At 60.7% G+C, this 69,450-nt stretch overlaps 1 protein-coding gene across 10 annotated transcripts; it reads right to left on the bottom strand.

Annotated features, from left to right (window-relative positions):
• Nucleotides 1-28,251: 28,251 nt before the first annotated feature.
• Nucleotides 28,252-46,723, bottom strand: PDGFA (platelet derived growth factor subunit A). Of its 10 annotated transcripts, none has more exons than XM_082600555.1 (7): nucleotides 46,618-46,723; nucleotides 45,394-45,523; nucleotides 43,862-43,958; nucleotides 39,047-39,151; nucleotides 37,388-37,575; nucleotides 31,449-31,594; nucleotides 28,252-29,019 (listed from the first exon to the last, which is right to left on the bottom strand). In XM_082600555.1, exons 2-7 carry the CDS (start codon nucleotides 45,454-45,456, stop codon nucleotides 28,899-28,901), a joined length of 720 nt encoding a protein of 239 aa, XP_082456681.1. In that variant the 5' UTR covers nucleotides 45,457-45,523; nucleotides 46,618-46,723; the 3' UTR covers nucleotides 28,252-28,898. The 10 variants fall into 10 exon arrangements, 8 of the variants coding, with proteins under 8 accessions (XP_082456681.1, XP_082456684.1, XP_082456683.1 ...); XM_082600558.1 differs by lacking the exon at nucleotides 46,618-46,723 and adding an exon at nucleotides 46,442-46,460; XM_082600557.1 differs by lacking the exon at nucleotides 46,618-46,723 and adding an exon at nucleotides 45,919-45,939.
• Nucleotides 46,724-69,450: the final 22,727 nt, after the last annotated feature.

Raw genomic sequence — 69,450 nt, 5'->3', positions numbered from 1 at the left:
GAGGGAGGGAGTGTGTGCACCTGGCCTCGTGGGGTGCTCTGAGCCTGGGGACCTCCCAGTGCCGGGGGTACCCCCTGCCCAGTTCACGGGGGTGCTGAGCATGGGCCCAGAGGCTGGGGGCTCAGCTTCCCTGAGCGGGTCTCTGCTTCTTTTCCTCTTGTCTCTGTCCACACACCCCCCCGCCGCCACCCGACACGGGAAGGAAGCTGGGGACACTCCACCTCTCTTCAACTCCCAGCTGCGCTCTGCTGCTCCTACGGGGTGAATGGGGCCCCTGGAGCTGGTGCTTTGTTCTGCCCTTGGGGGAGGTGGCCGGGGTCTCAGGGGCTGCCGGGCAGGGGCTCCTCGAAGCTTGCCGGAGGCCGAATGAGAGCTTGGGTTACTCAGGCTCCGGGGCCGGGATGGGACCTGCTAACCATGGGTGGGTGGGAAAGGAGGACCGCTTAACCCCCTCCCTTCTGGGCTGCAGCAGAGGCCAGCCTCCCTGGGAAAGACAAAGGCATTTAGTCACTTCCCTGGAAGGCTCACATCCAGCTACCCCGTCCTTAAGAAACAAACAGACGTTTTGCCCAGCGTGGTGATTTTTCCAGATGCACACTGTGCCCCACGTGGCCGTGTGGCCTCTTGGGAGGGGAGCTCCAAGCCTGCCCACAGGTGACAGGCCTGGGGTCACCTGGCAGGGTACTAGCGGGTCACACCCTTTGCCCTCACCCCGCCCCACCCAGCAGAGCCCCTGTAATTTGGGAGTGACGTCACCCCCATCTTAGCCAAGTCCGATGAAAAGTCCCCGTTCACAGGAGGAGAGTGAAGTTTGTGGCGATCCCAAAATAGCCCCAAAGAGCTGCCTGCCACCCCAGGAATGCCCGGAAACCACGCCCGGCTGAGGACAGAGGTCACCCAGCTCCCAGGCCTTTGAAGCTCGAAGGGACTTGAAGAAGCTTCCAGAAGGCCGGCAGGGTCGTGGCTCCTCCAATGCCTGGTCCCCAGGAGCCACGGGAGAAACATCTGCTCAGGGGGTGAAGGAAGGAGGAACCAACGAGGCAGGAAGGGACAGGAAGTGACTCTCCCTGGGGCCTTAGGGGGCTCCTGCCCCACCAGCACCACCGGGCCTGCGGGCCCCGCCCGCCCCGCCGACACTGATGCGGCCCTGTGGCCTCTGGAACATGAGGGGGCAGATCCCAGCCGTCTGGGGGCAGCCCCAGGACACTCGCCAGTCGTCACCATGGCACCACTGGGTGAGGCCCAAGCTGAACACAAGACCCCCACGGGGAGGGCAGGGCTTGCTGCCCCATGGGAGACGGAACCAAGTGCAGACCTCAAGGACTTGACCAAGGTCACAGGGCCTGGTGGGGAGGAGCAGGAAGACCCAGCTCTGGCCATGGGCGCGTGGCTGCAGTCTGCAGCCTGTGAAACGGGGCTGATTCTGAAACTCCGCCCGAAGGGCTGTGAGGCCTGGATCATCTCCTGGGGTCACAGTCACAGCTGCCGGACTCTGCCCACCACCCCATCCTCTCCCTGTTCCTCCCATGGACCTGGCTGGAGCCCCTTGCTGACCCCAGAGGGACCACGCAAAGGAAGCAAAGACCCAGCTGCTCTCTGACCCTCAGCAGGGAGGCCCAGGCGCTGCCAGGTCCCTGTGGACTCAGGGAACAGGGAGGGGCCTCGGAAATGCTTGGACGGTGCCCCGGGCACCATCCTCTCTCTGTGGGCCTGAAGCTGCTGCCCATTTCCTTTCCAAGTGGACTTTTGCTGTGGTTGTGGAACATTCCAGAGAGAGGGGAGCAGGCCCGACAGGGCAGGGCCCTGCCCACTGCCTGTGGGGAGGCTGCGTTTGGGCCCCGGGGTCTTCGGGGAGATGGTCCCGGCCAGCCTGGGGGATCACAGTGTACCTCCTCCCCGTGACGCTCAAGGCCTCTGGAACGAGCACCCAGTGGGTATGCAGGGGCTGGAGGAAATGCCCAAAGGCCCAGGGGTGGCCTGTGCTTCAGAGGAGGTGCCAGGAGGCTGGTCCCACCACGTCCATCAAGATGCACAGGATGGACAAGCACTGGACAGCTTCACGTCCTCGGTGAAGGGCCGTGTGCTGTCGGTGGGCACCGTGTCCTCCTGGAGGACAGGCAGGGGTGGGGACATTCCTGTCCTCTGGGCTGCACGGAGACCACAGCCGCCACCTAGCCTGTGTCCCACGTCCCTTCATCGGTGTCCAACCAAAGCCGTGGAGAAAGGCCATAGACACGTGGAAAGCGCCAAGGGCCAGAGAAGGATCTGCTTTAATTCCAGCAAACATATATGTGTGTGTCGTGTCCAAAGATAATGTCTATTTATTGAGTGCTTACTGTATACTGTTACATCTCTTAAGCCGTCAATGCTCATGTCAGACCCTGGAGGTGGAGTCTACAGTCACCCATTCTCCAGATAAAGAGACCGAAAACAGAGAGGTCAGCGTTGTTCCCAGGTCACGTGACTGGTGAGGAAAGGCCAGGATCTTGACTCTTAATCCCCATGTCAGGCCCCATTTATTTAAGTTACACTTTTATTTTAGTGTCAGGGTTGCTTCTCTTGTGAGTTGGTTTTGGAGGCCGTGACCCAGGCCCACATGGGGTCTCCGCATGGTGTCTTGGTTTCCACAATCACAGTAGGCGTTTCTGGGAGGCCTGACAGACACAGCTGTTCCCTAGAGTAACACAATGCTTGTCCTGCACCTTTAGCCCCAGAGGCGAGCCGTCCTCAGGCTCTTGGGTGAAGAAGAAAGGTGGAGGGTCAATGTGCCCCCTCCCAGTATCCACCCCCAAACCCCGGCACCCGGGCGTCCACCCCTGCCCACCTCGGACAGTGGCCCTGACTTCGCCCTCCGCCCCATCTCCTGAGCCCCTGGTGGCAGATCTTGGGTTCCCAGTGGCCCCTCCACCAGCTGGCGAGCGGGATTCTGAGGCAGGTCGGGAGCCTAGCTGCAACTCACCCCCAGACCCCCAGATCTGAACTAATCACTGGGCCACACGGACGCCCAGTGATGCAGAAGGACCCCTTGGACCCCAGGGGGTCAGACAAGGAGCCGCTGCGGCTTCCTTCCACCCAAGCCACGGCCAGCGTCTCCTTGCCGCTTCCAGGCCTCAGGGCCCGGGAGAAGCCGCTGCCCTGGGCCGTGCCTCAGAGCCTCACTGGAGGGGCTCCTGGGGCATCGAGGTGCCTGGCATCCCGCCAGCTGGGGCTGCAGGAGGAGGCCATGCGCCATCCCCTCCACCTGGGGCCCCTGGCCAGAGGCTCTGTCGGTCTCAGATTCAGCTCTGGGGCCCTCAGCACCCCCTGAAATGGGAATTCAGAGGTGGAGCTCTCTGGGGGGGGGTTGGCCCTGCCTTGAGCTCCTGGGCATGCATCCTCCTGCCCTGAGCGGGTCCTGAGCCCTGGTCCACCACTGCCCATGATCAGCTGCCTCTGATGCTGGTTTCCATACCAATAAAGTAGGAATACTATGCATGTTAACAGAGCAAAGCTGGCACGAAGTGTCCCGGACGTGCCTTTCCTGAGGTCAGCCGCTCCCTCTTGGACACACTGTGCTGGGCTCCAGGGGTCAGAGGTGAGGGCAGCCCCTCTCTGAGCCTCATTTTTCCTATCTCTAGGGGGGTTTGCATGAGAAAGTGCCAAGACTCCTTCTGGCGTTCCTGGCCCCAGCCTCCACCCCCAGGCCGGCACAGTGGACGTACAGATGGACGGACAGGGCTGGCTTCCTGCTCCAGGGGCTGGGCCGGGCTCCCAGAAAGGGGCCTGTTCCATGGGCTTCCCCCCACACACCCACAGGGCTGCTGGCGGGACACCCCTGGCCGCCCGCCAGCTCCCCAGCATGCCTGTGGGTGACTCCTGGAGCCCGGCCAGATACTGTCACACGTCCCAGGGGCCCCTCGGCATTCTCCGCCTTTGTTTCCGACGACGGGGTAGTGCAGGGGGGTGGTGCGGAGTGGCTCAGAATCCTGCACAGGATGTCAGGCATCCGGGGGTGGGGCATGCTGACACCCCGCTTCCAGGAAGGCGAGGCCGTGCGCCGGGTCCCACTGGAGATGCACAAGACGGCGGGACGTTCGTCACAGGCTCAGGCTCACATGTGGAGCAGAGGCCGGGGTCAAGGACCGGGGTGAGGGGAGAACAGGATGGTGCCAGCCCTCGGGGGCACATGGGGGGGTCCAGGGGCCTCCGCCTGCCCGAGGGGCTGCAGGAGGCTCCCTCCCACTGGCGAAATGAGGTGGGAGAGGCACTCACCAGCGTGGGGTCGGACCCTGCAGCAGGCTATTCGGGCCGTGGGCCTGGCCCCACCAGTCTCCCCGCACGCAGCCCTCAGCAGCCCCCCCCCCCGGGTTAAGAGTGACAGCAACTGTGCTCTATTTATATCGTCGGCCCCGCCATCCACAGGCTGCAGTCAGCAGGCCCGGCCAGGGCTTCCACCACGATCAGCTTACATTTAAAATAAATGTTTCCTTAGCTCGTATCCGATCTCCAGTGGCGCATTTCGGGAAGCGGTGAGACAGGTCCAAACTCTGAGCAAGGCCTCCCTGCCAGGCACCAGGGACAGGGACCTGGCCAGGGCCGTCCCCAGAGGGTGGCGCCTCGGCCACCAAGAGAGGCCACCTGATGCTGCGCGGCCACTTGGCGTCCTGCAGGTCTGCGAGCCTCAGCTCCCCACCTGCCCCTCAAGTGGGGGTCTTCAGGGCGCTCTGCCTGCCCTGCAATGGCTCTGGAGGGTCCTCGAGACAGGCTACAGAAGGGACACACGTGTACACACGGGGCTTGTGTTCAGGGGTCAAGGGGGTTACACTTAACATCACAAGTCACAGCTCTTTCCAAAGACGCCCCCTACCTCCTTGCTCTGAGGCAGGGGCTCTGAATGGGAAGGAATTTTCAGAATCTGGGGAACATGAAGTGCAGCCCCCTTGTCCATGGTGGCCACAGCCAGCACTCCTGTCCCTCTGGGACCCAGGCCTCTCCCTCCAGGTGCCACCACATTGCCCTGGAGGGTGGATGAGAGAGGGGACGGGGTAGGTCGGGGGAAGCTGAGATGTGCAGCTCCCTCCCCGGGCCACTCGGACCTGCTCCTTTGGGCAAAGATCCTGGAGATGGGCCAGGAAGACTCAGCCCTGGCCTAGACTCCCAGCAAAGCCCCCAGAAGCCCACAGCCCCCAATGATAAAAGCCTCCCAAGAAGGTTGCTTCTCTCGGTCACCCCCCACCCCCATGAGAAATTCTTCTTCGAAGCCAATTGAGAGCCCCTGGGCTGCCTTGGGAGGAAGGGGCGGGGACCTGGTACACAGGGCAGGGCCGGAGTGGGCATGAAGAGAAGAGCCCGAGCGTGAGAGACGGGGGGTCTCCCGGGGACGAGGAGTCCAAGCTGATGACCCCGGAGGGGCCAGGGCAAGTCCACCCCAGGAACGTCAGGGCTTGCGGGAGAGAGGAGGGGGCCTACCTGCACCCCACCCTTGCTTCCCACACGCCTGACCCACGAGACCCGAGCTGCGTCCACAGCTGCCTTATATCCACTGGCCTCACCAGGCTCTGAGGGCAAACCAAGCCCCCAGCCACATGCGGCCCCTATGCCCACAACGCCCTGAGCAGGGGCAGCAGCTCCCCCAGGAGATGAGGGTCTGGCGGGAGGAGGCTGCTGGGCTGGGCCTGTCCTCCTTTGTGGGGTGCCTGTCTCAGGGCAGGAATGCTGGGTGAAGGCATTCGGAGAGGGGGGACCTCCCAGCCTGGATCACAGTCGCTGGGCCCTTCTCCCCTGTCCTCCTTCTGGGAGGTGTGAGCGCCCGCCTGGTGCTGGGCCCCTGCTGACAGCCTTCCATCACTGGGACCCCCAAGTCCCTCCCAGGTGGGTGTGCCATTCTGCCCACTTGACGGAGGAGAAAACTGAGGCTCCGGGAGCTGACGTAGAGCCCGTGGGTGGTGGAGCAGACCCGGGCCTGCTGACTTTGGAGGCCACGTCTGACCACGCCGGGCCACAGAGAGGACGGTGATTGAGGGCGAGAACGGCGGCCACGCTGGTTGAAGGCTGAGTCCACGCAGCCCCCGCGGCCCAAGAAAGGGAAAACCCGCTCTGGATCCCAAGGCCGTCTCTCAGGCAACTGAAACCACAAGTGCTACGTTTCCAAGCCCAGCAAACACTGGGTGCCAACTGTGTGTTCCACCTAGTGCTGCAGCGTGGTGGAGCCACAGTCCCGTGCGGGAGACAGAGAAGTGCGTGGGGAAGCCCCCGGTACAGGGGGTCTGGGCTGTGAGACTGTAGGAGAGCAGGGGGGCGCAGCATCTGCGGGCTGGGGGCTTTCGGGACAGCTTGATCCAGGAGCTGCCGTCAAAGCTGGGTCTTGAAGACTGAATAGAAGTTTTCCACCGGGGAGAAGCATTCCAGGTGGAGAGGAGTGTGTGTGAAAGTGTGACTCGTGCCAGAGCGTGCTAAGTGCCAAGCGCACTGGGGCCAAAGAGGTTGGTAGGGCCGACGCACCAGGTGGAGGAGCTGAGAGGGAGCCCCGGCGAGCGGCAGAGGCAGGACCTGATTCAGCTCCCGGCCCCTCTGCCATCCTGCGGCCCCTCCGTCTACTCCCAACCCTCCTCCTAGACGGCCTCTGGCTGGGAACCGGAGGGGGCACGGGGAGGGCACCCACCCCGAGGGGGCAAGAGCTCCTCTGGCCAAGACACCAGTCACTTCCTGACTCTGGGCCCAGATCTCCGGCGGGAGGGGCGGTGGGGGGGGGCAGGCACCGAGGGGGCGGCATTCCAGCTGGCATTCCAACTCCTCCTCCACAATTAGTCCATTTCCTGCCCTGGCTGCAAATTTCAACCATTTCCTTCTTGGGCCACCTCCGGCCTCTGCCGCTGCCTGGCCCTGCGCTGACCCTGGCAGGGGACAGGATGGTCCTTGTCCTGCCAGCTCCAACTTTGGAACCAACCTTGCCCTCAATCAAGCATCCTGCCAATAGGCCCCTGGACGCTTGGAGGAGAGCCGACCCAGAGTGGTGGGGAGACTGGGGTCCAATCCTGGCTGTGCAACCCCCAGCCATGTGCCAAACCTCAGTGGCACACACGTGGCACCTACTGCATGCCCGAAGAGGGCTGGCGCTGGAGACCCTGTGAGGCAGGAGGCAGCGGCCAGAGGCGGGATGTGGGCACCGCTACGTGCCAAGGGTGAGCTTCTACCTGTGAACCCTGAGCGCACAGCCTCTCCACTCAAGGAGGGTGGGCTCAGCAGAGAGGGGCCCCCAGGGTGCAGATGGTCCAGCGTCCAGTGCTTGGATGCCCAGCACCCCTCACCTCAGCAGACAGACCTGAGCGGATCCCAGGAGAGGCTGGCAGGGCTTCTTCCAGAAAGTCAGCAGAGCGGACAGAAAGTTGTTTGTTCGTAGACACCCTCCCCAAGTCCGGAGAATGTCGCCCTATGAGAGTAGGGTCCCTGACACGAGGCAGGGGCTTCCCAGCCCCCCATGCTTCCCCGGGGAAGCAGGTGCAAGAAGGCAGGTTCTGGTGAAGGGGCCAGAATGTACCCCTCCGAGGTGACTGTACGAGCCCCAGCCTGCGGCCCACAGCACCCTAGGGTGTCTAGGGCTTGTTCAGGAGTCTGGGGGCCTCCCTCAATAAGCAATCCTTGCCGAATGTCTCTTCAGCCTAAACTGGCTAGAATCCAGGCCGGCACTGGACGGGAAGCTAGGCCCCTGGGGAAGAGGCTCCACAGCTCTGGAGCTCACGGCCACTCCATCGATGGTGGCAGCTGAACGTGCTGCCCACCCAACCTAGAGACCCCCTCCCGCCAGCTCCCAGCTCCCAGCCCCTGGGCTGGGCCTGCCCAGAAGGAACGTTCCCTAATTTGTTGATATCTCTTTGTCCCCAGAAGCAGGCACCCAGCTGTACCCCTGGGGTGGGGGTGAAAGACCCCCACTTCCCACTCTCAGCACGACAAGGCCTGGGAGCTGCCCGGAGGCTGGGGAGCTCAGCACCCATGAGAAACCCCAACAGAGGCCTCCTCCCCCGATTAAGGCCCAAGTCCTGGGCTGGAACTCTGCCAGCCAACGGCAGTTTCCAAAGTGTGCTCTCCCAGGACCCTGGGGAAAGCCCAGCCATGCCCCTGTCTGGGGACCACCCGATCTGGGCCAGCACAGGGGGACCCACGCGTCTCCTGGGGTCGGCCTCACGCTGGAGTTTGAATGACGGGCCCAGAAAAGGCACGGCTGCATCTTTAACACAGAGTTGCTACTGCACTTCCCGGGGTGTCTATGGGATTTGAAACCCCTGACCACCAAACAGCAACCTCATCCAGTGGTTTGACCTTGCCTGAGCTTGTCCTCGTGGTGTGAGGAAGATTCGCCAAGATGCCCAGAGCGGACGGGAGAGCCCAGATCACCCAGCTGTTCTGGCCCAGCAGTGCCTGAGCCAGGCCTGAGCCAGGCCCATGGGGGCTTCAGGAAGGGCAGAGAGCACCCTGCGGCCCCGGCCCCTGGGGGTGGACCCGGCCCTTAGGGATAGACCCCGCCCCCAGGGGCAGCCCCACTGCAGGGACCTGGGAGAACACTGGGGACAACGTGGGGCCCAGTGCACAGCAAGGGCGTGTGCATCTGGCCACAGGGCTGGGCGCCCTCCAGCACAAGCTGCAAACCCAGACAAGCGGGAAGATTTTCCATGCTGGGGCCCAGGGGCCGGCCAGCCCGCCGTTAATAAAAAGTCACAGGCTCAGCCAGGACGGCCTGGAGACTGGACGGCCCTGCAACACGTTCTAAGTTCGTGATGTAACGGCGGAGGATCCTGCAATACTTTTCAATAAGTCTTTCCATTTGGAGGTTTTAATGTGTCATGGGAGGCTCCTCCCCACCCCCACCCCAAAGCCCTCAACCCAGAATCCTGAGAAAATCTCCTTCCACGGTTTCCCATAAAGCAGGTGCAGAGCAGCCGGGAACCGGGGGGGGGGGGAGGGGGCGGGGTGACCAGGGATAGAGGCCCTTGTGGGTGCAGCGCCAGCGGGCGGGCAGGTGGCTCCCACTCCCCCAAGGACCCCAGCTCCAGGAGAGGGCATCCCCCCCACCCCCCAGGCAGAGGCCAAACCCAAACCAAATCCAGCTTGCTGAGCACCATCCATTCACGTGAGATGTAGACATTAAGGCAGATGCTTCAGGCAAACTTTTAAAAGCCCACTTCTGAGTTAAATACTCAAACAAGGTTCTTGGGGTCAGAGCAAGCTATGCTAATTTGATGGAGCCCCTCCCAACCGAGACAGCCCACCTTGCAGCCCATCTGCCCTGGGAAACCTCAGTGTGGGGTTGTTGGTGGGCCAGTGGGTGGGGGGACCAGGAAACATCCTCTTCAGAAAACGCTAGGCACGTGGGCAGCCACACCAGCCACCAAACCCCACAGCGCCTAGACCATCCAAGGTCAGGCCCTCGGGGAGGTGCATCCCCCGTGGCTGCCCAGACCTCGGCAGGCGGGACTGGCCTTGCCTTTTGCCTCCGCCTCTGTGATGGGCCTCCCCCGCCCCCCAACTGGCTGCTGTGACCAGCAGCTGGTTTAACTGAGGCGGAAAGGACACAAGTGCGTATGGAATGCATACAAGGTGGCAGGCTGGTCACACCCCGGGCCCTTTACACGCACCCTGAGGGCAGCAGAGGCTGGCCCTGTGACAGGTGAGGGCGTGGCAGCCCGGGCTGGCGAGGCCCCGCGGGCAGAAGGTGAGCGGTGAGCGCTCAGAACAGAACTCCCCTGTGGGCCGCTGTCTGGGCCCTGCCTGCTCTGCTACTCCTGCGGAGCTGATGGGGGTCACTGGCCCTGGGCTGGTCCACCCTGAAGCCCAGCTGTGAGGGGGAGGCCAGCAGATGGAGCTCCTCCAGGGACTGGCCAGTGCACACCTGCCGGCGGGCCTCCAAGCGGCGAGGCCGGGCAGGCCTGCTCTTTCCAGAGCCCTGAGCCCACCGACCACGCTGGGCCCCAGGCCCGGCGCCCCCCTCCCCAGCGCGTGCACAGCAGGAACAAGCCAGGGAAAGGCTGGGGGGCCAGGGTCAGTGCTGGGCGCCGGCCTCCCCAGGGCCGCCAGGGCTGTGGGTCGGTAGCAAACACTACTCGCCTCTAATAAAACAAATCATCTGAGGCTGGGAAGCCACAAGAGGAAACAGCTGTGCGCTGCTGGCTGTGAACACGTGTTTCCACGCCCATCTCTAGGCTCGCCCGCTCTGCTTCCAGAATTCTGGACTCTTGGCCATTTTTTGACAGCAGAATGCTGTGGGCTGTCGAGAAGGGAGTTTCGGAGGCCGTGGAACATGTGCACAAGAAATCGGACCAGGAGACACCCGCTGGGGGACCATGGTCCTCACACGATCTGACCCAGAGCGGCCCTCAGAGCCACAGATGCAGAGGAGGCCAGAGGGACAAGGCCTGTGAACAAAAGACTTAGGCAAGGATGCTCACGTCGGCTCTGAGTATGATGGTCCAAAACCAGGACAAACTCAAATGTGTGTCAAGGTGATGCATAAACAGACTTGGGCACAATGGAACCGCACATGACCTGGCACAGGGGTGGGCGGGTGTCACGAGCATGTGGTGATGAGATCCCAAACCAGGAGGGCTCTGGGGGGTTCTGCCTCCGTGACATTCAGGAGAGGAGCGCTGATCTACAGGGACGGGAGTCAGAGCAGGGCTCCCCTCAGGCGGGGATTGGTCCTAGGGGCTGAGAAAATGTGCTGGGTGTTGGGAAACGCTGTGTAGCAGATCTGGGAGGTAGTCACCCAGGGGTGCTTGTGTAAGTCAGAGCTGTACACACAATTCACGGATTTGCCGTGTGTAGATCACATCTCAATCAACTGCTGTGAAAGACAGGTAAACACTTGAGGGATGTCCCTCCTGCACCCCGGTCCCTTCAACTGAGCTTGAATCCTGTAAAAGAGGGGTCCCCGGCCCCCGGGCCACGGACCAATAGCAGCCCGCGGCCTGTTAGGAAACGGGCCGCACAGCAGGAGGTGAGTGGCGGGCAAGCGAGCGAGGCTTCGTCGGCGCTCCGCATCGCTCCCCGTCACTCCCATTAGCACCTGAACCATTGCTCACGTTACCGCCTAAACCATTCCCCCCCTCCCCACCCCCATCCGTGGAAAAATTGTCTTCCACGAGACCAGTCCCTGGTGCCAAAAAGTTCAGGGACCGCTGCTGTAAAAGGCAGGAGACAGACGCAAGTCTGGGAGAGGATGTGTCTTCTCTCCGTCCTGTGGGGCTGAGCGGCTGTCTCTGCAGACCAAGTGGGAGTGGGGGCCTCATGGTGGATCTAAACACGGAGACACACCAAGATCTGACCCCAGGCTTTCCAGCCTTGTGATGCGAGAGAAAAAAGGTAGGAGGCCCAGCAGACCAGGCAGGTTCCCGGGATCTCACTGACACTGAAACAAAGGAAAGTCTGGAGCATCACCACTGCCCTTCCGCCAGGACCACCGCCACTGCTGCTACCATCACCTCCATTACTTTCATCACCTTCATCATCACCTCCAACATCACCAACCATCACCAACCCTACCGCCACCACATCCATCGTCACCACCATCACTCCATCACCAACTCCTCCACCACCACCAAAACCTCCATCATCACCTCCATCACCTCCATCATCACCACTTCCACACCATCACCACCATTAATACCCCCTCTGAGTCCGTCTGCTTTATTACTAACATAGGTGAATGTCCTAGTATCTGAGTCCCCAGGCAAGTGGCGACCCTACACTCCAACGTGGGTCTTCAGACTCTGACTGCAGGGCCCTTGCCCCTCTGCTCTTGGCCCCACAGCCAAGACCCGTCCCCAGATGATGTGTGTCCACCGAAAGCCCAACTAAAAATCATTCTGAGATCGTGTTTTCAAAGCCCTACGTAATCCTCACGTATCTGGATGCTTCTTATTCTTCCTGATGAACCCAAAGATGTCACCTTTAAGGTAATCACGTGACTCATGCGAAGCACCCTGGGTCCCTCGGAGCCCGCACCACGGCATTCCTGCTCCCAGGACCCCGGACCCGCAATTACATAACGCTTGCTGGAAGTCTGAGCTGACGGACTGCCCTGCCGAAGAATGACTACCACCAATAAAACATTTTATTGCCCAGTCAGGACTGCTGATAGAGTCTATATTTAAAGCAATTCTGTTAACCCTGGGAAGTGAATGCTCACTTGGCTCTGGGGCAGCTTGCAAAGCAAAGACAGTGGTTTTGGAAAACCCCTGGAGTCTTGTAAATTCAAGAAAGAAAAACTGGACGTCAAGAAAGCCAGGGCACTTGGGCAGAGCTCTCGAGGACGCCCCTGCTCTCGATGCTTCCCGGCCCTGGAGCCAGACGAAGTCGGGAAGGCCGGCCCGGGACAGCTCTGACTGTGAGAGAGAAGACAGGAATATGAGCCCCATACAGTACAAGTGCCACAAAACAGTCCCCCAGATGTCCCCAACCCACGGATCCCCTTGGCCAAGCTCAGGGCACAGGCAGGCCCTCCGTGGGCCTGTCCCACTGGGCAGGACTCTCCCTGGGACGGGGCAGCCTCACAGGGCTGCTTCCAACATGGCAGCACTGGTCACATGTTGCCACTTACATGTAAACAAATAAAAGTAAGTGACACTTTAGACACTTAGTCCCTTGGTCACACAGGCCACGTTTCAGGTGGCCATGGACACACATGTTCAGTGGCTGCCATATTGGGCCTGTCCACATGGGTGAGCATGTCCATCATGGTGGAAAGTTCTTGTGGGCAGAGCTAGGCTCGCGGTGAGAAGGCAGGATCACGTGGGTCCAGAGCTGAGGGTCTGGACACTGCGTCGGCTGTTTCCTCCTGGAGGCTCTGGGGAGGTCTCGTCCAGGCCCCTCTCCAGCTTCTGGTGGTGCCGGCACCCGTGACGCCCCTTGTCATGTAGAGCAGCCCCGACCTCCACCACCATCATCACAGGGTCTCTCGTCCCAGGCCTGTGTCCACGTTTCCCTCTTCTTGTGAGGACACCAGCCATGATTCCAGGCCACCCCACGCCAGTATGGCCTTGACTTAACTAATGACGTCTGCAAAGTCCTTATTTCCAAATAAGGCCACAGCCACTGGTCCCAAGTGGACGTGAATTCTGGGGGGACATTCCTCAACCCAGCGTGCCCCTCAGCCCGCCAGACTGCAGCTCCCTCTGCCTCGGGCCACCATCTGTGCGGTTTTACAGAGCAGCCATCTGTCTCCACCTCCAGGTCGTAAGCGTCACCCCTGCACACCCAGAGCCGGGTCCGTGGTGGGGCTCAACAAATACTTGCTCATGAATGAATAAGTGAGTGACAGAGGGGCCACATGGGCTGACTCCAGATCTCTGAAGGTCCTAGGTCACACCATCCACCCCAAGCAGAAAAGATGCAGATCCAGGGAGATGACCTGGGTTCGAAGGCCTGGCTCTGCTGGGTGACCTGGTCGGAGCCCCGTCTCTGTGATGGGGCAGGGGAGGCTCCCGTCCAGGTTGGCCAGGGGGCCAGGTAAGGTGATGGGCAAGGTCTCCAGGACGGCCCTGGGCAAGGGGTGTGTGTCAGAGGAGGGCCATCGGGGCCTCGTCCAGCATCCCGGGGGGACCCCTTCCACAGAGGCTTTTGCCCAACAAGGTGGATGCTCCTGCACCACCCCCATCCCAGAGTCACTAGGGGCTGGGTTTGGAAGGGAGCTGATGGAGGAGGTGCTAGCTGCCCAGGAAGCTCCCGGAAGGCGGCTGCCGGGAGCAGGTGGCGGCCCTCCTCGCATGGCGCGCCCAGGCCAGGGGGAAGGAGGCAGAAGGCCAGGGGCAAACTCTGTCCTGGCAGCTCCCCAGGGGCTCCTGGGCAGCTCGAGTTTCTAAGGAGCGTAAACTGTCTTATAAACTAAGATAGCAACTCTGATGACTGAAGACATAAAAATAGCTCTGCTTACTCAGTCCCTTCTCGGGGTTCTGTGGGAAAGAGTCCGGCAGCCGGAGGGCTGACCCCAGGGCCTTGTGCTCACCCAGGGCTTGCACAGCTCATGGAGGAAGCGTGGGAGGAACTCCAGGAGCTGGGCGCCATGCAGCTGGAGAGCGGCTGGGAGGCCCACCCCCTGCACTGTCCCTTGCAGTGGTGACGAGGAGGGGTCACCCCTCCAAGGGCACTGACTGGCCTGGGGGCTCAGGTCTGGCCACAGCTTCTCTGGCCCCTCATTCTGTCACTTCCTCTCCTAAAACTGCCTTTTCCCAGCCTCTCCTCTGCCCAAGGAGCAATCCTTTGACCCGCTTTTAATGTTAAGAAGGGAAATCTTAATACACAAGTAGACACATGTCATAAACCACTTAGGATGTTCTGGCTGCAAGTACCAAAGAAGCAACTTGAAGTGGCCTTAAAATATATTATGTCACGTGACAGGAAGTTTGAGTTGGTGCACAAAGCTTATGTGACATCACAGGATTTGGGGTCCCTCCTCTTCTCCGCTCTGCCATCCTCACTTGGCCCTACCCCTCAGAATTGGCTCTCATGGTTGCAAGATGACTGCCATAGCTCCGGACGTCACATCCTTATCCACCAACCTCTAAAGACACACCTGCCTTGTGCCCGTTTTTTTTGTTTGTTTTTGTTTGTTTGTTTGTTTGTTTTTGCGGTACGCGGGCCTCTCACCACTGTGGCCTCTCCCGTTGCGGAGCACAGGCTCCAGACGTGCACACTCAGCGGCCGTGGCTCACAGGCCCAGCTGCTACGCGGCACGTGGGATCTTCCCGGACCGGGGCACAAACCCATGTCCCCTGCATTGTCAGGCGGACTCCCAACCACTGCGCCACCAGGGAAGTCCCTTGTGCCCGTTTTTTAAGAGCCAAGAAGATGTTCCCAGGAAACCTCAGCCGTATTCTCTAAAGTCCCATTGCCAAAATTATTACAGGAAGTTTGTCTTTTTTCTTTATGTAAAGTGAACATTTATTCCTTCTGTAATAAGAAAAAAATTAACTCATTTTTCTAAAGAAACTCTCTTTTCAGTAGAGCACAGGCTCTGGAACCCAAACTGTGGGTTCCGTTCTTCCAGGGCAACCCCAGGGTGTGCAGGGAAAATCTGGGACAAGGTGGGTTTTCTCCAGGGCCTGACACGGGAAGAGCCTGCTTCTCACTCTCCTAAGCCCTACTGGGATGTTCTGGTCAGTGGGCAGCAGCCTGCGTGCTCATTCAGGGACCCAGGCTCCAAGTGACCAGGGCTGTGCCTCCCTCGGTCCCTCAGATGTCCCTCCACTCAGTGGCAGACAGGGACAGGAGGGCGAATGGGGGTGGAAGGGCAAGCCCACACAGCATCCGTTTTCCTTCTCAAGCTGCCACAGCCCAGCCCACCACAGACACTGGGTCTCAGGTCCTCCTAACACACCCGTGACCCCATACCACTCGGCAACAGACCACCACGCACAGTGGTTGTTTCCCACAGAAGCAGGAGTTTTCAGGGCTCAGACCCCAAGGCCTCTGACAGCAGCAGGAAGCATTTTAAGCTTCACCCTGGCTCTTCCAGGAGAATAACACCAACTCACTGGGGTTTGTAAGAAAAAGGACACCAGTGACCTGTGTCCGCAGAGTCTTGTCTGCTCTGGCCAGCTCACGGGGGTCACTGCTGTCCTCCGAGGGGCTGGTCTCGGCGGCGGTGCCTGCCTTCCCCCAACTGGCCTGAGCGCTGAGCAAACCCCCCCTTTGGTAAAGCATTTTGCATCATGGGGGGGAAGACCGTTGTTGTTTTTACTAAAACACAAAATTAATTAATTCAGCTGTTTCTCCTGACCTCGAACTGTCGGAGGAACAGAGCGAGTTCTGAGAGATGAATTATTCATATCTTTGGAATCCGTCCTCCCAAACCTGTGCAAAAATAAATCGGGTTTTCCTCCTAAGATGGGGCTGTTTCACCTGAGGGCCTGTGAGTTTGAGAAATGAGACTTTACAGGCAGAGACCACAGACCCCCACCGTGGTCGGGACATCAGGGAAGGGCGGCCACGTGGACGGCCCGGCAGCGGCCACAGAGGACACAGGCAGTGATGCCCCAGGGTGTCCTGTTCTGGGCAGAGAGAGGCGGGGACAAGGCGACACATCCAGGCAGAGGATGAGGATCCAGGCCACGAGGCGTTGACCTGCTCTGTGGCCTCACCACCCCCGCCACTCCCCACTTTTCTCGTCTGTAAATGAGTCTGCTCGGCACCAGCATTCTGTGACTCTGACCCAGACCTGCCTGGTGGGTTTCCTTCAATTCATCTGGCTCAGTGTCTGGATCCCCCACCCAAGGCGGGAAGCCTTTGCTGGCCTTCTGAGTCACACAGGTCCTCCCAGGTGGATGTCACCCTTGGGGCTGTGGGAAGGGCCAGGGTGTCCAAGAGTTTTTACAGCGTTGGCGGGGGGAGCGTCTGGTCCTGTCGCTGTCTCTTATTTAGCTCTTCTGATGGCTAATTGGGTCGAACACCTTTCTCCAGGCTTATTTGCCACCCATACGTCTTCCTTGGTGAGGCGACCAGGGGTGTCTGGACAGCTCCCGTGTGTCTGGACCGGGCTCTGAAAGCCTTTCCAGAGGGGCTCACTGACCAGGGGCCGGGCGACCACACAGGGGCATGTGAAGCTGCCGGGCCCAGTCTGGGTGGGCGGCTTTCTCTCTCACCATGGCCAGGAGCTCTGTCCCGGGCCTCCGCCTGGTCCTGACCTGAAGGCCCCCAAGCCCGATTCCTCACTTCTTTTTTAAATTTATTTATTTATTTAATTTCTGGCTGCGTTGGGTCTTCGTTGCTGCATGCAGGCTTTCTCTAGTTGCGGCGAGCGGGGGCTACTCTTCGTTGGGGTGCGCAGGCCTCTCACTGCGGTGGCTTCTCTTGTCGCGGAGCACGGGCTGTAGGTATGCGGGCTTCAGTAGTTGTGGCTCGCACGGGCTTAGTTGCTCCACGGCATGTGGGATCTTCCCGGACCAGGGCTCGAACCCATGTCCCCTGCATTGGCAGGCAGATTCTTAACCACTGCGCCTCCAGGGAAGCCCGCAATTCCTCACTTCGTAATAAGGGTGATAACCGCACGGCCGTGTGTCCGACACTCAGCTCGCAGAGCAGGGTGTGACCAGAGCTGACCCTACCACCACCAGCGTCACCTCCAACCCTGTGAGCTGGAGGGTCTGGAGGCTCTGGGAGCAGGCCTGTGCCCTTTCTGTGTGCGGGGTGCCCCCACCCAAGCAGTCCCAGCAGAGAAGCCAACACCAGGTGCCATTTTCCAAGGATGCCATGTTTTCTTTGTTTCCAGAAAGCCAGCCCTGCGGCCAACCCGCCGCCAAGGGAGAGGGCAGGGTATCTGGGGGCCAAGACAGGCGCTGGGAGCAGGACTGGCCGCCCCAGCCAACAGGGGCAGGAAGGCTGGCTGGACGCCCCTCCCCCTCCTAGAAAGTAGAGGCCTTGATATGAGTGAGTTGGGAATGGCCTTGGGGCCCAGCCCAGAGACCTTGTAAGCCCCACTGGGGAGGGCTCCCCCAGAAGACTCTGCCCCCCACTTCTCCTGGGCCTTCAGCTTCTGCTGTTTGTGGAGCACCTTCGGATGCCCACACGAAAGGGCTGCCAAGGGCTGGGGTCAGTGGGAGGCCTGCTGCGGCTCCTAGTTTGGTTCAAAGTAGGGAGGCCCCGGGCTGTGGCCTCTAGGCTTCCAACACGCCCAGCCCTGGACACGGAGGGGCGCGGGGCAGATAATCCGGCCGCGGTTCCCTCCCTCTAGACCTGGGAAGCAACGATCTGGGGGCACTGTCAGCCAGATGATCCGAAGAAGAGCCTGGGGAGGCCCCAGACTGCCGGCGGGGGAGGCAGGAACCAAGGACCCAAGTCATCTTCTCGAATTCTCTTGCTTTGTTATGTCCCTTTGGAATAACCTCTTCTGGAAGATTAGCAAGCCTTGCTGCATTAAAGCCATTGCTTTTAGGAGAGCCTCCTTTAATGAATTTATAGCGGAATGTGAAGGGATCTTCACATTCATTTTCTACCACGCCTGCCATGTGTCCTAGGCGCACTACAACATTTTGAGACTGGTCTTCAACTAATGAATGGTAGTGGATAGAAAACAATATACGACCGAGGACCTCGGGTGGCCGACTGAAGACCGACCTGGGAGGCGGGACCACCAGGAACACTGGCCCAGAGGTGGGGTGGGGCAGTGGTGGGCATCCAGAGCCTGCCCCATGGCCCTGGCAAGACTGGGGCCGGTGGGGTTCCTGACCCTCCAGGTCGTCCCTTCCTCCCGCGTCGGCCGGCATCCAGCGAAGCCCCAGGCTGTGAGCGGCCGGCGCCCGTCCCCTCGGAGCCCTGGACCCACCCACACCCCAGGCCGGACCGTTCTCTGCTCTGACCCCTGGCTGCAGGCCAGTCCCAGGTACTGCGGAGGGAGGCGAGGGGCAGGGGGTGCCAGGCACTCAGCCCCTACCCCGAGGTCACTGCCGCAGGCCCAGCCGAGGACAAGAAGGATGGGCCCAGGACAGAGCCCAGGAGCAGGAACGTCGGGCTGGCTGACGCTGGGAGGAGCCTGAGAAGAAAGTATCTCCTCTCCGCAGCCACCTTCCTTCTGTCCTCAGACACGGGTGGCTTCCCAGAGACCCACCCCTGCCACAGTGTCCCGAGAGCCTGCGTGGAGCTGGGCCACGTCCAGGCCAAGCCTCTCACACCCTGGACCAGGAGGGAGGCGGCGCCCGAAAGAGGCCCGGCCTCCAGGAGAAGCAGGAAGGCCCAGGAGTGTCCAGCCTCACCACGGCAGCGTCTCTGAAGAATGGCTTTGCCTAACTTTTGTTCTAATGTTTGGAAACCGAAGGCTCACCTCCCCTAATCTCTCCATATTAGCAGAGCTTGGTAACAGGTGCTCTGGGGGATGGGGGACAGAGGAGGGGCCGAGGGACGGTGGGCAGCCCTCCCCACCCTCCTCACCCCCTCCCACTCGCCCTGGTCAGTCCCCAGACTGAGAGAGGGCTGCCCACAGCAGGCCCTTCTGCCCGGGACCCTCCTCCCCCTGCCTCGCCCACGGCCCCTGCTCGCCACCCTGGGTGCCCTCAGCAGCCCTCCCCAAGTTCCGGAGAGAAAGGAGACCCTGAGGGTTCAAACACAACCTGGCTCAGGCTCAGATGCTGATGCCCCCACTTACAGGATCTGAGGCCAGTTCCCTACAGAACCCTTCTGCAAAACAGAGGTTGTTGTGGCCCCAGTCCCAGGGGGTGGCTGCGAGCATTAAACTATAAAGCACCTCACAAGCTTCAGGACCCAACCGTACTAGCCAGCGCTGCCTCCTCCTCCAAGCCCCCACTGCAGCCTATAATTGTGTGTGTGTGTGTGTGAGTAACGCCAAGCCCGACTCTGCCCCTAACGGTCAGTTCCACGAAGACAAAGAGCCCTGGTGCCCAGCACGGCGACAGGCCCTGGTAGGAGCTCGAGAACTATCTGTTGGGTGGGTGGGTGGGTGGGTGGCGTTTGGAAGAATAAATGGGCAGATGAGGACGGAAGGATTAACCGACGGGTGAGGGACCTGCGGAGCCCGACAGGCAGCTCCACCCTCATGTCCCACGGAGGGTCCCTCGAGGGACACCCAGCCCACACCTGACCAGAGGAACCGTCTCCCCACTGGAACGGACCCATGCTTTCTCCCTCTCTGTGGAATTCGGGCTGACCTGGGAGCACAGGTGCATAGAAGGGCGGCAGAGCGAGCGTCTGAGAGCGGTCTTCCCATCCTGTGCCCACTGATCAGGCGAGGAAGATGAGGCACAGATGTCACCTCGCAGGTGGCTGGGAGAGTCTGGCGCCTGGGGTGGGGGAGGCCTGCCATTAGGCCTCAGGCAGCCCTGGGCTGTGTTTGCTCAGGATGGAGGGTGAGTGCTGGCTGCGCCGCGCAAGGCTTCCTCCCTCACCCCTCAGGTCCCTCCCGGACCCTCCCCCTAGTCCCCCCCAGACGGCCCAGCGGCTGGTGCGGGATGGAGTCGCTGTTTGCTGTTTTGTGAGAAATCCATTTACTGTCTTCATTGCTTGGGAAGTATAATCTCGAGCCTGCAGCTTCCTAAGGCGTTGCCATGGAGATGAATTTTCTGTCATAAATAAAAGTATTCTGGGGTCAGGAGATCTCAAGCATAACTAGGACAGATTTTGAGGGGGAAAATGCCAGAATTTTCAAACACGCGAGATGCTGATTGGGCTGCTTTTTTCCGGAGGGTGTTTCTCAGGCTGTTGTGACTTTGGACAGGAGCCCAGCCACCTCGGAAAGCGGGTCTGTCCCCCCACTGTCCCCTCCTCCCCCTGGCAGTGCTGGGGCCCCCAGCCACCAGGTGTTCCCAGGGAAGGTCTGGGGCTCTGGAGGTGGTTGGTTCCCAGGGGTCCTGCAGCCACAGGGGGAACCTGTGGTGTTGCTGTGTTTCCTCAGGCAGGTCACTTTCCCTCTCTGGCCCTGGACCCACCTGGATCACCCTGGGGTCTCAGCACATTCCTCACGCCCCCTCTAAGGAGCCAGAGCGGGAGAGGGTGCGACTTCCGAGGAGCCCCTGACCGGTCCCCACATGCAGCCCGTGGAAGTTAGCTTTAGGGATTTCCTTTGTTCAGGGTCACCGCAGGTCAGGGGGGAGGAAGGTATGCAGGCCGAGGGGCCCCTGGACACCACCCAGGCCGACAGGCAGGCCTGGAGCCGAGGGCTGTTTGCCAAACCGCCCAGCCACCAGTACTAGGTAAACAGAGCCTTCTGCCCCCAGGGCCTTCCCAAGGTAGCTGCAATCCCAGTGCAGCCCCAGGCACTGATGGGCGCCAAAAAAATGAAGGGGGGAGGAGGGGGGAGAGAAGAGGGGGAGGGAGGAAGGAGGGGGAGGGGGAGGGCCTGCTCTGGCAGGTGATGTCTTTGCAGTTTGTTTCCCAGCATGTGGTCCCTGTCCCCATTTCCCCATCTAGGGGGTCTACTTCACGTGAGAAAACCTGGCCCGGGAGGCCCTTAAGATGCCCAGGGGGTCGCCCTGAGAAAGCCCTCCTTAACCTACAAATATTCTGCAAACACAGCCCCATCAGCACGGGACAATCCCCCAGGGGGCCCTCCAGGGCCGGGGCTCAGGCCCAGAGAGGGAACGCCTTGCTCAGGGTCAAGCGGCCAGGCCTGCACCTGTCCCCCGTACAGCCTCCCCAGACCTGCTCTCAGCCCGGGGCTCCCTACCTCATGATGAACTGTGACACTATTTATTCAAGCCCCTTGACGAAGGCAAAAGTTTCAACCTAGAAGGCAGAGCTGCTGGGATGCACAACACCGTCTAGGTCGGCTGGGGTGCTTCCCCGCTGAGGCCGAGTGGGGGTCGTCCTGGGGCAATGACCGGTCATGGAATGTCTCACCGATGCTGGACGCACAGCCTGGCACCTCCTTTCTCTGCAGGAGGGTCTGTCTCTATGTGCTTGTGCAGCCCCCATGGCCTCCGTGAGAAGGGTGCTGGAGTGCCTACATGCTGCTGGGGGGATTGCAAGATGTGACGGACCTTTAAACGTGTGCTTCCACGTCTAGAAAGATTTTGCACCCAGGAGCCAGAGCCTGCAGGGAGCAGGCCACAGAAGGACCCGTGAGACGGCAGTCTCAGCCAGGTGACCTCCTGGGCAGCCAGCAGAAATCATGGGGGATTTCGTTGTTGTTGTTGTTTTTGTGGTACGCGGGCCTCTCCCTGCTGTGGCCTCTCCTGTTGTGGCCTCGCCTGTTGCGGAGCACAGGCTCCGGACGCGCAGGCTCAGCGGCCATGGCGCACGGACCCAGCTGCTCCGCGGCATGTGGGATCCCCCTGGACCGGGGCACGAACCCGTGTCCCCTGCATCGGTAGGCGGACTCTCAACCACTGCGCCACCAGGGAAGCCCAGAAATCATGGTTTTGAAGACTATTTAGTAACCTGGGGAGGTGCTCTTCTCATGAGCAGAGGGAAAACATAATAGAAGTACATACAAGGAGTATTCAAGGAAGACTAGAAGATACTTTGAGGTGAATGGAAATGAAAACACACACACACCAAAACTTTGGAGACGCAGCTAATGCGGTGCTTAAAGGGAAATTGACAACTGCAGACCCCTGTGTTACAGAAAAAAAGAGAGATCTCAAATCAGTAACTTAATCTTCCATTTTAAGAAACTGGAACAACAGCAAAATCAACCCAAAACAAGCAGAGGAGTGAAATAATCAAGATTAGAGGGGAAATAAATATTGAGATTATTAACAGAGGCAAAAATTGTTTCTTTGAAAAGATCAACAAAATTGATGAAACTTCAGCTACACTGACCAAGAAAAAAAGACTTACTTACTAAAATCAGAAATGAAAAAAGGGAACATTACTACTAACCTTACAGAAATAAAAAGAATGATAAGGGAACACTCTAGACAATTGTGTGCTAAGAATTAGACAACCTAGATGAAATGGGAAAATTACCAAAACTGACTCAAAAAGAAATGACTCCAAGAAAAATGAAGGTCTATAACAAGGAAAAAGATTGAATTCATGATCAAAATCTTTCTACAAGAGAAGGCCGGGCCCAGATGGATTCACTAGTGAATTCTACCAAATATTTTTAAAAAGAATTAACACCAGTGCTTCACAAACTCTTCCAAAAAATATAAGAGGAAGGAACCCACTCTCATAGAATCATTATTTTTATGTGTTGATACTAAAATCAAAGACATTACAAGAAAACACAGACCACCATCTTTATGTAGAGACGTAAAAATCTTCAACAAAATATTAGCAAACCAAATCCAACAACATATAAAAATGATGATTATACCCCATGACCAGGTGGATTTATCCCAGGAATGCAAGTCTGGTTCAACATACCAAAATCAGTCAACGTTTTACATATATATATATATATATATATATATATATATATATACACACTATATTAATAGGATAAAGAAAGACATATGATCATCTCAACTGATGTGGAAAAAGCATCACCCAGAAAAAATCCAACACCCTTTCATGATAAACACTCAGCAAACTAGAAACAGAAGGGAACTTACTCACCCTGGACGGAACCCACGGCTGGCACCATATTTAATGGAGAAAAACTTAAAACTTTCCCCCTAAGACCAGGAGCAAGAGAACAATGTCTGCTCCCCCCACTTCTCCCCACTGTACTGGAGGTTCTCACCAGGGTAATCCAACAAGAAAAAGAAATAAACCACAGCCAGATTAAGAAGAAAGCAGTCAGCTACCCCTATTTGAAGGTGACACGATCTTGTACATAGAAAATGCCAAGACCCACACAAACATTAGGGCTAAAAACAAAGCAGCAAGGCTGCAGGATTGACACATAAAAACCAACTGCATGGGCTTCCCTGGTGGCGCAGTGGTTGGGAGTCCGCCTGCCGATGGAGGGGACACGGGTTCGTGCCCCGGTCCGGGAAGATCCCACATGTCGCGGAGCGGCTGGACCCGTGAGCCATGGCCGCTGAGCCTGCGTGTCTGGACCCTGTGCTCCGCAACGGGAGAGGCCACAACAGTGAGAGGCCCGCGTACCGCAAAAAAAAAAAACCAACTGCATATTGATCAATACTCACCAGCGATGAACAATCCAAAAATTAAGTTAAGAAAACAACTCCACTGACAACAGTGTCAAAAAAAAGAGGGGGCCTGTGTGAGGTCACTGACCTCCCTCTCTGGCACCTCAGGGGGCTGCCCTGGTGAACACTCTGCTGGGACAGAAATGAATGAATGAGAGAATGAACAAACGAACGAACAAAGGAACCTCTAGAGACCCAGCAGCCACAGCCACTGCCCTTGGCATCTAAAACTCGGGGTTTGGTTTTTCCACCCATCCACCCCGGAGGAAGTCTGGGTGGGTGACCCGGGCTCCTGATTCCGGCTGTGCCGGGGGGCGGGGCGACAGGGCGCGGGGCCACGGACTGGCAGAGGAAGGGACGGTGGCTCTGGGGTCAGGGAGAGTTCGCAGGCGGGCTGTGGTGCTGAGCTGAGCCTCCGTGTTGACGAGGCGGCAGACCTCCCGCTGCAGGTGGCGGCGCCCCTCTGGGGACACAGGTCCTGGCAAGCCCGCAGCGGCCTCTCCCTCCGGAAACGCAGCTGCAGGGAAGGCCCACAACCGCTCCATGAGCATCCAAGGACACCTGGGGTCTGGCGGGGTCCAGGGGCTGTGACGGGGATACCCACCCACCCTCCCTGAGGGCCTGCAGGCCGGAACACGGACTGGGAAGGACCTGGGGGCAGCAAGACAGAAAGAAAGGGCCAGGGTCCCAGCACCTGTGCCCAGCCAGCCCCGAGAGAGGCCCCCCCACTCAAGACACCCAGGGAAGGCGCCAGGCACCCCGAGCTGCCCCAGGATGACACCCACCAGGACCGCGCACGGCTCGTGAGCCCAGCAATCCCAGAGGCGCAGCAAGAAGAGCCGGGAGGGGGCTCTGAGGCAGCCTGTCCGCCAGGCCCCCTGCTGGGCCTCCACAGCCTGCGGAGGGCATGGCCACCTGGAGCCTGGAAGTGCTGAGGAGGAGGGCTGACCGCCAGGCGGGGGCTCGGCGGGGGCCTGCCCGCTGCACGCTCTGGGTTCCTCGTCCCCAGATGGGCAGGATGAGGGCCCAGGGTCCCCAGGTGAGGGTGATGGGGGCCAGGCCCCTTGGGAGAGCTATCTGGCAGCGGCTCCCCCGCCAAGCCTGGGCCCTGCAGTGTGTCCCCCGCCTGGAGAAGAGTTTCCATCTGTCCTTACGCCCTACACACCAGAGCCACAAGGGGACTTCCAGGCAGGGCAGCGCCTGGTGGAGCCCCAAGGTGGCTGGCCCGGCAGAGACAGGTGCCAGCGAGGGCCGCGGGGCCAGAGGGGCGGGCTGGGGGTGCTTCACCACCAGAGTGTGTCAGGCAGGGGCCTCGGCCGGCGCACACAGGGACGGTGTCTGGTGCGCAGTCCTCCCAGGACGGCTGCCCCCCGATCGGCAGGCCGGAGGCCAGACAGTGAACACTCCACGTTTTTGGCAGCTGAAGGGCCCGGTCGGAACAGTCGCTGCTTTATTCTGCAGAAGCCACAGGCTTTGCATCCCCGGGCCCCAAAGGGGCTGGGGGTGGATTCCAGCCGGCCATGGGGGTGTGGGGTCCGCGGGGTGACGGCCAGCTCCTGCCCACTGCTGACACCCCCAAGGCCAGGCTGGACCCTGGCCTCCACCCCAGGGGTGACCCAGGGCTCCCCCCTCAGTGTAGCCATGACCGACCTGAGGTCCAGGGCCCCAGGGACATAGGGAAGGGCTCTGAGCAAATAGCCTGCTGCCCACTTTAGGGGGGCTCAGGGGCACAGAAAAGACTCAGACCCCAGCCCTGCCTCCCAGGGTCCCAGGCTGGTGAGGAGAAAGACCCAGGAAGGAGCCGTGAGCAGAGCAGGTGGCCCGAGGCCTGGAGGGGGGCTCAGCCCTGCAGGGCCGTAGGGAAGCATCCTGGCCCGTCATCTGCTCTGCAGGCTCCGTTCAGGTGCAGCTCGGTCTCACGGCCTCGCAGCAGGTGGGCGAGGAAGGAGGCTCTCAGCCCCTCCCGTTAGGGAAGGACCAGGAGGGGGCACGGTGGGCTGCTCCCCTGGCCTGAGGACCAGCTCCTCCTCCGTGTAGAGGGCTCCACGGCTCCTTCTGGAGGGTCTGCTCCGGGCCAAGCCCTTCCCTTCACCACAGAGACCAGCACAGCAGTCCAGCCAAAAGTGGGGAAGTGACCTGCCAAGGTCACATGGCAAGGTTGCCCAAGGTCCCATGGTGAGAAGCCCAAGGTCACATGGTGAAGCATCCAAGGTCACACGGCAAGGTTGCCCGAGATCACATGGTGAGACACCGAGGGTCACACTGCCAGGTGGTCCCAGGCAGGGAAGAGCCCAGCAGAGCCTGTTCCCACATTCCACCTCCAGCTGCCCCCCACGAGTGCCCGGGAAGGGTCTGAAGACAGACCTCTTGATAAATAGCCCTCCCCAGCCTGGGGGTGCTCAGGGCATTCACTCTGCTTCCCAGGCCAGGGGCCCCACAGGACGATGGCTGTCCACCGAGCCCCAGAAACGCTGGCTCCTTCACCTGGGCCGCCCCGCCCAGTCTGGGCCCCAAGACTCAGCTGCAATTTGTACCCCATGGAATGAACAGAGCTGGCGAGGCCTGGGTGGGGGGTCATGAGGCCTGCAGAGAGCACGGTGGAGAGGCCGGGGGTACTTCCCAGCCAGGCAGGGCCCAAGGCCCACCCCAGGTTTCATACTTCATTCTCAGAGAGGACGGGGGTGGGGAAGGACGGGATGCCACTTCTTTGGAGGGCAGGGGGCTGGGGTGGCACAGAGGTGGGCGCGCTAGAAAGTGTGGGTGACAGGTGGCCGTGGAGGGTCTGGGACACGTCCCCGAGTTGCGGGCACAGCCCTGCACTTGTGGTTTTGTTGGGGCTGCCACAGACAGCCCTGTGTCCACAGCATCCTCCCAGCTCTCCAACTCAGCCCCACACAGGCATCCCCTCCCTGACTTCCTGCCCACCTCCGGCGAGGCCACAGGAGGGACCTTGCAGGAGGCTCCATGCATCGTGCGCACAACCTGGGCAGACGGCTCTGACAGACCCCCCAGATGAAGCCCACCTCACCGCTGCACAATTTCACCCCTGGATTCCCCCTCCAATAAGCTTTCTGCCCCCCAGCCCTTCTTGGGTTTTGCTTTGGGGGCCCAGGTTAACGCTCCACCCAGCACCCCACTGTAGAGCCACATCTTTGAGCGGTGCCCCGATTCCTTAGAGGAGTCTCTCCTCCCCACTCTCTAGTGCTCCCAGTGGAATTCCACCCACACAGACATGGGACAAGGGAGCCGAACCAGCCAAGGGGGCCCCCTGAACCCCTCAGTGGTTGACGGGGGGCAGGTAGGCTCGCCTGGGGCCCTCAGGAGTCCTCGGACTGGACAGGCGCCGGGTAGACGCCAGAGCTGAGGCCGCAGCGCCTTCTGCCATCACCTGGGAACGGGGAGGTGGCCCGAGACCCTCCGTCCTGTGTGACCCGGTGACAGCCCCCCACCGCCATCCTCCGGCACCACCGCCAAGGCCCTCCTCCCCTTCTGGGACATTCCTCCTCCCCAAAAGCACACCAGGCCTTTCTGCGCCATCGCTTTAATGGACAGACCGTTCATCAGATGGCTTTGCACAAAGAAAGAAAAACTGCGCAGTGTTCTCAGCATCTCACGGGACGTAAATACACAGATCACATGTTTATACATCTAGCATCAGACACGTATCCGCAGCACAGCGTCGAGCACGGCGCAGCCCGAGGACGCCAGCCACGGGGCCGGAGGCAGTGGGCACCCCTCACGGCACCTGCACAGGGGGTGCTCCCCTGTGGGGGGCCAGGGGCCACGCCACCTGCGCCCACCCCCACCCCCACGCACCCTGGCTGAAAAGCATCACGCTGCAGCGAAGACCACGCCCTGCAGACGCACTGAAGATGCTCCTTTACAGAATCTCCTTGAACAGGTGAACCCCGGAGACACTCACTATCACCAGAGATGATCCCATGGCAACAAAGGGATCCTGACGGTCTCAGGAGCCCTGAGGCGATGAGGACAGCAGTAGGCCGTGGCCGACGTAAGGCTGACCGTGTCCACTGGACGCGCTCTGTGGGGTCAATTCTTCCTGGTCCACTTGGCGTCTGAAGGGGCTGCACAGCTCCGTCTCCGCGAGGCCACATGCGCCAGCAGGACAGCTCCTTTGGCCGGTTCCCGTAGGTTCTGGAATCCCAAGGGCAGGCCTGGGATCACCGGCCAGCCCAGGACGCTGTCATCTCCCAGTCATCACCCGGGAGCTCCAGCACCCGGGCCACGGGCCACGTGACAGACAGGTCATGGACTCGGCTACGCAACTAGAAAAACGTGGCCACAAATGCTTTTCACATGTATGCATTTTGTTGGTGCGTTTGTTTTTTTCCTTTTGGTTCAAAAAAAAAACATGGCAGGCTCTCAGGTATATAAAACTGGTAATATTAGACAAAAATACAAACTTCACCTTTACAAAAAAACAAAATCAAAAAAACAACACACACACATAATTTCTGTTGAACACACGTAAAGCGTAACATCTTACCAAAAATAAAGAGTTTAGGTTCTGTCCAAACACCAGAGGCAGCAGCAGGGAGCAACCCTGGGCAGCCACTCCGGAAAGCCACATCCCCAGGCCTGGCCGCAGCAGGTGGGAGGGACTCAGGGCAAGAGGCTGGGGGACGGCATGTGATTGGTTCACGCAGTTCTCTCGAAATGGCTTAAATTAAAAAGTGAGTAAAATGGGGCAAGGAAGAAACACGTAAAGCCAGAAACATTTAGGAAATGATGCATAGGTGGGTATACCATGTTTATTTTAATACATCTCATTTGTTTGCATCCTGCTAGGAAAGGTACCGTCCCACCGTCCTGACTGTTACTGCAGCCTGGTGTTATCGGTGTAAATGTCATTCAAGAGATAATTAAAAAAAAAAAAAGAAAAAAAAAAAAGCTAGGCAAAGAGTAGAAAGGAAAGCTTAATAATCACTTTATGGTGTAAAAAAAAATCCACTTAAGGCTCTCAGGAAGGTTTCTGTATAGACTTAAACACTACAGCAAGGAGATGTGGTTTCCGAGACATTCCTGGCTCCTGCGTGCCCCTGCAGAGCCCGGCGGCATCCGATCGCAGCCTTCAGAAAGCAGGCTCTGTGTCCTTGGCCAAAGCACCTGTGACCACCCTGGAAAGAGATCCAGTCTGCCGAGACGTTTGTCACTTCCATCCCTCGGGGCGTCCCTCCATTCCGGCAAATGTTTAGATATTTTTGTGAGTGAGTTTTGTTTGTCATGTTTCGTGGTTTTGTTTGCTCTCTTTTTTTGACAAGGAAGCTTCTTATTGTTTCACCGAGTGCTACAATACTTGCTTTGATGTCACATAAACAACGTATACTGTCTCTTTGTTCTCCAGAGTGTGCATGGAGACAGTTTTCACAGAGGAGAACAAAGACCACGCTGGCAATAAGCACCGTACATAGTAGGTTCAGGAATGTAACACGCCATGTACATCCGTGTCCCGGAAAAGGGCTGCTGGCTGATCCTCACCTCACATCTGCAGGCAGAGGGGAGAGACAGATGCTGAGAGGCCACGAGCACACACACCGCTGAGTGACGTCGACTGTGTGAAACATTTAAGCCAATCAGGGGTGTGCACGCAGGCACACGTGTGCGTGCGCACACGCACGCACACACACACACACACGCCTCGTGGCAAGTCGTAGGATTCAGAGCTTTTATTAAATTTTTCAAATCAAATATGCCTCATTACCCTTTCTGTAACATCCTGACCAGAATTGGGACTAGGCTCTTGGGATCTCACAGAACACAGCTTCATAGCAAACCCCATTCTCCCATTGTACAGATAGGGAAAACTGAGGCCCAGAAAGGTTCTTATGCCTGTCTCCTCACCTTCTTCTTTCTTCCAGCCTACAGCTTGATGTGATTTCTGGAGATCCTGCAGCCATCTTGGGCCATGAGGCAACCCTGAGGATGGATGCCACCAGCAAGACAGAGAGGTCTCTGTGACCAGGCAGAGCTACACTGAGCTGAGCTAAGAGCAGCTCTTTCCCACCCTACGTCGCCTGTCTGTTGCTCATCCCAATACTTGTACCACCACATGCCCACAGCCTGAATGCTAGCAGGGAGGCAGGGACGCCTGCCCCTCCCTTTGGGGTATCAGTCATCAGCTAGCCCACAGAGGCTAAGCCCAGTGGTCATAAACTTGGCAGCACAGGCAGGTATAAAACCAGCCCCTGCACCACACCCTGGGGACCCAAAAGCCAAGGCTGAGCAGTCGTTTGGGGGCTGCTTCAAGATCTGTCCACGTGGACCTTTCCTCCCCAGAGGATCCTCCTGAACGGACGTGACCTGCGGGCCTCAGAAGCTCCTGACCTGGCAGCGTTCCACAGTCACACATCGCTCAGCTGGAGCCTGGGCTCCCGGGCACCTGTCTCCAAGAATTCCTCTCACAACTATTTGTTTTGGATGCCATGGGCTCCCACATGCCCAGAAGCAAGGACCAGGCTCTGCAGAGCCCGACAGGCCAACACGAAGGACCAGGAAGGCTTAAAACTGCCTCCTCCACGGTTGCCCACAACCACTTTCTCCTGGGAAGCCCCTCTGAAAGACCACCATTCCCAGGCCCCCTTACAGCAGAGGGGTGGCCAATGAGATCAAAGCAAAAGTCACTGGGTCCTTTCACCATTGTCCCCAGTCCCCACCATAATCTTTCTTCCAGGCCTGGAGTGTAACGTGATTTCTGGAGCTTTGGCAGCCATCTCGGGCCATGAGGCAACTCTGAGGATGGACACCACTAGTCCTGGAAAGAAGTGGGTCCCTGACGATACCCTGAGACTGCCATACATGCTCTGATCTCCCTACCTTATCTCAACCCTTGTTTCTGGCATGTTATTAGCAGCCAAACACAACTGCCAACACAGTAGCCAATAGCCCTGTACGTTTACAAAGCATTTTCAGACAGGATCTACTCAGCCTTCAACAATCTTCACCTGTAATCCCTCTAAGCCTCAGTTTTTTCATCTGTAAAGGAGGTGGGTAACCTGTCCGAGGTGATCCCAGTGAGTAAACGTCAGAGCTACCCCACTGCTGCTCAGGGAACCCAGATCACTCTGCTTGTGTGATGCCTTTGCCTCCCCAATCAACAAGGACCAAAGCCAGAGCAGGGGCCCCGGAGCAGGAGGGAGCCATGGGCCAGGTGTCCCGAGCAGCGGGAGGGGAGGGGTTGGGGACGGGAATGCGGAGACCCGCAGCCCAGCCAGACAGCAGAAGCTCGCAGACGGATCAAGGCCAATCAGGGCGCGTCCTCGCCTTCGGGGTGATTCGCTGAGTGATCAGTCGCTGCGCCTCCCACCCCAGGACTGCGGCATGGCCGGCGGCCGGCTCCTACCTGGTGGACTGCGTTAGATGGGTTTTAACCTTTTTCTTTTCCGTTTTTTACCTGACTCCCTACGCCTTCCTGTTGACAGAAGGGCAGGGAGGGTGAGAGGGCCTAAGGGAGGGCTGTGGGGTGGAAACTGAAGCCGTAAATACCTGGGGTGTTTGTCTTTCTGTAAAACAACTCGATGGCGCTGGCACGGAGACACTTCCTGGTCCCCTCAAGCTGGCCCAACACGGCGGTCACGACGCCGGGCTGCTCTGGGCAAACTCTGCCCCAGGGGAGGCCAGGACCCTGACTGGCAACGCCGCGGCCAGCGCCCACCACCCGCCGGGGACAGGGCCCTTCCTCGGCCACATCTCACCCGCTCCCCCCACCAGCTGGGCAGGTGACTGGACCCGCACAGCGGCCAGACCTCTCTCCCTCCCCAGCAGGTCCCAGGCCACGAGGGCAGCTTAGCAAACAGGCCTTGGCTACAGCCCCCGATCTCACCTCCCCCGCCCTACCCACCCACCGAGCCCACCGGACGTGGCTGCAGAAGCCAGGCTCCGGACCCTCCACCGCACCACCAGGACGGCGCCCCTTACCCGCCTCCTCTTCCCGGTGGTCGGGGCTCGGGCTGGCGCTTGCGCACGTGCATTCCAGGTGCTCCTCCAGCCGCACCTGCACCTCTTTTAACTTTGGCTTCTTTCTGACGTACTCCACCTTGGCCACCTGCCGAGACAGCGGCCCGCTATGGACAAGCGGCACGCGGCCCTGGGAGTGGGGATGTGCCGGGCCCCACCCGGGGTGCGAGCAGCCTGACCTCTGACCTCTGACCTCCTCCCGGTGGGAAAAGCAGGGCTATCGGGGAGAAAACAATAAGCTTCGGCGCAGCATTTGCGGTTTGGTCCTATTTTTTTTTTTTTTTTTTTTTTTGCGGTACACGGGCCTCTCACTGCTGTGGCCTCTCCTGTTGCGGAGCACAGGCTCCGGACGCGCAGGCTCAGCGGCCACGGCTCACGGGCCCAGCCGCTCCGCGGCATGTGGGATCCTCCCGGACCGGGGCACGAACCCGTGTCCCCTGCATCGGCAGGCAGACTCTCAACCACTGCGCCACCAGGGAAGCCCCTGGTCCTATTTTTTGTTTAATATTTATTTATTTATTTGGCTGCGCCCGCGTCTCAGCCGCGGCATGCAGGATCTTTTAGTTGCAGCATGTGAACTCGTAGTTGTGGCAGGTGGGATCTAGTTCCCTGACCAGGGATCGAACCCAGGCCCCCTGCATTGGGAACATAGAGTCTTAGCTACTAGACCACCAGGGAAGTCCCTGGTCCTATTTTAACTTAAAATAAACCTAAAGGGCTCACACACGCCGGGAGAAGGCCCGAAGGGATGCACTCAAGGTGGGAGCTCTGGGTGAAGGAAGGAGTTTGCGCCCACGTTTTAGGGGCATCTGGGACAACGTGTACTTGACTATCAGCAGCTGAGGAACAGGGCTACTGCTCACGGTCTGCGGCTCAGGTGTCACCCTCCCTCCTGTCCACCCGCTGAGGCCCGAGGAGGAGCACGCAGCCCTGAGGGCTCCCAGGGAGGCTGTCGGTCTGGAGGCAGATTCTGGCCTGTCATAGACTCCAGACGAAAGCCCCTCGGCCACCTGACACGGGGCCGGGCCCAGCCCCGCAGCCTCGTCCGGGCCCCAGGTCCCGGGATGGCCCTCAGGGACACCCACTCCACCCACCACTAGCTGTTCTCCCGGGGAGACAGGCAGGAAGGGAGCAGAGCCCACCCAGCGTTCACCCTGGGCGCGTGGAGGCCCCGGGGAGGCCTGGCTCATGGTCCAGAGCTGGCCAACGTGAACGGGACCCCAGGCCACGAGCAGAAGCCCCCAGCCCAGGGACAGTCCTTCACAAAGGGCCTGGAGGCCAGAAGATGGGGGACCCCCGTCCAGGCCCGGCATGGCCACGTGGCTGCACCTTCCGGGCACCTCCCCTGGTTTCCTCTGCGGGGCAGGTACGAGGACCCAGGCCCCCAGGCAGGGGGGCGGGCTTGCCACCCACCAGACAGACCGGCCATGGGACCAGTGCACAGTCCGGCAGCGCTGCCCACCGTGGGCCCCTTGGTGAAGGGCACACGACACCAGCTGCTCAAGTCTTTAGAGAAAAATCTTATTTTTCTTATCAAAGAAAAACAAACAGGAATTTATGGTGGCACCTGCTTCTGGGTATGCAAGGATTCCAGGCCGGTCTGGCACCTCTGTCTGGCCAGGAAATGGCTACATTTTTTTCCCCAAGAACACACTGTGAGTATTAAATTCTCAAAAGCGTCCTGCACAATAGCCAAGGCCACAGATCAAGACGCTGACACCCTTGGGACCCCATCCCATTGCCTCGGCCCCCAGACCCATACTGGAGCCTATTGGGGCCCCACATCTCTCCCCTCCTTCCCACTGTTTGTCTTGGGAGCCTGGGCTGCACCTGAAAAACCTGACATTCAGATTCCCCGCCACGGAGCTGCTAGGTCATGAACACCCCACCCGCGTGTTCCCAGAGCAGACCCACCGGAGACGCCATCCAACAATGCCGTCACCCTTCCAAGCAGGGCCTTGAGTTCCTGCCACTCACTGCCCGCCCCCCCGGCTGGGCTGCTATGAGGCAGGACGCCCCCAGGAGGGCCAGGGAGAGCCACGCCCTGCAGGGGACCCCCCAGGTTATCAGAGTGCCATCCAGAATAAACACCAGCATCTGCTGAACCCCACGTGCCAGGCCTACAACACTCACAGCTACCCTGAGAGGGCACAGCAGCGGCTCGTTTTACAGACGGGGAAACTGAGGCAGCACGAACAGGGCTTGTTTCGCTGGAAGGTGGCCTGGACTTGGAACCGGCAGAGGTCCTGAGCTCACCGCTTAGCCGGGGGACACCCTGAGTCTATCGGGTGAGGGCTCCGGGAGTCCACGGCCGACTCCTGGGGTCATGGCCGACAGACCTCGACCTGGCTCACAGGCAGGTGGTCCTTCTCAAGGCCTGGCTTAGGGGCCACAGTGGCACAGAGAAAGCGACCCAGCTCCAGGGCCTGAGGCCGATGGGCAGGGCCCCAGAGGCATGTCCACCTTCCGAGGTACTGGCCTCCCTGACCCGGGCAAGGGTAGGGCATCCCTACCCACCAGAGGGGAGGGACTCAGGGGCCCTTTACCTGAGACTCACTGCCACTGCCACTGTTTTCCCCCCAAAGCCCCAAACTAGCTCCCCAAACAGCAATGGCTAATGGGGCCCCAGCTGGGACCTCCCACCCAAAGCAACCCCCCAGTCCAATATTGGGTGCAGAGGCCCATTACTGAACATCCCAGGTGGACATGCCAGACCCACCTTCCAGAAGCCTGAAGTCTAGCAAAGCAGAGCTGCAGACAACCACCCTGGACATGACCACAGAGCTGGGTCCAAGCTTCTGGAGGTCTGGCCCATGGGCTGCCCTGAAACCAAATGCAGCCCCAAACTTCCAACGTGTGAGAGTCTGGAGGCTCGCCCGTAGGTGGGGACATGGCTACTCAGAGCTGCTCCTTCACCCTGACCCGCTGCCAGCCCATCCCGGGGTCCGCACTGTGGGGAAGACACCAAGCGCTGACCATGTCGAGCAGAGGGCAGGGAAGGCGGCCCCCGGGACCCCTGCCCACCTGGCAACGCTGGAGGGTCTGCAGGGGTGCCAGGGCCCGCTCCAGATGCCACCCCGAGGGCAGGCCCTGGAGGTCCAAGGCCGCCAGTGAGCTGTGGGCACAAAAAGCCTCATGGAGGTCACGGTGGGGAGCTGGGGGGCGGGCCATCGACCCCAGCATGTCCTGACCCAGGGCCCGGGGGCTGCCTTCAGCCGAGGACACCTTGCACGGTTCGGCTACCTGGGCCTCAGGAGGGCAACCCCTCCCGGCCTCACGGTTATCTCCCTTCAATAAGGGGCGCCTCTGACCGTGCACGACCAGGAGTGCGCCGTCCCTACCGACCCCCAGCAGCCATCACACCGCACCCAGCCTGGGGTTCCCAGGGGCCCCCTCCCTGCTCGGCCTCAACCCCGAATGGAACAGGAACGGCTCCTGGACAGGCTGGGGGGCCAGGCCAGCCTCCACAATGGGCCTCCTGTTCCCACTGACCTCTGTCTCCTCTCTGCCAGAACCCCCCGTGTCTGGGGTCGGATGTTTTCCTGCCAACCTTTGGATGGGTGGGCAGGGAGGGGATGCCTTCCCTGAAGAGGGAGACGGAGGAAGGGGACTGGGTCTGAGGGGGGCAGGGCCCCCGACGTGGAGCCAGGCTGCCTGGCCCCTGGCTGCAGGACTGAGCTCTCTGGGCAGACGGAGGCCCACGGGGAAGCCCCGGGCTGGCTGCCCCACCCACCCCGAGCCAGTCGGGCCTGTGCCCAAGCAGAGATGGACCCATCCTCACCCACTGTGCCGCTAGGATCCCCGAGGAGCTCTGCACACCCACCCGCCCTCAGGGTGGACCAGGGCAGAGAGGCGGGGTTAATGTCCATCCCAGGACCGGACACGCCCCGGTCCTCACACCACAGGAAGCCAGAGTGGGAGCAGTGGAGGATCCCCAAAGGCTGAAGCCCACGAGCAGAGACCCCCACTCCGTTCCCGCTCCCCTGTGCCTCCAAGCCCGTCTCATGCCTTAAGGACAGGCCCCAGAGCCCACCTGCAGGACAATCTAATCTTGGGCACCCCACCCCCATGCCCAACAGAGAAAGACCTCAGCTACCCAGCTTCTTGGGGCTCCTAAGACCCCTCCAACACGCCACAAGCGAGGACCCCCAGACCCAAGGAAGCAGAGGCGGGCTGGCCAGGCTGGTAGCTGAGCCCACAGGCAGGGCGATTAGACCTCAGTTTCCTCCTTTAACTGAGGAAGAGGCAGCGGCGGGGGAAGCGGGGATGCAGTGCTGGGCTGGGGGCCCCACCGCCTGAGTCTGGAGCCCTGAGGCGGAAGCCAGCGCCCCAGGCAAGCACTCCAGGGGCAACTCGGCCCCAAGGGGAGCGTCTGCCGGAGACCACGGGGCGGCAGGCCATGGAATGTGCTTACTCAACACCCAAAGCACGCAGAGGACCAAGTCCCCAAGGTCAAGGGGAGTCCCAGTTACAAGTCTAAAGTGCTTCTCACGCGCCAGATACAGGGTCCTTAACCCCGCACCTCACTCGGGGGCCAGCGGCCGACTTGACAGGCCTAGACTCACTGACTCACAGGGCATCTGAGATAATTCCTAGCGGAGAGATGAATTCTATTGCACCTCACAACCGAAGTCCTCATTCCGGGAAAAATGGACCCCTGGCACTGTAGGCCCAGCTGAGAGGGGGCGGGGCTGCTCCACGTGGAAGGTGCCAAGTCCACGCCCCCAGGGTCACATGGGATCATGACCCACCCAGAGCCAGCTTCCGGGGGGTGGGGGGGCAGCCCCTCCTCTAGACAGGGACCCCCCCCCAGAATTCTCCAGCCTCAGCCACACTTCGGAGAAGCCAGGAGACAGCCTAGAAGCCTCCCTCCAACCCTGCCCTTTTGAAAACAGAAAGACTGACACCCAGAAGCAGGGAAACTTGCCTCCAAATAGCAAGGCCAGCTGCCCCTGTGGGAGTTCCACAGTCCCAGTACCTCAGACCCATTCCACAGAAGAGGCAAGTGCAGCCAGAGGGGAGCAAGGCAAGGCCGAGAAAGGCTTCTAGCCGTCGGGCCAAAAGCCAGACCCCAATCTGGCTGCCCAGTGACCCGAGGAAGCAGAATTTCCCCCCAGGACTCAGCGGAGGAGCTCCTGGACGTGTCACGTGAGCCTGACCTTTGTGCATGCCCCCGGTGCTGCCCTTAGAGGTCATCACGGCCAGCCCCCCTGCCTGAGAGAGGGCTTCATGGCAAGCACTGGCCATGTGCTGGCTCCCAGGGGCCCCAGGAGGGCGGCAAAGACATCCAACCCGAGCCATGCAGCCTGTGGGTCTCCGAGCAAGAACATACCTACCCGCAACAGGGGTGGGGCCTGGCCCCCAGGACCTCAGCACCCCCAGAAGGACCCTTCTGGCTAGCACTCCATTGACACGCATGTCCAGTGGAACGGGGGCACCCTCCCAGATTTCAGATGGGGACGGAGGTCCAGCATGGCAGGCAGAGCGCCTGGCCCCTCGGCCTGAGCCGCGGAGGAAGTCAGCCTCCCCCGACACCAGGTCCCACCCCAGCGCTCCCTTCCTGTCTCCAGCAGGGCGAGGCCCTGAGGGGGCCACCAGCCCCTTGCCACGCACCACAGTCCCCACTAAAGTGCCCGCGAGACCTCTCCAGGGCCTGGAGGAGACGTCAGGCAGCTCCCAGCTAAGTGGCTGGACACCTCGCAAGACCCGTTAGTGAGGCAAACAACTGCGTCCCAAGATCCAAACTTGTTTCGCAGGACCGACCGGGACCCAGGCCCCGGCTCCGCCCCCCGGCCTCGGTGTGCCTGTCAGAGAAACGGGAGCATCCTCCGGCTCACCAGCAGGCCTGGCCGCCCAGCGGGGCGGGGCTGCCCCGGGGCCGGGGGGCACGCCGGGCTCACCTTGACACTCCGGTGGCGGACGCGGGACGGCTGGCACTTGACACTGCTGGTGTTGCAGCAGCCGGTACAGCGCTTCACCTCCACGCACGGGGGCCAGACCAGAAAGTTGGCAGACGTGGGGTCCACCTGGCTCCGGGGTATCTCATAAATGACCGTCCTGGTCTTGCAGACTGCGGGGGTGGCTTCCTCTGAAGAGAGAAGAGCCCAGTGAATGTTCTGGAAGCCCCAGGGCTGCAGCAGCTCCCAGGGGCCCGGGCAGGAGCATCCCCATGGGCCACAGCTTCCTCCAACAGGACGTGTCACACAGCCCCCGGTCCAGCAGAGGCGGAAAGACCCCAGCCCCCAACGGGTGCACCTGACTGGCCCAGAGACGAGCAGGGGCTTGAGGGCCAGGAGGGGAGACCCCGGGGAAGGGGGCTGCGGGGAGCCCACCCTGGGGGCAGAAGGCTGAAAATCCCCCAACACCCCGGGGGCTCACACAACCCCTGCAGCCAGCACGGAGCAGGGATGACGGCCTTCACCCCAGTGCCAGGGGGCAGGGGGGTGGTCTCTCAGATGCCCCCGCCTCCTGAGGACCCCCTCCTCCTGCATGTGAATCCTCAGTGGCCTCTAGGGACAAGCCACCAAATCAAGAGGGCTGGGTGCTGGGGGTCTGGCCGACCCAGTGGGGGAAGGGGCTCCACTCACAGTGCCCACCAGCTAGAGGGGCCTGGGGAGTCCAGCCAGGCAGGGCCAGAGGTGGAGCCAGGGACAGGGACCTTCACTCCGGCCCTAGCTCTGCTCACAGGCACCCCTTTCCTCTGGCGCAGAACAGGCCTCCACCGAGGATCCTGCAGCCCTACCAGGGCACCTGGCCTTGGAGACGGGAATATACGTTCACGGCGGCAAACGTCATCTGGGGAAGGCCTGCTGGCCTCAGCCAGGGATCATTTACCCACACACCACGCCCAAAGGTAGAAGGTATAAAATCCATATTCTTGGAGGAAATAAAGCTCGGACAGAGGGAGTGACATGCCCAAGGTCACACGGGGGATGGGCAGCAGTCGGGACCCCCAGGTGGCAAGGGAGTGGGCGGTCACACACACCCCCCCCAGCTGTGCCCCTGGGGCAAGATCTTCCCTCAAGGCTGAGCCTGGGGCCCCAGGAGACCCCCACCAGCTAGTCACTCCTAAAGGGACCAGGCAGACCCGGGGATGCTCTGCGAGAGGGAACAAACCCTGCATGGGGGCCGGGGGGCCAGGCCTGAGTGGGCTGGGGGCCCTGGGAAGGGCCCACCAGGTCCAGCACGGCTGTACCCACTGCTCTGCAGCGCAGCTGGGAGCACAGTGTGCTCCACGTTATGAACTGGAAATGAAACACGACCCGTCTTCCAGCGAGGCTGTCTCCAGCGCAGGCCCCAACAAGACCGGGCACTTCAGGAATTTATGACGGCTCCCCCCTCCTGGAAACTCTCGGCCCAGGCCAGGCCTGCAGCAATGAGCAGGCGGCTGGGGCAGGGAGGAGGGACGCGCACACAGGACCCTGAGCAGGCTGTGCCTTTGTTTTACAGAGAAGAGAAGGGATGGATCCCCCGAGGCCACGGTTGGGGGAATGGGGGAGAGGGCAGGCCCCAGAGCCCCTCCCACAGCCCCCCACCGGCCCAGCAGTCCTGGGGCTCACCGATGCTTCTTTTCCTCCGAATGGGCACAGGCCGCTTCTCCGGCGCATGCTTGGCGCCATGGCCCCCGTGGGCTCTCAGGCTGGTCTCCAAAGGCTCCTCGGCCCCTGCAGGTAGAAACAGGAGATAGCGACCGGCCGCCCACACCTGGGCACCCAGGGTCTGTCCAGCAGCACGTCCCTCCCCAGACCGGACGGGGTCACTCCACACCCACAAGGGGGGGGCTTCGAGATGTGCACAGGAGACTCCCAGCTGCCAGCAACGTCCCACCCAGCCCTGCACAGCTGACACGAGTCCCCGACACACGCTGCCCCGCTGCACGTCACCACGAAGCCAAAGCCGAAGCCGCAGGCCCATGGGGAAGGGGCTGCAGCCAGCCTGCCCATGGCTCCTCCTCAAGGAAGCGCGGGTGAGGGCTGAACCAGCTGAGGGGGCACCCGAGGCCAGCCCTCCCTGCCCAGGAGACCAGAGCTAACAGGCCTGCTGCTCCCAGCTGGACAGGGGACCTTGGACAGCGGGCTGGACAGCGGGCTGGACCGAGGACCAGCAAAGGCTGCTGCTGCGACCTGTGCGCTGCACGCATCTCCCTCCCCCACCGCCCTCACTTAAACCAACACTCGATGAGCATCCTGGCCTTTGAGGGGCGTCGGAAGCAAGGCCAGACTGGGCCTCAGCCAGACCCCACTGGTCCCTGAACTTAGCCCACTGCGAGGAAGAGGACACGAGAACCGGGAGCAGGGAGTCAGGGGTCTGGGTGCCTGTCGGGGGGACACAGCTTTTAGGAAGGAAAGTGCTTTGCCATCCAAGTATCTAAGACCTGCAGAGCAGCGGCCTCAGAGCCAAGGTCACAGCTGGGCCTAGTCCCCCGGACTGGCTACAGTCCCCTCGGTACGCATACCACCACCCTCTCTGTCCCCAGGGCCCCCAGAAAGGGGGTGCAAGGGACACAGTCCTGCCACCTGCCATCTGGCCTGACCCAGCCCAAGGACAGCGCCTGCACCTGGATGAAGTGGGTCACACTTGGCCTCCCCACCCTGGCCTCCAGACCCACTGGGGGATCTTCCCACTTCTCCTCTCTGTCACTGCCTCCCCCATAGATACCCAGGGGCAACAGGTCCCGAGAAGGCACGCCCCAATAGTCAGCAGCTGCACAAAGATGCCCCCTCTTGCCACCCCCCCACCCCAAGAAGCTCCAGTGGTATCCTGGCCACCAGCTCAGACCAGAGGCCCCCTCCTCGGTGCCCGGCCCACCTAGGCCTTGGTGACTGTCCACACACCCACAAGTCTGGAACCTGCACTCATCGGAAACGGAGCACAAACGGGGCAAACGCGGTGGGAATGCAGAAGACATGCCTGCCTTGAATGCCGGCGTCCAGGAGAACCCAGCTCTTCCCTCAAAATGACTCAATGTTCCACTGCCACTAATTTTTTTTGAGACCCAAAATAAGATCAGAACAGAACTACTCATGCAGTAAGAATTTCCCATCAACCAACTGTTACAAGAGACATTTTTTCATGAAAAAGTGACTTTATGAGTCACGTCCTGGTGGTGGCCATCTTGCCTTCGCCAAACCCAGAAGCAGCTGGTCCATCCTGAGCTTCTAAGAGAAAATGGAACGGCAGCAACCCGGGCTGCACCCCCGCGCCTCACTCTAGCCAGGCGACAGCCACCTCCTGGGACGGCACGGCACCCTGTGTGCGGTAGGTGCTGCTACTTCTTCACCTCGGAGGAAACTGAGGCCTGAGACGTGGAAGACAGGCGAGGCCAGCGGCCGGCAGGAGACCTCGGGGGCCCGTGGCCACACCCAGACTGCCTTCCGCCCAGGCCTCTCGCCCCCGAATGAGCAGAGAAGACATAGCCTCCTCCCAGGACACAGCCTCCTCCCAGTCCATCAACTGTCCTGAAACCTGAACCAGGGACTCGATCTCAGTCAGGAGTAGAAAGAGCTCCCGGTCAGACAAGCTCAGCCACTGCCCCATCGAGATGGGTGGTCTGAAAGCCCAGCTCGGACCCGCCGACGCGGAGGCAGCCCTCTGATTTACGCAGGTCGAGATGCAACAAGTGGGGACTCCCAATAGAAGGCCACGCGTGAATCATGCCCTAAAACTGCTCTCAGGACAGTTAGTCAACGGTTTTCCCTTTTGTCTGTTATGCACACACGTCCAAAGGATGGGGAGCCATCCTCCAGCCATCAGCCCTGGAGGAGCGTTAATGGCCGAGATGGGATATTTATGTATCGGTTACTCAGTGACCACGGGCGCCGGGCCAGGCTGCTCAGGGAACAAAGCTCCCAGCTCCCGCCACAGCTCTGCTGAATGGTCTGCTCTCAGCACGCCCGACACACAGGCCACAAACTTCACGCTACTGGCCATTAGAAGACCACATGCTGGTCTCTCCACCCAAAGGCCACACGTGAAAAACCAACTGCCCGGTCCTCGTGCACGCCTGCAACTCGCAGGCCCGCCTCAGGGCCTCCAGCGGAGGTCCTCACCTGTAAAATGGGAACAAGGTCCGGCTACTGGGAGGAGGCCACGCCCCACCTGCCAATCACACAGCCCTGCCCACTTGGGAGGAGCCACTGTTAAAGGAGCCTCTTTCCTGCTTCCTGGGCATCAGCCTGGAAGAGCCCCCTTTAGAGTTACAAAGAAGAGTAAGGACACCCAGAACAACGGGTCTCCTCCGCACCCAGCCCCCTCCTCACTGACCCCAGACCAGCCTCTGACTGGACCTGCTGGGGAGTCCTGGGCCTGGAAGGCAGCTTAATCCTCCAAGAAATGACCCCACAGCTGTTTGCAGCCTTTCCTAGCAGCCAGCTCCGTTTCTACTCTTCACGTTGGACGGAAACAGAAGTCGGGGAAAAGACACGCCCCCCAACCCCGCAAAACAAGCTATAGAAGCAAACAGCTCAGGTGAAAGGGGGGCTGTGAAAGGGGGACTGACCAGGATGAAGGAGACCCACTTTGGGGTTTGTATCACAAAGGGTCCCAGAGGGGCATGGCTGCTGAGCAAGGGAGACCCTGGGGCCCCTCCAGTGTTCTCACCCCAAAGTTTCCCAGGCACTCGGAGTGCCACTCTCAGACCCCAGATCTTCTGATGGGGCGTGGGGGGGGAGGCGATCCATTCTCTCCACCCCCCGGGGCAGGAGGGACCCGGGCTCCCGGGGGCTTTTATAAAAGGGGCAATTTGAAACCAGCCCGGAGAACCGGCTGGTGCACCCTTACTTTTTATGTTTGGACCCTCCAAGGAGGCGGTGGACCCAGAAGCCCCCAGGTCAGGAATGCTATCAGCATGACCCCAGAGCTGCAATGCTAAAAGCATTCATGGGTGGGGGGTGGGGGAGAGGCGGGGCTGCGGAGACCGGAATAAGAATGGTCCCAGCAGAAAGTGAATGGCCCATTTCCCAATGGCAACCCAAAGCTGGTCCTGCAAGGAGGCCCAGCCTTTCCCAGGCCTCTCTTCTGCCAGCCAGAAAAAAAACTCTCTGGGAGCCAGTCTCCCCACTTTCCCAAATCCATCAGGGAGCAGCAGAATGCAGGCAAGTGTTTTCCTCGGCTAACCAAAGCCAAATCCTTCCCCCCAGGGTTACACATCAAGGAACCAGATCAAAATCCCCCCCTGGCCCAACTCTGATCTCCAAGTGAAATTCTACCCTCTTCCTGATAAGGATCAGCCAAAGGATTTCCTGGGTCAAGAAACTACAGAAACCATCGCCCTTGCTAGAAAATGGTTTTGGCATGAAATGAAAATAGTTCAGGCCTCTCCACCACCATAATTAGGTACAAATTTCCAAATGACTAGACCATGTGATTTTACTTAATTCCCCCGCCGCCCCCCTTTTTCAGAGTAGTTTGCAGTGAGAGAAAAATCTTCATTTCACGTAAAATTCTTCCAACCAACTCCTACTGACTTCAGTTGCTCCATCTGACAAGTTCATTTGGGAACTCTTTTTATCCAGTCAACAGTAAGTTTTCCGATTTGAGTATCTCCCTAGCTAACTCACACTGGAGTCCCTGCCACAAAAATGTGGGCCAGAATCCTCGTCCTCTAGGAAGGCCCTTCCTCTGGTCCACACCCAAGCGCAGTCACCCAATATCATCAGGCTCCAAGCCCAGCCAACCCGGGTCCCTCACCACCTTTGCCCACCTGGGGCCATTCCAACCCTGCCACTGACACTCCAAAGAGCTTCAGGGTCCTCTTGTTGAAGAAACTGTTTTCTAGAGTGGCTCAGCTCCAGAGCCTGAGGGGGAGCCCCAAAATAGTCCCCAAACAGCAGATGTGTCCAAGGCGCGCCTTTTTATTGGCTCATGAAAACAGAAAGACACGGGCCTCCTACAACCACAAAGGCCCAGCCCCACGTCGGGAGCGGGGCAAGTTCGCAGCGATGACAAAGGGGCCCAGCCGGGGGACACCGGTGCACGCCTGCCCGACCAGCGCCCAGGGCCTGGGCCGGTCCCGGTGCTCCTCCCGGCCCTCGGGCAGGCCCCGGGCCGCACACCTGGCCGGGGCGCCGGCGCCCTCTATGCGGCTGAACTTTCTGTGACACACTGGGCATTTTCCTTAAGTGCAAAAACAATCCCTGGGCGAGCGAGCAGCCCTCGGCCGCCGCCGGGAGAGAAAGTGGTGATTGGAAGAGAAACTCCTGACTCATCCGCCTGGGCTTTTATGGCCCGGGATTGGATTCTGACCTTTCGGTGCGCTCCTGCTCGGCGCCCGGCCCGGCCCGAACGCGGGAGGCGGCGCGGGGCGCACATACCGCCTGCCCGCCTGCCCGCCGCCCGCGCCCTCCCAGCGCGCCGAGGGAAGGGGCGCGATTTACCTACGGAGTCTATCTCCAGGAGTCGCTGGAGGTCCCGGATGCTGTGTATCTGACTGTGCGCCAGCCTCTCAATGACCTCGCGGGGGATCTCGGCTTCCTGCAAGCAGAGCAACACGGTCAGCGCCCCGGGCCGCCCAGAGCGCCTGGTCCCCGGCCCGAGGTTGCCCCGCCCCAGCGCGCGCGGGCGCCTCGCACGCAGGCCGCCCGACCCCCAGCCCGGGCCCTAGAGCCTGAGGCCGGGGTGGGGCTGGGTGAGACCCCCATTTCTCCGTCCCCAGCCACGTCTGCCCTTTGCAAAAAGAAAGCGCTCCCCACCATTAAAAAAAAAAAAAAAAAAAACACACCACTCGGCTCCTCCGCCCCGGGGTGTCTGTTACAAGAGGTCTGGGGCAGAGAGGGGACCAGGGAGTTGCTGATTTAACAGTGAAATCAACATCTAGGAAGATCAAGTTGAAATGCGTCACGGATGGGCAACGAAAGTCACGGCAGCCCTAACACTTTAATCTACCCTGGGGCTTAAATTTCACACCCAGAATCCCGGGCCGAACCTGCGGGGGAGAGGGTCTGTCGTCTGCAAACACGCGCACGCACACACACTCACACACTCGCCCCACCCCGGGCTCCGGCCCAGCCGCGGCCCTAGCGCCGACCAAGACGCCCCAAATCCAGCCGCGGCTGGGAGGGGCTGCCAGGGAACTTAAGGGTTAAATATCTACCTCTCACAGCTCCGGGTCCCAGCCCAGACCACCCCCACCGCTCGGCCTCCACCCCCACCCCACCCCCCCCCGCCAACCCCGCTCCTTCCTGATTTTTAAAGGGAGTCGGGGGTAGCTGGGGGGTCTCAAGCACTAAGTTCCCACGACGGGGTGTAGAAAGTCATTCATCACAGCAGAGCTCCCGGGGATTCGGAATTCGAGATTGGGGGCTGGGGGTGGGGACGCGGGCGGTGGGAGGGTGAGGGCGCCTGGCCCGGCCCCGGCTCGCCTCGCTCAGCCACCTGTAAGCAGGCCCCGGGCGGGCGGGACTGCGCTGGCCCAGCCGCCCCTCCGGGCATGGGGACCGGGAACCTGGGTCTGCAGCTCCGCGCTGCCCACCCTGCCTGCCGGGGGCTCCCGCCGCAACCGCCCCTACCTGTTTGTCGGCGGCCCTTCTACCTTCCCTGACTCCGCTGGCTCACACACACACCCCCTTCCGCGCTCCCCGCACCCCGATGCTGCATTGTCCGCCGCGCCCCGGGTTTCCCTCCTCGGAAAGGAGCCCGCGCCCCCCGAAGTTTCTCCCCACTCGTCCACCCAGCCGCCACTCCGTCCCTCCACGGCACAGCGACGCAACACGCTGGAAACTCACCAGACACACTTAGGCATGGCAGAAAATAGAACCCAGTTGGGAAAATTTAAAAATCGACCACGCTAGCAGAAATCAAAATGCGCTCTGCAGAGCCCCAGAGCCCGGGATCCTCGGCCCGCGAGCGGCCGCAGGGGGCGTGCGCAGGGGGAGTCGGAGAGAGGACGGGGCGCGGGGGTGGCACCCACCTCGGCCAGGGCACTGGCGAGGTATCCGCAGCCGAGGAGCAGCAAACAAGCCCAGGTCCTCATCGCGTCCCGAGGCGCTGGCGGCTCGGCGGGGTGGCGAGGCCGCGGGGCGGGCGCTCCAGCCGGGCTCCTGTGGCGGCGAGATTCAGTACCATCCCTCAGGGAGCGCGGCCCGGAGGAGGGTGGCGCGGAGAGCAGGGAGCCGACGGAGCGCGCCAGGCGCGAGCAGCGAGTGCGGAGAGGCAGGCAGCGCCACCGAGGAGGAGGAGCAGGGAGTGCGCGCTCGCCGCGCCCGCCGCGCCGGGAGCCTCCTGGGCCGCCGGGTAGGGGGTGGGGACGGAAGGGGCGGAGGGCGGGGGCTGGGCCTCTTCCTTGGTGCGTTCCCGGTGCTGGCCGCCGCCGCGCTCGCTCCCCAGCGCTGGCTCTAGGAGCGACCAGGCCGGTAATTCTGCATATTTGCGGGCGTCAGCCCCGAAAGGGACCCCGGAGCGAGGCTGGAGCCGCTGCCGCCGCACCACCCATCACCTGTCTGGACACCCGGCCAGGCCCGGCGCGGGCTCGCGCTCTCCCTGCGGGCTGCGGGCGGCCCTGCGCGCCCGCCGCCGGCCCCGCGCTCGCCTCCGGCCTCCTCTGGTCGCCGCCGCCCGGCCGGGCACGGCGCGGCCCAGCACGGCGCGGCCCGGCGGCCTGCGTGCGCCCCTCCGCGGCGCGCCCTCGGCTCCGGCGCCGCGCTCCGCCCTCCGCCGGCCCGAGCCGGGCAGAGCCCGCGGCCGCTCCGCCTGGCAGCCGCCGCCCGCCCGGGGCCTCGCCGCGCGGGCCTGAGGGCGGGCGCAGGGCCGAGCCGGCGCCGCCGCCGCCGCCGCCGCCGGCGGCAGGAGCGGAGGAGGAGGCGCGGGCAGGCCCGGCTCGCCGGAGTTGTGCGGGCTCCGCAGGGCGCGCGTGTGGAGCCGGCCGGCGGCGGGGAGGGGGTTATAGCGCCGCCGCCGCCGCGCCCCTCCCCCGCCCCCTCCCCCTCGCCTCCCCCGGATTCCGGGCCCAGGACCCGCACCTCGGAAGCGTGCGGGGGCCGCACGGGCCGGGCAGGGCCCGGCCGCCGCTGCCGCCGCCGCCGCAGTGAGCACACACACGCGCTCACGCAGGCAGTAAAATCCATCAAGGCCCCGCTCCCGGCCCCGAGCACAGCCGCCGGGGCTCCCCGCGCGCCCCTCCCTCGAGCTTGCCCACCCTCCAGTGCCAGCTGCAATCCTGCAGCACCGGACGGGGAGGGGAGGAGGCCGCCGCAGAAGTGCCGCCGTCGCCGGCTCGCCTCTCTCGGGCCCCAGCGGCGGCAGAGGGCAGCGCCCAGAACTGCTACGCCAAAAAGGGCAAAAGCGAGCCGGCCCCCGCCTCCCGCCCCCCGCCCCGGCGCTCCGGCCTCTTTCCACGGTTTGGATCATGGGCCCCTGCCTCCCCCTCTCCATAAAAGGAGGGGGAGTGAGTCTCTGGTGAGAGGTGGGGCGGGTTTAGGGGCGCGTCTGGGGCACTCACCTGGCGGCTGCCACGCGCCCCCGCCCAGAATCCGATGACTGGGGCGTCTGACTGAGGAACCTCCACCCACAGTCCACGAGGGGAGAGCGCCCAGGTCGGAGGAGGGGGCTGCAGCGTGCCTCGTCCCCACCCTGGGACCCCTCATCCTCCAAGTCCCCGATGCCTCGTGGAAAGCCGGACGGCGGCCTGAGCCGGGAACTCGAGGGGTTGGAAGGCAAGGAAAAGAAAAGAGCCGCTCATGAGGCACCCGGGAGTCTGAGCCTCCCGCGCCGGAATCCGCTGGGCGCACAGAGCGCCACCTCCGGCCGCGGCGCCGCTCAGAGCGATGCGGGGGAGAGACGCGAGGGAGGCCGAGGCCTGAACTGGGCCGGACGGCTCCCCCGCCACCAAAGGGCGATGCGCCGGGCTGGGTACATTCCGCCTGCCTAGACCTGGCGGGATCGCACCCCGGCGGCGGGTACCTCGAGGGGGCGGGCGAGCCCCGGTATCAGGGCGAGAGGGGTGACGGGCCAAGCGACCCCGAACCTAGACGGCGAGGCCGTTAGAGGCGAGGAGACTGCCGAGCGGTGGGCGGCCGAAGGAGAATTCCGCCTGCCCTAGCTCTCCAGCCCCACGCCCCCATCCTGTGGATTAGGCCCTTGCCCGCGGCGGCCTCCCTCCCGCCAAAGGTAGTAAAGGCGCAGCCCCGCAGGCGGCCTTTCATCCTCGGCTCGGCCGACTCTGGCATTTCAAAGGCGGAGTCCAATGGGCGCTTGGGGGGCGCTCGCCTTACCCCAAATTCCTGGGGGGAGGGGTGGGCCCCTCCTTCGATTCCCAGTGGGCCGGGGCTACCAGCGCTCTTCCACTGGCCTCCACACACCTGCAGCCCCCCAACGCACCTACCTTGTCTACCGTAGCCCCACCTGCGACCTCCCCCCTCAAGCGCGCTTTCAGGGGTCAGGATGAAGGATGACCGAGGCAGCACTAGGGAAACCTTGGAACCGTTTAAAAGCACGTTAGACCCAGCCCTTGTCCACCCAGGTGGACCTCCATTGCTTCGGAGGGAGACCACTGGACGGTTTCTGGAAGGCCGCCAAAAGCACACTGCCAGGACTCAGGCTGCACCCCGAGCAGAGCCCTCCGTGGCTCACTCATCCTGACTGCTGACTGTATCACGTCTGGTTGAGCCTCGGATTCCTCGCAGGCAGAGGGGACCCGAGGACACTTCTTTGGGGTGAAAGGACTCGGTTTGATAGTGGGTGTGGGAATGAAAGAGGAAAGGTCACCTTGTATTGCAGGGGAGGTGGGGGCAGGGGTCCTTCCGGCTCTAACCTCTGTACAGAGGCTCGCTGGTTCCTGGGTGTCCCGCCACCTTTGAGCAAACCTCGATGGCTGATTCCCTCTGTGCCCCATCCCGGCCTGGCAATTCAGGGCCTCTCATTTCGAGTTTGGGGCGGAGGAGAGGAGATCTGGGAACGCGGAAAGGGGGGGCGCCTTCTACGGGAGCTCCAGCCAAAGCTAGGCGGGGAGAGGGGCAGGCCTGGGTGCATCCACCACCGGGACTGGAGATCTGCGGGGGGGCGGCGCAGGCATCCTTCTAATCGCTGGCCTCTATTAAAAATAAAACCGCGGCGCGTCGTCATAGCGACCACGACAACAGCGGCTGCGCGAGGGTGGCACAAACTTGTGCAGCCGCGCGACAGCCGCTTTGGGGGGAGACTCGGGGCACGACGCGCGTTGGCGCACCAAGGCCTGCCCTGGGGTGGGACAAGGACCCCCAACCCAGCCCGCCCCACCCTCCCCCCGGATCCTCGGAAGAAACTGGCAGAAATAGATCCCTAGAAGCTGTTTCCTAGACCTTGGACTGTCTTGACCAAGAGGTCACCAACTTGGATGAGAACCCACGCACGCGTGGACTCCCCGGCCCTGGCACCTCTCCCCGACACCCCTCCCCGTTTCAGACTCTGGCGTCCTCATCTCTGGAGAAGGGGGCTAAGTGGGAAGGCGGTTTCGGATGTTCGGCGGGAGAGGGGACCTCACTCCGGAGGCCGGGCGCGTGGGGGCTCCAGCACCTGCTCCGTCGGCGATCCGTGCAGCTCAGGCGCGGTCACATGCTCCTTTCTGTCCGGGAATCGAGTTTCACTTCCAGCCGCTATTAGGCGGTTCACACGGTTCACTGCAAACATTTGATAAAGAGGCTAAATATACATTGGAGTCGGAGGAGGCGTGGGCGGCTGTGCTGAGCGCGTGGGCGCGGCGCTCCAGGCTCCGCGGGGCATCCCCGCCCAGGGCGGGAGGCCGGCTCGGACCCCCGACCAGTCCCCCGCCCCGCGTGCACCCCACCCCCGCCACACACAAATTCGGACCCCAGACCCGGGACACGTGACCCGGGCAGGCTGAGAGCGCCCCCAGGCCAGCCAGAGGGCCCCTGGCGGAAGAAGGGGGCGCTGCGGGGAGCTCCGCGGGTCGTGGTGGGGGGAAGGTGATGGTGGGCGTTGAAGGCGCACCTGGCTGCCCGGGATGTCCGGTCGCCCCCGGAGCCGGTGCTTCCGGACTATCTCGGGCGTCCCCCGGCGCGCCCCGACGTACCGCGGACCTATAATTAAGGTGAGTCAGGTGCTCGAATAGGCGCAGAGCGGGGCTCCCGGCGCAGCTGGGGTGAGTGTCTGGCCGTCTGCCCCTCGCTGGGTTCCCTCGGGCACCGCCCATGGCCCCCGCACCCTGGGAGGAGAGGGAAGGGCCTTGGCCGTTCCTCAGAGGTGGTGGGCGGGGGGCTTCATTAAGGACCTTTCAGCCAGCCCAGCACTTGGTGGTGCGCAGCCAGCATTTCACCCTACAGTCCCCCTCACCCCACTCCCGCTCTGCCCTGTGCACTGCCTGCCTGGGACCTGGCACCAGTCGGTGCTCCATTATTGCTCTCATCATTTTTTTCACAGTGGGAGTCATGACTAATATCTACTGGGCACCTCGGTCCCTGAGTGACCCCTGGGGGTGGAGAGCTCCCCCACCTCCCATGTGACAGATACCAGGAAGTCAAGCATTTGCCCACAGCCGAAGAACGCTGTCTGAGGCTTTCGCCCCTGGGCGAGCTGGCTGCTCTGGACGAGCTCTCCCAGTGCTCCAGAGGGGACCCTCAGGCCGGCTTGTCCTGCACTTCTCAGACAGGCGTGAAGGATGATGTGGCCACCTGGCAGTAAAGGCATCAGGAATGGAGTCCACGTCCACCTGATCCCCAGTCCCAAGGTGCTCTAGCTGCCCTCTGCCCTTTGACCTTGGCCTTGGGGTGGTTTGTCCCTGCACTGCCTTGAGTCTGTTCTCTCATCTCAAAAGTGGGGGCCGATAACCTTACCATGCACGGCTGCCCCCTGCCATTGAGCCTCCTGCCCAGGAAGGCAGAAGCCTTGCACACTCGTGCAGGGCCTGGTGCCCTGAGACAAGGGCACAGCCGCCCAGCTGCCTTCATCTGGGTGGTGCAGGTGGGGGCCAGCTGGGCGTTCAGACCCAGGCCTCTGCCCGGTGCCAGAGCAGATTTCAGAACAATTTGTAATGACGAAACAGCACATTTCCCTTTATCTCTGGGCACGGATTTCTTGGTTCAGGGCAATTAATCCAGGAGCAGCCTCAGCTGAGTGGGCACCTCTCCTTGAAAATCAAAAGTGTCCGGCGGGTGTTGATTAAGTCGTCGTCTCAGGCCGCCCCAGGCCCCGGCTCGGGATCAGGCCTTTCCAGTCCAGCCTCCCCAGAAAGGGAGACGAGCCAGCCAGCAGCCCAGGAGGGCATTCTCAATGTTGATTTTAACTCTCTATTAAATATTTTTATTTTCCTTTTTAAATACACAAACAGCAATGGAGTTTTAAATAGCATATGAACCCGCAATCGTTTTGTGGCTATTTTGTGAATAAAGACCTACGGGAAGGGGCACTGGGGGGGCTTCAGGAACCGAGGCCAGATCTGGACTGTCCAGGACAGGAGCCACGAGCCACACAAGGCCACTGGGCACTTGAAACATGGCCGGTCTGAGCTGGGATGTGCTGTTGTTCGTGTAAAACACACACAGCCTCCAGGACTTGGTATGAAAGTGAAGAGTGTAAAATTTCTCGTTAATAATTTTTACATTAATTACCCGTTGAAATGATAAGATTTTGACATATTGAGTTCAGTAAACTGTATGATTGCAATTAGTTTCACCCGTTTGTTTTTCCTTTGTTTAATGAGTTTACTAGAGAATTTTAAATTCCTTATGTGGCTTTAATGACGTTTCTACTGGACAAGGCTGGTCTAGACACCCGGAGCTCATATCTACTTGGTAGAGCTAAGCATGTGAGTGTGAGTGTAGGGGGCGGGGGGGGGGGCATGTCCTGCCCTGAAAACCCTGAAGGACCTGGAGACCAGCAGAGCTGGGGGTCTGCTCTGCCCACCCCCCGTTGCCTCATCTGCCATATGACCTTGAGCAAACTCTTTAGCATCTCGGAGCCTCAGCTGCCTCCTCTGGGTAACAGCCAACTCACAGGGCCACTTGAGGAAATATTCACTCGTTCACGCAACAGATATTCTGTGCCAGGCACTGGGCGCGGCACGGGGATGCAGCGCTAACACGATGCCCTCATGGAACACACAGTCTCTTCAGGGAGCAATAAACAAGTGACAAGTAAGTGTACGCTCTTCCAAGTCAGGAATCTGGGGTTGTCAGGAAGGCCTGTTTGAAAAGGAGCCAGTGCGGGGCTTCCCTGGTGGCGCAGTGGTTAAGAATCCGCCTGCCAATGCAGGGGACATGGGTTCAAGCCCTGGTCCGGGAAGATCCCACATGCCCCGGAGCAGCTAAGCCCACAAGCCACAACTACTAAGCCCATGCGCCACAACTACTGAAGCCCACGCACCCTAGAGCTTGCATGCCACAACTACTGAGGCCACACACCGCAACTACTGAAGCCCACGCACCTAGAGCCCATGCTCTGCAACAAGAGAAGCCACTGCAATGAGAAGCCCGCACACTACAATGGGCTTTATTTAATTAAAAAAATAAATAAATAAAAAGAGCTATTTCATTTTTTAAAAAAGAAAAGAAAAGGAGCCAGTGATGAGAAGATCGGGATGGAGCATTCTAGGCAGAGGTCACAGCATCCGTGCAAAGGCCCTGAGGCAGGAACCAGCTTGCTTTGTTGAGGACCAATAAGAGGGGGTGGTAGGGGGGCATGAGCTGGGACAGACAGGTGGGCAGTGGGCAGGTCACACAGGCCTTAGTTAGGGATGTGGATTTGTTCTAGGGGGACAGAGGCCACTGGAAGGCTGTGGGCGGGGACACAACATGTAGGGACATAAACGGAAACTCTACTGACCACCGGCCATCTGCCAGCCTGCCAGGCCAAGGCAGCTAACCGCTCCCCCCACCACCACCAACTCCCAGGGTCTTCAGGACTCATGGCCAATTCCAAGGGTTCACGTCTGGCTGATCACCTGGCTTGAACCCATAGCTAACCCACATCTCCTTCCCTGGGGGCTGCCTGCAGGCCCTGTCCCTCTGTCCTGACTGTGGATGGGGTGGAGGGGGCTACAGTCCCCTTTGGCCTTCAGATTTGACAGGGCTCGCCCCCCCCACCCGCCGCAGGCAGAGATCGGAGCCTGGGGCTCACGGCAAGGCGGGGGACACACCTCACTGGCTTTCCAGGCCTCCTGGAGGAAAGGTGGTGAGATGGTGTCCTCCAGAGAGACGGGCTCACTGGATGGTAAAGGCTTCCTACGTCGGGGAAGCCAGCACCTCCCTGGAGCAGAAGGCACAAGTCAGACCAGGGCTCGTGGAATCCACACAGAGGTGACCTCGGCTCACAGGGAGCAAGGAATCAAAGTGGCCTGTAGAGGCGGGGCTGAGGGGTGAGCACAGAAACTTCTAGAATGAAGAAGAGCAGGGGCTGTGAGTGTGAGAAGGAAGGTTCAATACTACAGAGCTGGAATAATCAGAACGGCGTGGCTCTCAGGACCAAAGGGCCGGCACATATAGAGCCCAGAAAAGGCAGTTCTAGAGGAATTGAAAGGGTTATTTATCAAATGCCACTGGGGCAGTTTAGAGAAACTACCTGACTAAACCCTCACTTCCCCTCGCCACTAAGTACATCTCAATGGATTGAGAAATTAAGTGGTTAAACAAACGCTTTGGAACAAACTCAACCACGTGTGTCTTGGCGGAGGTCCACGCCCTCCCCTGCAGAGTACTCACCAGCACCGTCGCCTTGAGGAGGGGGAGACACACCCAGGTTCAGAGAGGGTCCAGCAGACACCTGCTCCTGATGCTTCAGAAATATCATTGTCATGAAGAGAACACGGGGAGCGAGTTGTTGGGGCTGACGGGGGTTGAAAAGGCAGGACGGTCAGCTCGGCGCCCGGTCCTGGACTGGCTCCTCCGTCCAGACCAGCAAGCAGCTCTCAGGACATAACTGGGTCCAGCAGAGAAATATTACGTTACTGTATCCAAGCCAAACTACTAGGTGTGGTGATGGTGTCTCAGTAATGCAGGAGGACCTCCTTGTCCTTGGGAGACCCGTGGTACCTGGGGCAAAGCGTCAGGATGTTGAAGCTTGTTTTCACATGGTTCAAGGAGTGGGGAGTGGAAGTGACAGATGATAGATGGATGGATGGATGGATGGATGGATAGAGAGATACATGCATATGTATATACATACATACATGGAAGATACATAGATACCTAGTGGGGAGACGGGTGGTAGATGACAGAGAGATGACAGGTGGAGGGATGGCAGAGCCCAGGTGGGGAGAGCAAGTGGGTGCTTAAAGCAGGTGAAGGGTACCCAGCCACTCACTGTACTACAGTTACCACTTTTCTGTAAGATTGAAATTTTTCAAAATGAAAGTTATGAAAAAAATGCTAATTCATATTTTCTAGTTTTCCCATAGTTGATCAGACTTCTAGAAGGTAGAGAACTTTCAGAGCTCTAGAAGACATAGAACAAATCACATTTGCTATGTGTCACATTTTTAAAGTTCAAAAAGGACTGTTGGATTTGACAGTATAGAAGTTGAAAACAGGTAAAAAATTAAAAAACCTGAACAGGGCTTCCCTGGTGGCGCAGTGGTTGAGAGACCGCCTGCCGATGCAGGGGACGCGGGTTCGTGCCCCGGTCCGGGAAGATCCCACATGCCGCGGAGCGGCTGGGCCCGTGAGCCATGGCCGCTGAGCCTGCGTGTCCGGAGCTTGTGCTCCGCAACGGGAGAGGCCGCAACAGTGAGAGGCCTGAGTACCACAAAATAAATAAATAAATAAATAAATTAATTAATTAATAAAAACCTGAACAAAGGGAATCCTCAGTTGTGTGTTATAATCATCTTTCCACTGTCCCTGTGTATTTTCATCTGCACAGAATAAGTGTATCAGCCAAATCTTTAAAACACATCATCTGCCGGGGTCTTTGCTCATGTTCCCTCGTCAGAAGACTAGGGAAGATGCACAAAAGTGACACATGGGGACAAACTCATGGAGACACTCTACTGCCGGCCAACAATGTAAACGCAGCCCAGGGTCCGCTGTTTCCCATGGCGGGGAGGACACCGAGAGGGAGGGGAGGAGCCGTGGGAGCTGCTTTCCCAGTGGGTGCTGGCCGCGGTCAGAGCTGGCGGCCACTTGGATCAGGAGCCGTGAAAGTGGCCATGGTCCCTGACCCCATAATCCCACGTCTGGGCACCTAGCCTAAGAAAATGACCCACATACAGAACGGCCACAGACTAAAGGGCTCAGGGCAGCGCAACTTGAAAAAGCAAAAGTTGGAAACAACCTAAAACCCCAGGTGTGAACAGACTGTGTTTTCTTAACCCTTCCCCTCTGCTTAGAAACGGCATCCTTCCTTCAGGTGGCGGCTGTGAGGACGGTTTCCTGCCACGTGGAAGCTCTGGTAATGTGTCCTGCACTCTCACCCCTGTTTTCTCCTGCCAGGTTTTGGGCTCCCTGATTTTCTTTCTTTCTTTCTTCTTTTTAGCACCTTTATTGGAGTATAATTGCTTCACAATGGTGTGTTAGTTTCTGCTTTATAACAAAGTGAATCAGCTATATATATACATATATATATATATCCCCATATCTCCTCCCTCTTGCGTCTCCCTCCCACCCTCCCTATCCCACCCCTCTAGGCGGCCACAAAGCACCGAGCTGATCTCCCTGTGCTCTGCGGCTGCTTCCCACTAGCTATCTATTTTACATTTGGTAGTGTATATATGTCCATTACACTCTCTTGCTTCGTCCCAGCTTACCCTTCCCCCTCCCCATATCCTCAAGTCCATTCTCTAGTAGGTCTGTGTCTTTATTCCTGTCCTGTCCCTAGGTCCTTCAGAACTTTTTTTGTTTTTTTAGATTCCATATATATGTGTTAGCATACCGTATTTGTTTTTCTCTTTCTGACTTACTTCACTCTGTACGACAGTCTCTAGGTCCATTCACCTCACTACAAATAACTCAATTTCATTTCTTTTTATGGGTGAGTAATATTCCATTGTATGTATGTGCCACATCTTCTTTATCCATTCATCTATCGATGGACACTTAGGTTGCTTCCATGTCCTGGCTATTGTAAATAGAGCTGCAATGAACATTGTGGTACATGACTCCTTTTGAATTATGGTCTTCTCAGGGTATATGCCCAGTAGTGGGATTCCTGGCGCCCTGATTTTGTAAGCGTTAGCAGAGATGCAGCATGGTCCATGAGGTTGGTGGGGGGCGGGGCTGCTTGTCTGGCATCTTTTTAATCCAACGTCCATGCCTGCGATGATTAATATTCTGTCTAAGAAACTCAGTCGCTTCTATTTGAAAAGAGACGTGTGGGAATCAGAAGCCATGGCTCTGGGCTGGGAGCTGGCAGGTCCCCACCCTACCTGGGCCTCGAGTTCCCTCTGAACTGACAGCATTGTCAGGTGGCCCTCCTCCTCCAGGAAGCCCTCCCCTCATCCAAACTGCCAGCCCGGGACAGCCATCCAAGGGCCAGCTGAGCCTGGCTTCAGCCTCTTGCTGACCCTGTGACGGGGCAAATCATATCACAGCTCCAAGCCTCAGTTTCCCCATCGGGGAAAACAGGACGATGATACTTCGGTTCCAGGGCTGTTGTGGAAAGAAAATGCAGAAGTGACGTAAAGACCCCCGAGAACATAGTGACCTCTTCTCTTGCGGCCGTGCCGTCAGCCTGGCCGTGTTCCCACCAGCCTGGCATGGGAGGGAAGGGCTGCCTGGTGGCAGTGCCCTTAGCCTGGTGGGCTGGCCTCTGGGGGAGGGACGGGGCTGGTCTGGGCCGGGGTGACTCAACGAGTCTTCCTGGGGGCAGGTGTCCTCTGGCTGGGGCAGCTGGGATGTCCCCACCCCTGCCCTCCAGGACCAAATGAGGTCTGAGGCAAAGGACTTTTCTGTAAAAGAGGCTTCCACACGCAGGCCTGGACCACTGGGCACGCCCCAGGGGAAGCAACTGGGGGAGTGGAAGGCGGCTTCCCTGAGGCCAGGAGGCCTGGGGAGGAGAGGGGAGGCCAAGACATGGGGGGAGGGGAGGAGGGGACGGGGAGAGAGGGACAGGGAGGGCAGCAGGAGAGAAGGAAGGAGAGGGGGAGGGGGAAATAGGGTAGCAAGGAAGGGGGCAGTGAGAACGGAGGAAGCCCCCCCAAGTCCTGTGCACAATTTGTGGCTGCGACAAGGCGCTCCTGCGTCAGCCTGAACAGGACAGAGATGGCCCGTCGATGTCACGACTGTGACCCCTCCACTCAGGGGGCACGTGCGTGGTGTGTGGGACGGGAAGATACCACCCCTCTCAGCTGCCACACCGGGACCCAGCCGCACACAGCTTCCCCTGCAGACGTAGGGCTCCGGATCGCAGACAAGACCCGTAAACGGGCTCATGCAAACAGGACGGTCAGACCCTGGCTTGGCGACTCAGAAGGGAGGGGGTGGGCGGGGAGACCTCCTTTGTCCTTGTCAGGGAAGTCCTGGGTCAGGGGCCCAACAGGAGGCCCCCCCCACTCCCTGTCATTTCCCGGAATGTGACAGTTTCCAGACAGGAAGAGAAGTCACAGCCCGGCCCCGCCCCCGCCCCCGCCCCCCCCCCCACCGTCCAATTCTTTAGATCAGAACTCTTATGACAAGAACCCAACGCAAAATGCCCAAGGAAAGAGAAGGTGACTGCTGGGCCAGGAGCGAGCAGTTTCAGGTGTGGCTGGATCAAGAGGCTCATCTCCCACTTTCTCCTCAGTGGAAGGTGGCACCCACCGATACCCTCCCAGCCCCACACTTCTCAGGGCTTCATCTCACTGGCCCCGTCTGGGACGCTGACTGTAGCCAGGGGTGTGGACACATGCTCCCACTGGCCAGGCTGGACCAAGTACCCAGGACTCCTTGGGTCGCCCTTAGCCCCCAGGTAGATGAGATCACACACACACACCCCTGCCCCCAGCCTCCCTGAGAGGCGTTGCCCTGCCCTGGCTGGGCAACCTCTGAACCCAGCCCCCTGGGGCACCCTGGGAGGAGGTGTTGGAATTTGGGGCTCACACCTCTGCTCAGAGTGAGGCTGACTGCCTCCTTCTCCCTTTGGACACGTGGCTGCCCTTTTGAGGGGAGGTGGCTGAGGCCCAGCCTGTGATGGCTGGAGGAGGCCTCTCTGTCTGTGGCTGTTTTTCTCAACAGGAGGGAGCAAAGTACGCCAGATAGTCTTATCCTTGTCCTGCTGTGACCTGCGGGCACCCCTGGGGTGTGGAGGAGGCCCTGTAGCCTCTGGACACCTCCATGCGCCTCCCGCCGTGGGGCCTCGGGGGCAGTTACATCGTAGGCAGGACAGAGCCCAGGCCCAGGGTCCGGGGAGCCAGTCCTGGGTTCGAGGACAGCTCCACCCCTGTCGGCTGTGTGACATTTGGCAAGTGCTTCCACCCTCTGAGCCTTGTTGGCCTCAAAGACAGAGTGGGTAATACAGCAGAAGTAGATTCGAGATGTTAAAGGTGATGCCCGAGACGTGTCGAGCACAGAGCCGGGCGTGTGGCCGAACACAGCCGGTGTCCCACCGCCGGTGATAGAGAGGGTTGCACAGGGTGCTGTTTGCATAGACGCTGGGCGGTGAATCCACCCAGGCCACGCTTGGTATACAGCAGGCGCTCAGTGAGCAGCACAGAGCACCCCCACCCCCGTGCCCCAACAGCCCTGCAACAGGAGCTCTGGGCGGGGCAGCCACGGGCAGCAGGGCCACACCTGTTGGGTTTGGGGACAGCGGCAGCCCCGCAGGATCCCTCTGTGCCCGGGACACCAGCTCCCACTTACCCTGGACGGGAGACCCCTTCCCCAGGCCGGTCCTGGGGGCAGTGTCCTTCCTAGAGGCCCAGTCTTGACCTTTGCACACGGGCAGTTCCAGGGCCTTTCCTGGCGTCCCCGCCTTGGGCAGCACCCCCAGCCTCACGGTCTGCCACGCTGCCTCCACGCTGACCCTTCCACAGCGGGATCTCCAGCCCAGAGGCCCCCTCCTGAACCCCAGGGCCCTTCAGTCCAGCACCTCCTCCCCTTGGGAGCCCCACAGACGAGTCAACCTTGACCCAACCAAGAAAAACCCCCAGACCCACCTCTGGGTTCCCCGGGGTACCATGCCCCCCGCTGCTGGGACCAGGAGTCTCAGAGCCGACCGGGAGCTCTCTCTCTCACGGATCGTCTGAGTTGGTAGGAAACCTTGTCGACTCAGCCCTCAGAACGTCTCTGAAACCTGACCAGTCCCCAAGTCCGTGCCACTGAGCTGGCCCCAGCCCCACCCCTGCCCTTTATCCTATGCACCCTCCCACCTCCTCCAGAGCCCCCAGTCTGCATAGCTAATTAGTGATCCTTTCAGACGTGAATCCGCCCAGGTCACTTCTGCTCCAGAGTTACCCTAATAAGCTCCGGGACGGAGAAGCCCACCAGGAGATGCTTAAACAGTGCCCAACCCCATGCAGAATTAAGTGCTGGGTCAGGCTCCGGGGTGAGTCCAGCCCTTGGTGATGGGGACACGGCTCTGCCACAGATAACAGGGTATAAATAAGTCTGTCCTCCCCACCAGGTTCCCTCTGGCAAAGCTGATGTGGGCAGAGGCAGATGCACGCCATGGAGAGAGGCAGCCTTTGGAGTCGAGAAACGCTTTCCATCCGCAGACCTCGGGGTCTGTCCCGGCCCAGCCCCACTCTGTCTCCTGAGAGATCCCGGGACTCAGGACAACCTGCTTTCCAAAGGTGGCCTGGCCTCCTGACCCCGCACAGCTCTTCCACACACCTCGGGGAGCCGCATGGCCTTCGGACACGAGACCAGGCCGCTGGGCCCGATGTGGCCAAGGAGAGGCCTCCAGATGTCACCGAGTGTCTGACAAGGACACTTGAACTCCAGCGCGGCTGCAGGGTCCTGTGTGAGGGCAGCTCAGCAACCAGGGACCCAGCCCGAATCTGGGCCCCGATCCTTCTGAGCCTGTTCGGTGTGTAAGTCAGGTCACCCCCGGGCCTCAGTTTCCCGGGAGGATAACATCTGCTGTAGCTCCCTATTCCCACGGAGCAAGTGACCCCAAGACTGAGAGAGTGAAAGCACGGCCCAGGGAGGGGAGCTTGCCCTCCCGTAGGTCTGGGTCTCAGAGCGGCTCGGCTGGTGGTTCTGTCTGTCAGCCTGACGGGAAGTGGGGGCTCCTCCGTGGCTGCGGGCTGGAGGCCTCAGTTCTTCCTCCTCCAGGGCGAGCGGCCAGGGCCGGTGGAGCCGCAGCGTCCCGACGGCCTGTCCTGGGAAGTCCCTGCCGTCGTTTCCACAACCTCCACTGGTGACTCCGACCAGCCCTACTCCACCTGGAATCGGGGCTCACCAGGGCCCCCCTTGACTCAGAGGTGCCCACTGGCACCGGCACGTGGAGGGACCCCAGCACTGGGCACCCCCTTGGCCTCTCAGGAGCAGTTCAGGGGCCTACAAACCACACGGCCTGAGAAGTGGGCGCCCTGCGTCTTCCAGACCCAAGGGAAGCAGTGACCAGGGGCCTGGCCGAGGCAGCCAGGATCGCTCTTCAGAAGGTTCCCCCCAAGACCCCCGCCCACTCAGCTCTGATCCCCTGGTCACCCGTTGCCACCTCTGGGTTTGAGGCAGGAGCAGCCCACACACCTGTCCTACCTGCCGCCCGGCCCGTGGGTAGAGGGCTAACCCACCTGCAGGAGGAGACGGGGTGTCAGCACCGACACCAAAGGGTGTGGCAGAAATGAGCTGGGTCACGGGAGGCACTAAAATAGCCAGTGCTCATCAAGCTCCGGACAGCAACGCCCAGCCCCGAGGAAACCACGGAGGCCAGTGGGCGAGAGTGGACACCCCAGGCAGGCCCTCCCTTAGACGCTCAGCCGGTGTGAGGACCAGCCTGGACACGGCCTGGAGCTCCCGGCCAGCCAAGGTCTGTCGGGAGGAGAAGAAGCCAGGCTCCCCGGTGGCTCCTCTTGATCCTGGGAGCCAGGGATGAATCCAAGTAGGCTTCAAGGAGGAGGTGGCATTCGAGCAGAGCCTTGAAGGATGGCAGCCAGTAGCAGGGCTCCCCAGGCCAGGAATTTTCCTTCCAGCCTGGCCCCACCCATCTTATCTCCCTCTCAGGGGAGCTGGATCGCAGGGACCTTCCTGTGAAGCCCTCCTCCCTGCCCTGCACTGCAGAGCTGTGTGTCACCCGTCTGGAATGTACTTTCAATTCCTCTGCCTCCCCCTCCCCCTCTGCCGCCTCCCCCCTCTCCTCTGGCTTCCTCTCCTCACCCTGCCTCCCCCTCCACTCCCCGTGCCCCCTCGCTGCCTTCTCCGGTCCCCCCTTTCCCTCCCCACAGCAACACCGCCCCCCATCACCTCCCGACCCAGCCGTGCTGGAGTAGACACCTGGCCCCAGAGACTGGGTCTGGGAATCTGCAGACCCCCAGCCACCCAGGAGTCTGGGGCGGGGAGGTAGGGGGCACCTTCTCAGCCAGGGGAGGGGTTTCCCCATGGACCTTCCAGCAACCCCTCTCAGCCAGGGCCCAGCACAGGGCCGCCTCGCTCAGGTCCGACAGTGACGGGGTCAGCATCAACCCGGCAGAGGACCCCACCTCCCCTGCACCTCCTGTCCTCTCTCTTCGCAGGTGTTCCAGCTTCAGGAAGCGACTGAGCAAGGGCTTTCCTGGTGGCCTCCCTGGAGGAGGGGCGACACTGCCTGTGGTGGGGATTCCCTGGGGCCGCATTCTGTGGTTCTCCTCACCCCTCACCTGGGCGGCCCCTCCGGCCTCCAGCTCCAGCCGCTTCCATGGTCTCCCTCCCCTGGCCGTGGCCCCAACAGGGGGCTGGACGGGGTGTGGCCCCCAGGCGTTGGGAGCAGGACAGAGTCCACACGCGCCAGCCTCCTTCCCCCCCCCCCCCCCCCCCCGTGCAGCCCTGCATGCAGCCCTGCCCTTCCGCCTGCTTCCCCAGGACCCCCTCCTTCCCCACACCCCTCCCCCGCTGCTTCCAGAGTGGGTTCTGTGTTTCTGCTTCCAAGGAGCTGTCCTGGGGTGGCCAGAGCCCAGCCAGAGGACGTCGTGCCCATCAGAACTCTGGGCAGGGCCCCCGGAGGGCAGGGCCCCTCTGCCCGTTGGCCGCTGGGACCCTGGCCCCGACAGCGAGCATTTGTGGAGTTGTGGGAATGACCTGTGTGTCTTTTCAGTGGAACGTGCCAGGCCCCCCTCGGCCCCACACGCTCCCAGATTCTCAGGCTGGACGTGGGAGTGGATGGGTCCGTGGCCCATGCTGTGCCCTGGAGGCCCAGACAAGGACGGGCCTGGTTCACCCAGGCCTCCCAGCGCAGCACCAGGACGGCAGGGAGGAGGGCCCAGGGGCCCAGGAGGTCACCGCCCGCCCAGCCTCCCTGCGCGGCTGGGCACGTACCCCGCATGGTGGTGAGGGGACGCCTGAGGAGGGACCCGGCCGGCTCTCCTGGGTGGGGGCCAGACCAGAACAGGAGGGTTGGTGACCAGCGGCAGCGGAGACGGAGGGGCCGTGAGCCCGGCCCCCAGCCCAGCCTGACCCCTCCAGGCCTTGCCCGGCCCCCTAGCCGGTCCCCAGCAGGTTGACTCTTGCCGCTGGGCGGCCATCCGTACTTCGCTCCTCTGGGCTCGTTTCCCCGCCTGGGAGCGGCCCCGCGGGGCTGCTAGGGAGGTCCAGGGCGGCGAGCCTGAGGGGCTCAGCGGGGCCAGGCACAGCCCCATCCTCCGCACAGCCCAGCTGCTCTGCTCGGGTGGCCGCTCTGTGTCGAGGTGTTGCCTGCTCGAGGCCGGATCCCCCCGAAAGCAAGGGCACTTCTGGGTTGTCACTGGGCCCCAGCGCCAGTGGGGCGAGAGCAGGACAGTGGGAATGGGGAGGGCCCACCCCGGAAACCCTCTCAGCCCTGGCCAGGCCCTGGGGGCGCTCACTGAGGGCTGAGTGAGTGAATCAGAGAGTGATGCGAGTGGTGAAGGCACCAGCCTCCCCTCCTGGTGGCCTCCTGTGAGGCAGGTCCTGATGGGTCCACTGGGCCCCTCAGCCCGGGTCCGAAGGCGCCCCTGCCAGGACGCAGAAACAGACACAGACACCCAGGGGTCCCAGAAGGGCCTGGGGCCCCAGTGCTAGGGCACCCGCTCCCCATGGGCGGCGATCAGACCCTCCTGCTCCTCGCTGAAAGGAGGGGGCCCAGACACAGGGTCCCCCGCCCTCGCACCTGCCCCCCGGGTCGCGGGGACAGTGTGTGGTCTAGGCCACCCTTGGCCAGGACCAGAGCTGGTGACCCCATCCCCCTCCCGGCACCGAGGATGCTTCGGGGCTCCCGGAGTTCACAGCCTCTGTCCTGAGCACTGAGGGTCCCGCACAGGAAGGTGTCAACGCCCACAGGCGGGGCATTCCATTCCGGAAGGTTCTGGGCCTCCCAGAGCTCTGTCCTGGAGTCTGAAGCCCTGAAGCTCCCTCCTGCCCACCAGGCGGCTAGGGCATCAGGGCCACAGAAGCTCGAAACCTGCCCCCTACTCAGGCTGGTGGTCCTGGACTCACACCCACCTCGAAGGCCTGAGACTCCCCCTTTGGTTCTTTTCACGCACAGCATCCTCTGGCCGGGTTGCTGTGTGCCAGGCCCCGGGCAGGTGGGGGGCAGCGAGGGGTGGGGGCACAAGCAGAAGAAACAAGCGAGCTCTGAGGAGGAGCTGGGGGTCCAGGACGAGGGCGGATGCAATGGGATGGGTGGGGCAGGGTGGGTCTACAGGCGCCCTGGGGCGCATCTGGGGCTGGGTTCTGTGGAGGGAGAGGGGGAGCCAGGAGCCAGCAGGAGGCCGGCGGCAAGCTGACCACAGGGCCTGGACTTTGCCTGGGTGGCCACGGAGCTGGAGACAAGTGGGGCAGCGGCAGCCGGCCCGCCGGGGCCGGGACGAGTGGGAGGCGGTGGGCCCAGAGGGCGTGACCTCTCCAGCTCAGAGGGGGCTGGCCAGGCTCTGGCCACTGCCCGCCTCCCAACCAGCCCTCAGGCCAAAGCCTCATGGCTCCGGAGCATCCAAAACCCAGGCCCCAGGGTGTGGCCACGGCCTTGGGCAACATCCGGACCCCCTCACCCCTCCAGGAAGAAGGACAGCGCTGGTGTGGGAACTCCACGGACACTGGCTCATTTGGAGCATTTACACTGGGATTATCTAAATTAGTGACGTTTTCCTGTCATGGTTTATTTAGTCTACAGAAAAAACGAAGCAGGAGTTCCTAGGAGTTCCCATGTATGCCCGCTCGCTCGGGGCTTTTCCTTCTGAAGCATGAAAAATCAGCTGAAGTGTGTTTGGAAGCAATGATAATCCTACCAAAAGCAAAATAACGAGTTTTCTTCTGACTCGGGCAGCTTGGAGGGTTGCGTGGGGGTCTGGGGGGCGCGGGGGGTGGGGACGTGTGCTCCAACCTGGGCTCTGGCCCTCAGTATTCCCGTCTGTCTAAGGTTCCTGGAACTCCCGAGTGAGCAATTCAGTTCATTCTGATCCTTGCAAGGGCTTTTGTTTGGGTTTAGAGGTAATCACACATTCATTCAACAGACGTTTGCGTGCCTGATGTGTGCGTGGGGCTGGGGACAGCACGGACCAGGACCACGGGGGGAGACACACCTCCTGGAGGAGCTGGCCTGCCCCCACGGCGGGACCCTGGAACAGTAGGAGGGGGTCTCCATCCCAAGGACGTAGAGACACAACAAGGTACAGCACCAAGTGCTCGGCTGACCCTGACCAAGCCCGTTCAGGTCAGGACCGAGTTGTGGAAGGCAGGAGAAAGCGGAGAGTCCAAAACAAGACTGCAAATCCTCTGACGCTTCTCCCATCCAGAGGTGGGGTCCATGTCCCCTCCCTGAGTCCAGGGGGGCCGGTGGAGGGGACGCTGCGTAACTCAGGACACCATGTCCCGGGAGGCGGTGGCCGGCTCCTGCTTGGCTGGAGGAGCTGCTCCCGGAGGCTTCAGGGCTGTGTGGGCGTCTGACCACTGAGGCCACCACACCACGCGGAAGCCCAGCCACCTGCAAGTGCCTCGGGTTCCGCTCGAGGGCCCAGCATGCATCCAGGGAATGGAGAGTGTCAGCCACCGAGTCGCCCCCCATCATTGGGGTCTTCGCAGCCGGGGTCCTGGCCCCAGGGAGCTGGGCGGAGCCCGACTCACCGTCCCGGCCCCAAATCTCCACCTGCAGAGGCCTGAGTGGGTCTTATGCTCCAGGCTTCAGGGTGACATAGCACAGAGATTGCAAACAGGGCCAAGGGCAAGCAGCATGTGCTGGGGACATGTTTGTCACCTCCACAAAACTGGGGTCCCCTCATCCTCGAAGCCCGGCCCCAGGAGCAGGAGGAAGGATCGGGGGGACACACCACCGGCTGGCATATCGGGGAGGGGGCACTGCAGCTGTCTTGAAGGACGGCCAGGGTGGGGGCGGAGGAGCCTGCCAGGCCACAGGCAGCCTGAGAGGGGAAGCCAGCCGGAGCCAGAGGATACCAATGCAGGGCGTGAGGACCCGCGCTTCTGGGTAAAGCCAGGGGCCTGGTTATCACCGTGAATGTGTGTGACATGGTTAGATAGTCTACATAACAGCAGCTCCAAATCTGTGCGTGTTTTCTTGGCACCAGACCCCATGCTAAGTGCTTTACACATACAATCCCATCTCTCGGGCACAGCTAATCCCGAGAAACAAGTATTACTAGTCCCACTTTATAGACGAGATGGCTGAGGCCCAGGGAAGTGAGAGAACTTCCCTGATACCACAGAGCTCATACAAAATAGGACCAGCACACCGTATGCTGGCCCTGATGCGTCACGGCACAGGGAGTCAGGGATTGCCTGTCTGGTGTCCAGTGCGTTCCTGAAATACACCAGCCTGATTTATTTTTCCAACCACCAGTAAAAGGAATGTTTGACCAGTGAGGTTGGTGAGGGGCTCACAGTCTAAACTGGAAGGGAGCTCTCCAGTGGAATGCCGCAGGGCTCTGTCCCCTGCTGGGAGCAGCAGAGACAAACCCAATGACCTTCTACATGGCTGAATAAAAGTCCCACATGTGGGCTTCAAAATCCACTGTAAACGTGTTAGGTCTACCTTTGTTAAGCAATACCCATGAAAAGGTTCTGAGGGCCTTGGTGGCCCCCAAGCACACCATGGGTCTTGGGTCTCCAGGCCCAGGTTAAGAGACGAAGAAGGCCCTCCTGCTCGTGGAGCCCAAGTTAGAGCCAGACTAGGTGACCCCTGGGAGAGGGGGGATGTCCAACCGCCGGGAGACGGGGCTGGAGCAGAGTAGTGAGTCACTGGCTCCCTAACTTGGTCACAACCCAGGAGGCGAGAGAGGTCCAGAGGGGAGAGGGAGGTCAGCGCGGTTGGTGGCATCAGGACAGTCTTCCTGGCAGGATGTGGGACAAGCCACACGCGGATGGGAAAAGGCAGACCCCAGGGAACCATCTGGTCTGAGCCCCTGTGGCCCGCAGGATCCCCAAGTCACCCAGACTGGCTGTGGCTCTGGAGCCACCCAGTGCCCGCCGCTGCACCCGCTCCAGCCCCGGCCCTGCCTGAGCCCCACCCAAGTCCACTCAGCTCAGGGAGGGACTTGGGGGCCACTACGTTCTTCCAGATATACTGTGGGCTGCATTCCTAGGCTGCTTTAGAGAGGGATGGGTGGGGCCCAGAGATGTCGAGGGACTTGCCTGAGGCCACACAGCAAGTGGCAGAGCTCTGTGCAGGGACAGGGGCTGGGGTAGGGGAGGGAAGGGTGCCCCTCAGGTGTTAAGGGTTTGCTGATGCCTGGGTGTCCCCTCTGCCCCCGCCTGTCCTGTCCTGGGAACGCCACCAGGTTAGGGAAGCTGCAGGATCACCCTGGCCACTCACTACCCAGGACCTTCCACAGCATAAATCAGACTCGCCCCAGAGTCCCAAGCTCTCCAGAGGCTCCTCCCTGCCCTTCTAGCGGAATGCAGACCCCTCCCCACATCCCACCTGCCCACCTTCCCCATGCTCCTGCTCCCTCAGACACGCAGGCTTTTTCCCTTCTAATAGAAATACACAGAGGGATTGGGGTGCCCTGTGCCCAGTCTCCTCCAGTGGTGACATCTTGCAGAACTCCAGGGCAAACCTCGACCAGGATCTGGATGTAGGTCCAGTGGAGATGCAGGATGTCCCATCAAGGCGAGGACCCTTGTGTCCCTCCCACCTCAACCTGAGCTCCGTTCCTGTGATTTTGTCACTTCAAGGCTGTCATGTACATGCCATCATACAGCGGGTAACCCCTGGGGGTCGGCATTTCCTCTCAGCATAATTCCCCGGAGACCTGCCCAGGCGGCTGCTGTACCAACAGTTGGTTCCTTTGTACACTGAGTCACATCCGTGGTGTGAGGACCTCATCCTCAGGATGGCCTCACAGAGGACGTCTGGGTGTTTCCACTTCCACGGACAAGGCCTCATGAGGCTCCCTGTGCAGGTCTCTGTGTGAGTAGGTCTGCGATTCTCTGGGATAAGTGTCCAAGCTGCCCTGGCTGCGTCCTATGGTAGCTGTATGTTGGGCTTTGGTTTTCGGTTTTTGACAGAAGCCTCTGTTTGTCAGAGTGGCTGCACGGTTCTGTGTCCCCACCAGCCACGTGTGAGCGACCCCCTTCCCCTGCTTCCTCGCCAGCACCGGGTGTGGTCGCTGTTTCTCACCTCAGCCTTTCCTGTGGGCGTGGAGCGTCTTGTCCCCAGTGCTGCCGAGCGACCATCTTTCCTGTGCGTAGCTGCCGTCTGCGCAAGTACGTGAGTGTCCACTGCCGGGTTCCCAGAGCTGGTCACACATCCCAGGCGGGACGCCTCTGGCGGAGGTGCAGATCGACGATAGTTTTCTCCCCTTTCATCTTCCTCACGGGATCCTTCGCCGGCAACGTTTTTAATTTTCAGGAATTCCAATCCGTCCAGTTCTCCTCTCATGGCTTGTGCTTTGGGTGTCAAGTCTCAGAACAATGTGCCTGTGGCCCCAGAGCCCAAGGATTTTCCTCCTGTGTGTTCTTCTAAATGTTTCATGATTTTATCTTTATGTGTAAGTCTGTGAGCCATTTTGAATTCATTTTTGTTGAAGGTATGGGACTTTCATCAAAGTTTCTTATTTTTTGTCCTGTGGAAGCCAGAGCCTGAATTTCCCCAAATTTCCCTCCAGTAACCCCTAGTTTATTCACTTTTCTTTATTATTCAAATATTTCTTGGTGCCAGCTGAGCGTCTGGCCCCACAAGGTCCTGGGGCCCACAGGTCGAGTGTTTAAGACCCATGCCTGCCCTCTGGGGCTCACAGTCAGGCCTCGACTGGCCACGCCATGACCCTCCCAGAAGCTGCCTCGGAATCAGATGGGGGTGTCCACGTCAGGCCCCCCAGGGCAGCCGAGGGGAGCGAGCCACCCGGGGACTGTCTGCATGGACCCCCGTCCTGCCATCCCCTTCCACACAGCGCCCCTGGCACCGCCCTGGGGGCCGCAATGGGGCAGGAACAATTGCCCAGCTTGTAGTCTCAGGCGGACACAAGCACGCTTTCACGAGCCCACAAGACCGGGTCTGTGCCGCCTGGCGCCAAAGGGAGCAGGCCCAGTGCCCAGCTGGGGAAGATGCTGCTCTGGCCACGCCCCCAGCGGGCAGCGGGCAGAGGCTTCCTGCAGTCTCCAGCCTGGGCCCCTGGGCCCCAGCCGAGCAGGCAGCCGGGGCCAGACCTGCCCTCCAAGGAGGGGTGCCTGCCACGCCCCACCGCATCCCAGCCCAGGAAGACCCTGGGCTTCTGGGAGGGACCCCAAGTTCCAAGCAGCACAGGGTGGGGGGCGTTGAACCCACACTCGAGGTTGGCAGAGCTCCGGTCCAATCCCAGTGGGGCCACTGTATGAGTGTCCTGTGGCTGCTGTATAAAACGCCTCAAACTCAGCGGCTCAGAACAGCCCGAAGTGCTACTTAGCCCTCCAGCCTGGAGGCCACAAGTCCAAAGGCTCCCGTGAGCTGCTTCCTGCTGGGGTTCGGGAGGGTCCGTCTCCTCCTCCAGCTCCGAGCCGGTAGCTTCTCTCCCTCCTCCCCACGCCCTCTCTCTGGCCCTGGCCCTCCCACCTCCTTCCTATTAGGGCCCTCGTGATGACACTGGGCCGCCCCTCACCCTGGCACGGGCAGCTTAGAACTGGTGGACACAAAAAAATGAATCTCACTTGTTTTACTTTTATTTTGTACACGTGGCTCCTGTTGTATTATATTTATATTTATATCGTGCAGTGTGCAGATTCGCTTTGATTATTCAAATAGATAGTTTATAAAGAAAACTGAAGGACGTGTGCATTGACCTCCTGACTCTCCTGCTGCAAAGAAACCTGTGGCTTCAGCCCGCCCTGCATCCTGGGCCACACGGCCCAAGCCCTCGGGAGGAGCGGGGGTCTTAAGGTGGCTGCTCTCTGTTTTCGGGAAGCACGTGGGGACAGCGGGACCCCAGAGCAGAACAGCCTGCCCAGCCCGGGGGCGCTGGGAGCGCTTCTGGGAGAGTGTGGAGCAGGACCCAGTCCCAGCTCTTGACATGCAGGGCCATCTCTGCACCATGCAGTGGGCCACCTGCCCCGAGAGTGATGGACAGACACTGCTCACGACAGCCCCCCCAGGGCTCGCGGAGCTGCAGCTCCCACCCCAGCTCCACGGACCACCCCTCACAGCTCATGAGACAAGGCCCAGGGCAGGTGCCCACAGGGCTCGCACCCGTCGTGGACCCCGGGGCTGCTGCTGCCCAGCCCAGCGGCAGTGACTTCCTGTGGGTCAAGCCCCTCTCCGGGTCGGTCTTTATTCTGGAACCCGTCGGCTTTCCCAAGGAGCCTGCTCTGTCCAGCCACTGGGGGGAGCCGCGTGGTAGGCTGCCCCCCCAACTCCCATGGGCCCTTCCCAGCCTCCACGGAAAGGCCAGAGCCTGGACACTGGCCCAAAAGCTCTCTGGGCAATGGCTGACGCACGCCCCTGCTTGGCTCTGGGGTGGATGGCGGCCTCGAGGCGGCCTTCTTAGGAGAGGCTGGGAGAGGCTCAGCCCCGAACCCTGCTGCTCCCGAAGTCTGGACACGAGGGTCGGACGGCACAC

This window comes from Mesoplodon mirus, assembly GCF_964341445.2.
Source record: "Mesoplodon mirus genome assembly, chromosome: 15".
Lineage (NCBI taxonomy): Eukaryota > Metazoa > Chordata > Mammalia > Artiodactyla > Ziphiidae > Mesoplodon > Mesoplodon mirus.
The sequence above is the reverse complement of the archived record's forward strand: the minus strand, read 5'-3'. Positions and strand labels throughout refer to the sequence as shown.

Excerpts from the sequence above, each read along its gene's own strand:
- PDGFA (XM_082600555.1), bottom strand. The coding sequence starts at position 45,456 with ATGAGGACCTGGGCTTGTTTGCTGCTCCTCGGCTGCGGATACCTCGCC. Across the intron at positions 31,595-37,387 it reads TCCGCCACCGGAGTGTCAAG|CGGGCCGCTGTCTCGGCAGG; the intron begins GTGAGCCCGGCG and ends GCTTGTCCATAG. Across the intron at positions 29,020-31,448 it reads CCACCGGGAAGAGGAGGCGG|ATGTGAGGTGAGGATCAGCC; the intron begins GTAAGGGGCGCC and ends CTCTGCCTGCAG.